At 39.8% G+C, this 72089-nt stretch overlaps 3 protein-coding genes and 2 long non-coding RNA genes across 9 annotated transcripts in view; 2 read left to right on the forward strand and 3 right to left on the reverse strand.

Annotated features, from left to right (window-relative positions):
* Nucleotides 1–15864: 15864 nt before the first annotated feature.
* Nucleotides 15865–16463, forward strand: LOC148915024 (uncharacterized). Its single transcript, XR_016122848.1, has 2 exons — nt 15865–16180; nt 16272–16463. It is a non-coding gene; the product is annotated as an uncharacterized LOC148915024 (long non-coding RNA).
* Nucleotides 16464–18029: 1566 nt separating this feature from the next.
* Nucleotides 18030–18503, reverse strand: LOC148915025 (uncharacterized). The gene has a single exon (XM_089043380.1). The coding sequence runs from the start codon at nt 18501–18503 to the stop codon at nt 18030–18032; it is 474 nt and encodes a 157-aa protein (XP_088899506.1).
* A 12230-nt stretch (nt 18504–30733) lies between these two features.
* LOC103342252 (protein RAE1-like) lies at nt 30734–36841 on the reverse strand. 3 transcript variants are annotated; one of them, XM_008245864.3, is made up of 12 exons: nt 36534–36841; nt 36340–36451; nt 36168–36254; nt 35754–35831; nt 35019–35206; nt 34529–34670; nt 34116–34196; nt 33233–33361; nt 32336–32413; nt 32009–32080; nt 31235–31315; nt 30734–31144 (listed from the first exon to the last, which is right to left on the reverse strand). In XM_008245864.3, the coding sequence occupies exons 2-12, from the start codon at nt 36406–36408 to the stop codon at nt 31094–31096; spliced, it is 1056 nt and encodes a 351-aa protein (XP_008244086.2). In that variant the 5' UTR covers nt 36409–36451; nt 36534–36841; the 3' UTR covers nt 30734–31093. The 3 variants fall into 3 exon arrangements, with proteins under 3 accessions (XP_008244086.2, XP_088898758.1, XP_088898759.1); XM_089042632.1 differs by having other exon boundaries at nt 36340–36454; nt 36534–36757; XM_089042633.1 differs by having other exon boundaries at nt 36570–36711.
* An 8932-nt stretch (nt 36842–45773) lies between these two features.
* LOC148915026 (uncharacterized) lies at nt 45774–50170 on the reverse strand. 2 transcript variants are annotated; one of them, XR_016122475.1, is made up of 4 exons: nt 49502–50170; nt 48124–48197; nt 47128–47329; nt 45774–46160 (listed from the first exon to the last, which is right to left on the reverse strand). It is a non-coding gene; the product is annotated as an uncharacterized LOC148915026 (long non-coding RNA). The 2 variants fall into 2 exon arrangements; XR_016122474.1 differs by having other exon boundaries at nt 47128–48197; nt 49502–50155.
* Nucleotides 50171–68206: 18036 nt separating this feature from the next.
* The window catches only part of DPE2 (disproportionating enzyme 2), an 11274-nt gene continuing 7391 nt past the window's right edge, over nt 68207–72089 (forward strand). The window contains exons 1-9 of one of the 2 annotated variants that reach the window (XM_008245862.2): nt 68207–68483; nt 68966–69361; nt 69922–70039; nt 70167–70222; nt 70321–70448; nt 70557–70683; nt 70824–71020; nt 71593–71671; nt 71834–71872. In XM_008245862.2, the coding sequence (XP_008244084.2) occupies nt 69008–69361; nt 69922–70039; nt 70167–70222; nt 70321–70448; nt 70557–70683; nt 70824–71020; nt 71593–71671; nt 71834–71872 (1098 nt within the window). In that variant the 5' untranslated portion in view covers nt 68207–68483; nt 68966–69007. The remainder of the gene's footprint in view (nt 68484–68965; nt 69362–69921; nt 70040–70166; nt 70223–70320; nt 70449–70556; nt 70684–70823; nt 71021–71592; nt 71672–71833; nt 71873–72089) is intronic. The other variant, XM_008245863.2, reaches the window with a different exon arrangement.

The raw sequence follows: 72089 nt of genomic DNA on the forward strand, positions 1-72089 counted from the left end.
ATGAAACAAGCAGTTAGCATTGCTTCCCCCAACAAGTTCTCAGGTAGTCCACTACTAAGAAACACAGAATTTACCATATCCATCAAAGTTCTATTTTTCCTTTCAGCCACTCCATTAGATTGGGGTGAATATGGTGGAGTAACTTCATGTATAATTCCATGTTCTTCACAAAACACTCCAAGCTCATTTGAGGTATACTCTCCACCTCTGTCAAATCTAAATCCCTTAATCTTTTTCTCTAATTTATTTTCTACCTCACTTTTATAAACCTTAAGTTTATCAAGCACCTCATATTTTGTCTTAATGAGATAAATATGACAATACATAGAGAAGTCATCAATAAATGTCACAAAGTACTTGTTTCCACCTCTAGTAGGAGACCTATTTGAATCACACACATCACTATGTATGAGCTCTAAGATTTGGGTATTTCTTTCTACAAGTTTGAAAGAATTCCTTGTTTGTTTGGCTTGAACACACACTTCACATTTGTGCTTAAGGTCTACGTTAGACATAGGGATTAGCTCAAGATCCATCAACCTTTTGATTTTGCTCAAACTTACATGTCCTAACCTTCCAAGCCATACATCACAAGATTCAACATTAAAAACTTGAGGAGAAATTTTATTACCTTCAAAAACTACATTTATTTTGAATAATCCATCACAAACATATCCTTTTCCAATAAAGACATTGTTTCTAGTAATAACAATCATATTCGACTCCATTACAATTTTGTATACTTGTTGTACTAAGGACGATCCACTGATAAGGTTTTTTCCTCACATCAAGAACATGTCGCACATCCTTGAGAGTTAAAGCCTTCCCATATGTCATCTTCAATTCCACATAATTGTGTGACGGTGTCATTTCCTAGGGGTACACTTCCTCCACCTGAGCTCTGATAATTTTTAAAAAATTGTTTGTCAAAACACACATATATGTTTGCCCCAGAATCTAACCACCAATCACTATTACTTAAATATGCGACATTAAATAGAGGCTTAAAACTATACCTTAGATTGGGTTCATCTTGATCATCTTGATCCACCAACACATTCACTTGGGCTTTAGGACCCCATTGTCCTTTGTTCCACTTAGGCTTTGGCTTGCAGGCTCGGTTTTCTTGTAATGATAGTCTTTGGCCCAGTGATTTGTTCTTCCACCAACGAAGCATAGTTGATCCATATTACCATTGGAATTGTTATGGGGTTTATTGTGATGACGGCTTTGGTTTTGGTTGAGTTGATTATGATTGGATTGGCTATTTTTGTTTGTCCTCTTGAAAAATTTCCTTCTAGATTGGAAACAATTCCTATTGTTTGAACTTTCCACTAGGTTCACCTTTGTCTTTTTGTGACACCCCGACCCTATTTTTATTGGCCATTTAAATTAATTAATTGATTTAATTATGAAATTTCATGTTTGCCCTTAGGGGTAGGGTTATTTTGGTCACTTTTTAATCTGAAAGGATTTTGGGGAAATTAGTGGAACCATGACGTAGATCGCGTCGATACGAGTTTTTAGATACGTAGTGGGCTCAAATCGGAGTTGTAACAACGAATTTATAGTATAGAGAAGTGCAGTGGCACAACCATAAATATTTCAATGTCTGTTTCTAAAAATCTGACAGACCACCCTCCTTTTGTAACAGCTGGCCACGTTTTGGCCACCCATTGCCACATCTGGTCATAAGACCGGTCCCCTAATGACCGAGCCACCATCCTCTCTCTGTCCCACCCAAGCCCCGCCGTGATCAACCGCTCCAGCCTCCGAAAACTACTCAAAAACGTCGAATTTTATGTAAATTTTCCATCGCTGATTCCGACTATTCCAACAACCAAATTTGTTGATCCAAGTATGCTTTCTCATCCTTTCAATGTGCTCTAGCTGATGGTTTGGTTGATTAGGATTGATTTTGAAGTTTTGAAGCTCGTTTTTCGAATCAAAGTTTGGTCGGTTTTCAGCTCGAGTTTCCGGAAACTTCCAATCACTTTTGGACCGTGGCCCAAGAATAAAAGTTGCTCCACTCATTTTCCTGATCATGTAGGTATAGGTATTATTGGGTGTTTTGAGAATTTTCCGATTGTCGGAATTTTCAAAGGACGCCCATGTGCTGCCAACGCGTGTCGCATCGTGTGGGCCATGTTTGGGTCCTTATTTGGTCCTAAAATGATCCCCATGTCGTCCCGAGCACAACAGTATGCTTGGATTTGAATTTGGTCATCATATGACTGTCGATCGAATTTACGCATATTAAGCGTTATCCGGGTTCAATATGTTCGGATCGTTGGTTCGACTCCATTTCCATATATGTTGATCTAGGTATCTCTAGGATCATGTAGGAATTTGCGGATCGAGTATCGGAGCCCCGGATGCTCCGATTCAATGATTCAAATATTAGGAAAAACAATAACTGTCTGATTATGCTATCACGAGCGATCCGACCGGTCAATCTGGACCAAACTTGCAGGGTGTGTTTAGGAAACTTTGTGGAGCCCATAGGAACTTTCAAATAAAAAATTGAAGGTCGTGGGCCCCGCAGACATGGTTGACCAAATTTAGGAAGTTTGACCACTCAGTTGACTGAGCATCTCCCGAGGCTATTCCACCATTCGAAACACGTAATTGGAGCTAAGGAACTTCTCGCTTGTCGCTCATACACTTTCAATGTTGGGAAAATTAGGAATTTATATTAAAGTTCTCGTCCAGAGTATTTTTAATTAATCTAGTCCTCATATTCTTAAATAGTTACTCTAGCTCCTCGTACGCAACAGGCAGGGTCCTCAAGCAACATGGGATTATATGTGAATGGACTTTGTTTTAAATAATATTCATTATTTTCAAGGATGGAAAAATATGGGTAATGATTCCTTGGATTATTGAGTTATTATTTATTTACAAATGTTGAGTATAATATTTTTATGAAGTATTTGAAGTATATTTGAATATTTGTGCCTAAGGGTTTTTGCAAAATTTGACCAACTTGGGGGTAATTTATCAATGAGATAAGAAACTTTAAAGTCTTCACTAAACTTAGTACCCTTAAGTTCTTTTCCAGATTTCAAAACTTCACGTAGCTTTCATTAATGTATGTCGGCACTTTAACGGTTTCAAGGACTATTTTTGTCAAACTGATCTTGCTTTTAAGGATTTCACGGAGTCACTTTTCAAAAGTGTCTCAAGAACCTCAAAAGTTTCTATAGTTAATTTGAAATTTATCATCTCACACTATTCCCTTTCTTGTGTATAAATATGTTACTAACAAACTTCACTGCAAATCACATCTTATCCAAATGATACAATATCAACTTGCCTTTCCTATTAGTGAGCGCTCGATGTGCTTAGAGGTGAGACTACCTCTAATCATTTCTTTAAGAAGCGAGACTATCCCTGATCATGCCTACTGTGATCTCAAGGAATTGTAGGGCAGTCAAGAACGAGCACATCACTCTAATCTCCTGAAGTTCTCCTAGGCTAGGAGAAACGAGAGTTTGTTGTCTGTTACCTCACCAATTTCTTTCCTTGATTGCTTACCTACCTTGCAATCAATATCACAATTCTTTGTATCTTTTCTTTCTTTTTATAATTCTTTGTTCCTATGCTATTTTGTTTCTTTAGAACTTTCATATGAAGAACAAACCCATGTTTGAACATAACACTTAGGGTTATTTTTTTGACAGAGACAAAAGAATTGTGATTTTCGCTCAGGCAGGATATAACTCGATCATCAACCGTTTCATTATATTTGTTGAGCTGATACGAGCTTGAATGATATTTGAGCAAAATTTCTCTCAACTAAGGATGTAAGCAATACCTGTGTTATTTCATGCTTGTACTCTTACTAGTATTTTGATATTTTGTATGACATCTTCAATGGTAACCAAATGAGGAGATAAGACTGTTCTAGAAGAACGACTTGTATCATGACCATTCCAGAAGAACGGCTTGTATCATCCTAATATGTATTCATGAATTATTAATGCAAATTTTAGAAATTGTAAGTTGAATACATTGATAATACACTGCATAGATTACAGCCTCAGAAGAGCAAAACATGAGCATAGCAATGATCAATGAGATGCACGCCTACTGCATAGCAAATTATATGGATTGAGGTCCAAGAAGGACAATTCATTGACATGTGTGTATTAATATGTGGCATGTCTACACATGACAGATTTATGGGTTCTAAATGTTACAACTCCCTGAATTGAGATTATCCACGCCTTATTATAAAATAACGCTCCATTAGAGGTTATGATCCATATTCTCACATAATTCATCTTACAAGATATGTCTATCTGGAAAGAGACAATGAAAGCCCCTGAAATGGCTTGGGTACCCAAAGGCAAAGAAATGCTTATAATTGATGCATGCGCATGAGAATTGTGGGATCACAAATTGATGAATGACAATTTTTGGTTTTAGAGTAGCTACTCAAATCATCAATAGGTTGTGTTGATTGGAATCACTTTCTATTATTAAATGTCGACAATATCATTGGCCAAAAATTGGAAAGAGGCAATTCCATTTAAGAATGAATGTGAAAAAACAAACCCATAGTACGGACCCCAAGAAGATGTTAACCCTGTAGGTTATACATAGGTGTTCGAGATAAAGATGAATACACTCACTTCATATGACACAAATGTTTCTAGTAGTAACAAGGAATGTTAAGGTTCTCCATGCTATCTTTAAGGGTTATTAAGTGCATGGAAGCATATCGCTAGAAGCAATTCCCTAAAGATGTATAAGTGGAATAAATAGCTGAGTATAAAGCTATATAGTGTGTCTTGAAGTGTAATCCCTTAAATAAAATCCCTAAAGGATTAAAATTGCACGAAGCAAGTCTCCGAAAGACATGTGCCTGAAGCACAAATTTTATTCTCAATATTAATATGTATAAATTGCCTCATAGAATACTTCGATTGAATTCAAATTCAAAGATGTTGCAACGTATTCAAATGTTTAAAGTTATGGGAAATATTTAGACTCCCAAAGAGCCTATAAAGACTAGCATATGCAATTGTTTTCAAAACATACAAAAATATGTATGAATGATTGACTATACCATATAAAGTTTCAATACTCTTATCAATATAAATTGAGCTCATTGTTTTTTTTATTTTGGAAAACATATGAAATTATTCAAGTCATTACATGTAGTAAAATATTTTTGAAAATAGCCTAGATATTGTTGTATTATTCTAACCTTAATAGGGATTAAATAAATGAAGACACACATAGATCCTCCAATGATGCTATAAGAGCAAGTTTTATATAGGCATTACTGAAGCTCAATCTGTGAAGGAAAAATGTGATAGCAATATTAGACCATCAAATAATCCATGAATAGAATTATCAAGGGGAGTAGTTCTTCAGGGGGAGCATCCAACAATGTTGTAATATTAATTCATGAAAGCAATACCAACTATGACATTCAAAGAGATAGTAAACAATATGGCTTAAAGATTTTTTGCCAAGCATCAGGGGGAGTGTGTTTTCAATAAAGATCTTCACACACTATACTCTTTTTGACAAGGTTTGGACAAGGTAGTGTCGCATGAGTGTCGGTGTTATATATACCGAATTTTACGTTACATATGGTTATGTACTCTTTTTTCCTTCGACCAATTTTTGTCCCATTGGGTTTTACTGGCAATGTTTTTAATGAGGCATATTCTATGCATGGTGGACATCCAAGGAGGAGTGTTGTAAATCCATGATAAGATGGATGCCCACCATATACCCACCATACTTAACTCTCCCACTTTGTCCGATGTGATTGAAACCTACCACTTACGTATAGTAAACCATGTATTTCCTATGCCTATAAATAGGCACTAAAGATGAATGAAAAACACACAAGACTAGATGAGTGGAAACTCATGGTTGAACTCTTGAGAATTATTCTTCCATAATTGTTTTCTCTTCTTCCAAATTTCTCTCCAAAATCCTCTTAATTCTATAACAAAATCCAATTATTCCCACACAAAAAAAAAAAAAAACCCTCAAACCAAGTTGCTAGCCCACTTTTGCCAAACATTTAACAAATACATCGCATCTTATTCTTATTGTCATCTACCCAAGATTCAATCCTAGCATACAAAAACCAAAACAAGGCAACAACAAAGATCAGTGCAAATTACAATGCAATATCAATACAATAGCAGTGCAACATCAATGTAATAGCAATGCACTCTTTCTTTCTTTTTTCCTCCTGCAAAGTTATTGCTAGTGGGCTTATGCTATATAAGACATTTTTGTGGGAGATCAGATTGTAACACTTTGAAATTGCTTTGTGATGATGGCTAGAATATACAAGTACCTTCTATTCTATTCAGTTTTAATTGCTTCCATTAATTTTTTTTTTAGCACCTTGAATTTGTTTTACTTTATAAAATAAAATAAAAAGCCATCAAAGGTACATTAAAGATTTCTAATACCCAGCTAGCTACACGAAATTATCACATAAAATATAGAAAATAAAAACACAAACTATCTCAAGAAAGAGAATGCACCCAATCTGCATAAAGAAAGAAAAGTGGTACCTCTAGACTATTTGAAAAATGATGCCTACATTGAAACCCAAAAACCCACTCTTGATCCCTCAAGAAATCCACCTCCTTCACATTTCCTTTCAATAATCTAGTTGTCGGTGTCTAGTATACTAAATTGTGATGTCTAGCCTAGAAGACATTGGAAGTTATTGGCGTGATGGAATGAAATATTAGCAAAAATATTCTCATGGAAAGCTTGTGACAACCCTATCTTGTCATGTGCTTCAAATTGAATCCCAAGATCAGTAAGGAAGGCGCATCAGATTTTGGCTTGACAAAGAAGGTTTTTCGTTTATCCTTCTAGTAGTAATGAATTTAATGGTAATCTAAGACACTTCATTAATTCTAATATGATAATCTAAGACACTTCATAAACAACCATATGAATATCAATATGAAAATCTAAGACACTTCATAAATTTCAAACTAGTTTCTTTTAATAAATTGCTCAAGTTTAATTACTAAAAATAAAAATTAATATATGTATTTGAAAAAAGAAAACAAAATTAGCTAAAATCAATAGAAATTTCAAATTCAAAGAAGAGAGGCAGTTTGCATGCTTGAGTGGACAATTGATGTGGAAGTGATGATCGAACTTACAAGTAGAACTTGATTTACAAGCTAAGTTGGTTGATCTGAGGTTGATGATGAATTTGACTAGATCGATTGGAATCGGAGCTGATGAGGTGATACTAGGAGGTGATGATCGTGGTTCGCATCTCAAGTAATGGAATCAATACAGGACTGTATATAAACATGTTTTATTAATTAGATTCATGAGTGGGTGCATGTATTCAAGATTCAAAAGTAGTGGGGCTTTAGTGGTTGTGATTATTATATATGCCAAATTCCTGTAATCGGTTTGATGCACCCAAGCAATATGAAATAAAAGTATCTTCTCTAAAATATTGTTTATTTTGAGTTTTAGGTGTGAGGGTCCATCACCTTCCAACAAATTGGCATCAAAGCCATAAGAAGAAGTTTAGAAGATGGCAAATGGTTCGATGACTCCATTTTAAGTTCCTCTACTGATCAAAGATAATTATCACAATTGGAGTGTTAGAATGAAGACTTTGATTGGCTGCTATGATGCTTGGGAGGTCGTAGAGAGAGGAATTGGTGAATATGGTGATGAAGAAAATTTGACTAATGCCCAAAAAGAAGCATTGAAGGAAATAAGGAAGAAAGACAAGAAGGTGCCCACCCTCATTCATCAAGCCTTGGATGACAACACACTTGAGAAGGTTGCAAATGTGACAACGGCAAAAAATGCGAAGGAGATTTTGTAGAATTTTTATAGAGGAGTTGATAAAAGTAAACAAGGTGCATCTGCAAACTCTTAGATGGAAGTTTGAAAGCCTACATCAAAAGGAGTCCGAATCAGTTTCAAACTATATGTGAACTGTTCAAGCCAATGTCTACCAATTGAGAAGACATGGAGAAGAAATCAGTGACACTGTGTAATTAGGAAAATTCTTCGCTCATTAGATTCAAAGTTTGAGCATATTGTTGTTGCTATTGAAGAATCCAAGAACCTGGACACTATGACGGTTGATCAACTTTCTAGATCATTGAAAGCTCATGATGAAAGATTGAAGAAGAAAAATGAAGAACCAGTTGTGGAGAAAGTCCTACAAACGAAGCTAGCATTAAATAATGAAGAAAGCTCAAGAAGTGGAACAAGTCGTGGCCATGGAAGAGGAAGATATGGTAGAGGAACAAGAGGTGGAAGAGGAGGAAGAGGTGGCATAGGTGATTTCAAGCCAAATCACAATGAAGGAAAGGAACAAAATTTGCATTTGTCAAGAAGACGTGGAAGATGGAGCCATACAAATCAACAAGGAAATTTTAGGTATGATAAATCACAAATCTAGTGTTATTCTTGTGGAGGATATGGGCATAAAGCATTTGAATGTAGAGGCAGTGGTGGAAATGTCTGAGGGAAGTCCAATTATGCAGAAGCATACAAAGAGGTCACTTTGCTATTGTCCTACAAATGTATAGAAAAAAATAGATAAGATGAAGAGTTGTGGTATTTAGACACTAGAGCAAGCAACCATATGTGCGAAAACAAAGATTTGTTCGTGGACCTTGATGAAAAGTTGGATGGCAAGATCACTTTTGGAGATGATTTGAAGATTTCTATTCAAGGCAAATGCATTAATTCATTTGAAGGATGGCAGCCATGAATTTATTTCAAATGTTTATTATGTGCCTACTATGAAGTCAGCTAGAAGGATTCTTCAGTGCATTAAAGGTACACTTAATTTTGGTTTGTTTTATTCAACATCTAATGAATTGAAGCTTGTGTGTTATATTGATTGTGATTGACAAAAAGAGCACTACAAGATTTGTTTTTTTACTTGGGAGATGCTTCTTTCACATGGTCCTCAAAGAAGCAACCCATGGTGACTCTTTAAACTTGTGAAATTGAATATGTTGCTGCAACATCTTGTGTTTTCCATGCCATATGGCTTAGAAACTTGTTGAGTGAATTGAATCTACCACAAAAAGAAGCTACTGAAATTTGTGTTGATAACAGAGTTAGCCAAAAATATTGTTTTCCATGACAGAACTGCTAAACTATGAATATGATGTGAATAATTCAAGTTAATTGTATTCTTCTCCGTAAGGAGGAATATATAAGAGTTTATAAATGTGCTTTACAAGGAAATAGATACATGAATTAATTAGGAGAATATCTCCTAATTATACAAGGATTGTCAACTATATGAAAAAAGGAAATAAATCTCCTTGATTTGTTAGGTTAACTCACGTCAACACTCCTCCTCAAGTTGGTGCATACACGTCACCAATGCCCAACTTGGTAAGTGAATCATGAACCACTCGCCCAGAAATAGTCTTTGTGATATCCGCTAACTGATATTTTGATTTTACAAAGGATAGGTAGATGATCTTGTTCTCAATTTTTTCTTTGATTAGATGTCTATCCACCTCAACTTGTTTTATTTCAATGGGCATGTTGAACTGGGTTGTAAGCAATATCAATCGCTGACTTGTTTTCACAATGTAACTGTATGGGCTTCTCCAATTTAAAACCCAATCAAGAGGCCTTTGATCCACAATAATTCACAAACTCCTTGAGCCATACCTCGATACTCTGCTTTTGCACTAGACCAAGCAACCACATTTTGTTTTTTACTCCCCCAAGTGACAAGGTTACCTCCAACGAATGTAAAGTAACCCAATGTAGAGCATCTATATGTAATGGATCTAACCCAATCTGTATCTATATATCCAATAACTTCGGGATTTCCATTCTTTGAGAACATTAATGCCTTCCCATTGGCTGACTTTAAGTACCTTAAGATTCGATCAATTGTATTCTTATGAGAAACACTAGGTGAATGCATAAACTGACTAACCATACTCACAACATATGCAATATCTGGTCTTGTGTATGTCAAGTATATCAACCTTTCAACAATGTGCTGGTATTATTCCTTATGGGTTATCATGTTGTCTATGACTTCACACAACTTGTGATTCATTTCAATGGGCATGTTGGCATGCTTAGATCCTAGTATTCCTATTTAAGTCAACAAATCCATCACATACCTCCTTTGAGACAGAAAAATGCCAGTCTTTGATCTTACTACTTCAACTCCGAGGAAGTATTTCAAAGAACCTAGATCCTTCATCTCAAATTCCTGAGACAAATACTTTTGTAAATTCTATTCCTCTCCTTCGTCTTTTCCAGTTACAACCATATCATCCACATAGACAATTAATGCATTGATTTTTCCTCCATCATGTTTTAAGAATAAGGTGTGGTCTAAATTACTTTTAGTGTATCCAAAATTCTTCATGGACTTAGCATATCTTTCAAACCCCCTAGGAGACTGTTTTAACCCATATAGTGACTTTCTGAGCTTGCAAACTTGATTTTTCCTGTCATGAACTAGATTACATCCTAGCGGTAAATCCATGTATACCTCTTCTTCCAAGTCTCCATGTAAGAAGGCATTTTTAACATCGAATTGATGTAGTGGCCAATCTAGAATTGCTACTAGAGACAGTAGGACTCTGATTGTGTTGATCTCGGCTACTGGGGCAAAGGTCTCCTCGTAGTCCACCCCATACTTTTGTGTATGACCCTTCGCCACCAATCTAACTTTATATCTTTCAATGGATTTATCTACTTTGAGTTTCATAGTATAGATCCACCAACATCCTACTTATTTTTCCTCTGAGGTAAAGGCATGAGCTCCCATGTGGAATTCTTCTGGGGAGCTAGCATTTCCTCATCCATGGCTTCTTTCCACTTTGAGTCTTCTAATGCTTCATTCACACTACTTGGGACAGATATATCGGCCAACTGCACAAAGTGTACATGTGACTCTGATAATCTGCATAGAGATATATAATTATTAATGGGGTATTTTCCTTTCACTTTAGGATCTGCTTTGTACTCTACTCGTTTACCACGGTTCTTCCTCCCTGGAAGTTGGTATATAAGGGTATCTACATCATTTATGCTTTTTAAAATCAAATCATCATGATATATTTCATTAGTGTTATCAGTTTCAGGGGAAGATGTTACTTAAATGACTTTGTTAGTAGGATATTGGTGTGGTACTGTAGAGGACTTTTTCTTCCTGCAACTATAATGGGCTGGGCTGCCGTAAAGGGCAGACTGAGGAGACTGTCCCCTTTGTTTGGGTTTGAAAATTAAGCCCCAAAAATACTTCGAAAGGGCAACAAAGTCTTAGGAAATATTTTGGCTATCTTCACCAACCAGAATAATGGTAACTTACAGATAGGTTTTGGCATGCTTACAGATAATCCTTTTAGCTCAGCGTGAGTGGCATGTGGCATGGGAGCAAAATCAACATGAGTTTAGCACTAAGAGAGAATTTAGGCTTGTTTTATGAGAAAAGAAAGTGTTAAGGTAAGAAAGGAGATGTTTTGTGGGGGATTTGGCTAGAAAGGGAAAATGAAGAGCAGAGTTCTTCTGGCAGCTGCTAGAAGAACAAAATGGAGAAGGAGATGAATAGTACACGAGGTTTCTGGTTTTTACAAGTTAGAGAGAAGGCATGCTCTCTGAATCTGAGTTGCTCTCGTTAGGTAGAAGAAGCCTCAATTTATAGCCGCTAGAAACCACCATTTTTCAAGAAACCCTAGTGGCTTCTACCCATTTTGGCTAAGCTTTTTCCTCCTTTCTCCTCTTCTTCTTTGACTTCCCTATCTTAGTAAAAATTACCTCTGTCTATTTGCACGAATTCAGGAAATTTGGGAGCTCAATGCCCCCTTTCCCTTGCTGTTAAGTGGGAATTTCCATTCTTGGCTACTGTTTTTTCTTCTTTCCTTCCCCCTTCTTTGGCCAAATCTGATGAAGGAAAGGAAGTGAAAATATATGTTGGTCCAAAGGGTGCTTCTGACAACTTCCAGGCTAGTATTCCTTGGTTCTTTGAGCGTCTTTGGCTTGGAACTTGTTCCCTGCATGTGATGGAATCTCCCAGCAGCTTTGCTCAATGAATCTGCCAACCTTCCTCACGTGGCTTCTATTTTTTAACAAAGGGATGAGGCTTTATGGCTTATTTTTGGAGTTTTATATGGGCCAGGGTGATTCTTTAAGCAATTGGGCTTTTTTTGTTAAACGTTGGGCTTTGGTTGTGTCCATAGGCTATTTTGCTTGGGCTATCGGGCTATTTTTCTCTCTTGTGCTCACCCACATGTTTGGGCCTAAGAAATGGGCTTGAGTTTCGAGACTCTCAAGCAACCCGAGACTTTCCATTTCTCGGCCCATCAATGGGCCTCATGTTGATTCATTACCATCCATACCACAACCCACTCAAGCAAGCCCCGGGTGTTTGAGTGGCTTGGGCCCACTTAGGCTTGTAGCGTGGTTGGGTGTGAGATAACGATTTCGTGCTTGGCATGGCATGTCGCTTGGCATGTTTTAATTTATCGTCCTGCGATGTTTAATTTTGGCATGGGCTTGTGGACCCGGTATATTTTATCTCAACCCTTAGCGAATTTATTTATTTAGCGTGGCACGTGAACTGTAATTCGCATGTGGTGGGTTTTTGTGTACTCTGCTTTACGCTTATTTTTAATGGACTGTCGTTTTGGGCTGATAATTTATTCGGGCCCAACTATGAATTTTTTGGGTCTCAACATTAGCCCCCTTAATTATAAGGGCCATGGGCAAGTGCTGGAATAGGCCGAATAATTAAACCCAACCCAAAAAATCATATTTGTATTTGTAGAGAACTCCTCTTCTTCCCGCGTGCTAAATGACGGCGCGTCATGATTGGTCCCAGCAGTTATTTGCAATTTCCCAATGCCAACCGCCTTTTTCTACTTTTTATTATTATTTTCTTCTTCTTTCTTCCCTTTCTCTTTTCTCGCGCCAGACACAAACTTCCTCCAATTTTCTTCTCTTTTCACGCACTAGACCAAAATTTCTCTCCAGTCCTCCTCGCTTGCGTTCTCCTTTGCTCCTCCACGAACTCAGACCAAGTGAGAGGACGAAATTAGACCAAAATCATCCACTTCCAGCCACCGAAGAAAGCCAGTCGACTCGACCCCGTCGTCTCGTCTTCGTCTAAAGGGAGCCCATTCGTCGCTACTGGAAGGGTCGTGAGTTTCTCCTTTAAATCTCCCATTTTTTCTTTTCTTCTTGGTATATTCAAGGCCACCACTTGGGATTTTCAATGAGGTTTGCCTTTTCTTGTTTCCCCTCAGATTTATTTGGTGAAATTTGGTTGGGTTCCTCATACCCATGGGTATTTCCCTTCTTTTGGCAGTCAAGCATCAAACCCTCGTTTGACCTTTTTGTCATTGCAGTAGCGTGGATACTTTTAGCGTGGGTGCTAGCAAGGAAATGCCTACTCCATTCCTCTGAGATTCCCTTTTTCTTTGATTTGTTAGGGCTGCTGCAAAGGTACCTATTTTTTCTGTGGGAAGAAACCATTGGTTTGGCTTTCTCCCCCTTTTCCCTTTTCTTCACTTTTATTTTGCATGAGCTTCCTCTTTGTATGTGAAAAAGGCTAATCTTGGCATGATGTGCTTTCTCTTTTATTTATTTATGTGCAGGTATATGACTCTGCCAACTTTGAGTATTTAGAATAGTTGTAGACTGGTGCTTGGCCTAGGCTTTCTTTCCTTGAGAACACATGCCTGATCAATCGTGGATTTTTGTGTGTGTTGCTTGTGGAGAATAAAAACTGACAGAGTGCATGTTTTGTACTGCCTGGTTGAAATTTTATTTTTTTTTATTTTTTTATTTTGAGAAGGGACTTGCTTGTCATGCTTGTTGATCACGGAGTGAGACTTTTACTTGTCATGAGCTTGAATTTTAAATTGCATATTTGCTTGGATGAGCTCAACTACCCATGCTTGACACGTATCTTACGTGGGCTAATTCTATTTTGCTTCTTTCCATATTTCTATGTGCAGATACTTATCGTTTCGCCAAGAGTTATCATGACCTTCATTAATCCATCATCCATCCTTAGGGATCATCTCTATTCCACAGATGACATATTGAAAAGAGGGAGGCGGCCTCCTTTGCTTTGGCCAACAAAAGGCATGCTGGCGGTCTCTCGAAAGCTTACCAAAGCTACTGGAATCGCTGCTTTGCTGTATTTAGCCGATTCCACGCTGCCCATTGCGATCGATTACTTCCCACCATAGTCCGTCATGTCGCTTAGTGTCAGAAGAGAAAGCCATCTCTTTAAGCGAGAAGCGGAATTTGCCTTTCACTTCTAAAAGAGGAGAGATTGTTGGTGATTTTTCGAAGCTAAAGCGGAAGTTGGAGAAATCGGGTTCTCACAAAGATCGAGAAAAGTGCCTGCACATGGGAAACGGAAGCGGGAGGAGAGCTGCAGAGCTGAGAAAAGACAAGCTATAAAGGGACCTAAAAAATTCATCCCCAAGGTAGCAGCAAGTGGTCCCCCTAGCTCGAAAAAGGGTGCCTTGCCGAGCCTTTACCACAAAGAGCCTGTAGCTTCCAGAAGAAGAAACAAGCAAGGCTGAAGCTTCATCTCCTCGCAGTAAGTCTCGCCATTCTTTCACTTCCTTTTGCTTCCTCCCCTTTATGTATATGTATTATTTTATTCTATTTTGTTTTACAGGTACTTCCCAAAATAAAGGCAAAGGTAAGGAAGTTCTCGTGATCCCGAAGCGTCGAAGCATGCGCATTCTCCGAACACGGTTTGCCAATACCCGCAAGGACAAAGGCGAAGACTCGGGACCCAAGGTAGTGGTAACGGTTGATGATGATAATGATGATGGCAGTGATGAAAGTGACGCTGCAGAGACTGAGATTAGCACCCACAAGCAAGAGAGCACTCATGGTACAAGTGGCATGGATGAGGACCTTGATGAAGACCAATACTATAGCCATGATGAAGACACATATCCGGATTTCGACACTAATTTGGAAGAGCCCGATGCCTCAGATACACCTCCCGAATTAGCTAGTGATCGTGGGCAGCGTGTTGACATTGAATTGGTACTCTTGCTTGTTCTACTTGGCATATTGATGTTGCATACTGCCTGTTGTGTCCCATAATTCATACTTCATTCTTCTCCTGCAGGTCGTGCCCACCGTTGAGGACACTACAGTTGCCTTATCGGAGGCCGGTTTTGACTTTCCCGCTACTATTGCTGATGTTGTCCTGAGTCTTCCAGCAGTGAAACCTCCTTCTCCTCCTAACCTGGGCACATCTGACATGGCTGCTGACACCTCTCGGCCATTTCCAGCAGTTCTTCCTTCTACTTTTCCTATTCTAGACACATCTGACATGGCTGCCGGCACCTCTTCACCACTTCCAGCAGTGCTACCCTATACTCCTCCTATCCTGGGCACATCCGACATGGCTGCCGGCACCTCTCCGCCACTTCCAGCAGTACCACCTCGAGCTGAAACTGTGACAACAATCATAAGGATAGTAATGCTTTTATCACATGTTCCTCCAGTGGGCATTTATTCGAGAAAAGCATGTCTTGGCAAGATTGGGAAAATTCCTACACTGCATTCAAAGCCCTTTTTGGCGGCGGTGTCACGATTCTTCGATCCATCGACGAGCTTCTTCCACTTTGCCACAAATTCAATGGTTACGTGGCATTCCAAGGTGCACTTGTGTATCCAAAAACAGTTGCAATCTTGAGAAAATTCATTGACAAATACGGGAGTTTTATGGAGGCTTCCGACATCACCTCCTCCTTCTCAAGGTGTGCTGCCTTCCGAGCCCTTGGCTTAGTGCTTCACGAGATAGACACCATGCAGCTTCTTGATATTACTGATCACAAATTATTTTGCTTGCGGGACGCGATATGTGAGGCCATAACTTTGGGCTTTCATGTGGATTTCCTTCTCAATCTCGTGAAGGACCTAGCACGTGCCGTCTTTGGGGCGTGGGCCATTCACAGTATGGCATTGTCACATGGTTCTGATGAGATAAGAGCTGCTGCCAACTCCTTGAATATTAAACAGCAAGAATTAGAGGACAAGCACCGAGAATTACATGCCCTTCTTATTGCTAAAGGTGTTTCTTCTGACAGTGCTGAATGTGTGGCGGAGGCAGCAACCAGAGTGTCTCCTATGGCTTCCTCCATCTTCTTCGGGCATTCCCCATAGCTTCAAGGTATTTAATTCATTCCTTATTTATCTTCTTTTCATCATGCTACCTTTTTCAGCATCAGCTATCCTTGATATATACCTTCCCTCTTTTGCAGGTTGTTCTTCCTTGGCTTGGCGGTCGATTATCTTGGTGCATCACTTCTCGGGACCACAGAACACCATCATGCGTAGTTTTATTTCTTCCTGCCGTGACTGTGTATTTTCTTTTGAACATTCCAGCAACTATGACTTTGTGATGTAATATTGAACCTTTAGAATTTGTATTATTTTCCAGATGCCTTGAGACATGTTGTAATCTGCGTTTCATATATATATATATATATATTGCTTGGTTGGATATAAGTTGTTTCCGTGATTTGCTTGAGATTCTCTGATAGGTTGGGTATCTTTGAAAACAAGATACATGCTGTCGAAATTTTGACAGGAGCAGAATTTTGAAAGTTTCTTTTGCATGGTTCATCTAACATCTAGGTTCGAAAAACAACTTCTTGTTTTGCTTGAAAAAGGGCAAGTTGGTACGTGCATGCTTCTTACCAAGATTTTTATAAAACTCCCAAGTGTTATGCGTATCATGTTGTTCCAGCACCTCAAGGTTGCATGTTTTTTTGTAACAGCTTGACTTTGCCTTCTTTATATTATTTTGCTTGGGCCTGGTATTTGTCGCCCATCTGGGACCCCATTGAAGTAGCTTTGCTTGACATGTCCTACTGCTAAGTGCATGCTCTCTTTTTTTTCGTCTTTGCTTTTTTTTTTTTTTTTTGTAAAGGATATTTAAAATGTATAAAGGGGTAATAAAACTTTATACACATATTCTTTTTCAAAATAACCCTTCATTTTCATTGCAAAGCTCCTGCTACCATAATGGTGCATCATACAAAAGTGTCTTTTTTTTTTTCAAAATATGAAAATAAGACGGAACGAGTTCATTTTTTTAAACAAAGGGTAATATGATAATAAAAGGTGCTGGGCATAAAATTAATTTAGCAGTAGTAAGACTTAAGCCACTTCCCGTTGACGGGATCCATCAGCGTACCTTCTTTGACAGAGACCAAGAGATAATAGCCGCTGCTATAAACTTCTTTGACTGCAAATGGGCCTTCCCATTGCGGAGCAAACTTGGAAGGTCCCGACACTTGTCTTCTCACATGCTCCATGACTTTTAGCACGAGGTCTCCTTGTTTGAAGGCTCGGGGCCTGACTGTCCTGTTATAGGCTTGGACTACAGCTTTGTGGTATAGTGTTGTCCTTCTTTCGACTTCCGCTCTTTTTTCATCGACGCTCGAGGTCCAGTAGGCGCCACTTCGAGCATGACTCTGTGTCCCATTCGAGGTCGTTAACAGCTACTACTCTGGCAGTGGGGATGGTAATCTCTACTGGTGAAATGACATCGGACCCATACACAAGAGAATAAGACGAGAAACCTGTGGCACTTCTTGAAGAGGTGCTGTAAGCCCATAAAGCATCCTGCAGGTGAACACTTCAACCTCCTTCATACTCATAGACCATTTTGCTTAGGATTCTCAATAAAGTTTTGTTTGTGGCCTCCGCTTGACCATTTCCTTGCGGGTAATAAGGCGTGGAGCGACGATGCTTGACACCATAACCACTAAGCGTCGAGCTTACTTGCTTATTGACAAACAGGGTGCCATTATCGGTGACAATCTTATACGGATTCCAAATGTGCATACGATATATTCACGGATGAAATTTGCGACGGCAGCCCCCGTGGCTTTCCGAAGAGGAACCGCCTCAACCCATTTTGTGAAATATTCAGTGGCTGTGAGGATCCATATGTAGCCGTCGGATGGTGGATGGATAGTCCCGATCAAGTCAAGCCCTCAAGTATGAAAGGGTCAAGGAGTGTGCATGTCCTGCAACAGCGTGGGAGGCTTGTGACTTAAGTTGGCATGAACTTGGCATGTGTGGCACCTCTTCATGAAGTTGTATGCATCGTTCTTCATTGTAGGCCAATAATACCGAACACTCAGCAACTGTCGGTAAAGCCTCTTCATTCCTTGGTGCTCACCACATTCTCCAGCATGAATTTCTTGCATGACTTGCTGTGCCTCTGACTTCCCTAAGCATTTTAAAGGCTCCCCATTAAACCCTTTGTGGTAAAGAGTTGACCCATATATGAAGTATCTTTTCATTGTCCTTTTGAGCTTACGTGCATGCTTGGGATTGGTTGGCAGGACTCCGTTGATGAAGGATGCCAAGTACGGAGCCCTCCAATCTTCCGTAAACAAGATGGTGAATGATTCTTCGTTGGAGGGTATCGTTGCACACTTGGGACAATTGGCTTGCATTTCAGCTGCTTGTTTCCTCATTTCTGGCTAGTAATAACCCTTGCGTTGTAAACGCCGATACAAGCTTATTATTGGCTCCAAATTGCAAGTGACCTCTTGTTCCTCTTTGAGCTTCACCCGTGCCTCTGTTGTTCCTATGCAGCTGGTCAAAATACCTCCTAGGAGACGTCTGTACAGTTCTCCAAAGATAATCGCATAATCTTTCAATTCTTTGATGTCACTTCCCTTGCCTGTTTTTTCTTTCACAGGCTTCCTCTAGTCATCCTCTTCAGCTGCTCCTCTTGAGCCATTGCTTCAATCACTGGCATGTCTTTCTTGATCACAGCAATGTTGGGTTGTTCTTTAACCAATGAGTGCTTTGATCCCAAAGTGGCCAATGCATCAGTATACCTATTAGTAACCCCGGGAATATGTTCTAACACTACTTGTTTGAAAGAACGAACAAGCCTTTCAGAATTGTACGATACGGCGCCAATGTTGGCTCTTTCACATGAAATTCCCTTGTAATTGACTCAGCACCAGGTTTGAGTCCCCAATAATTTTAATTCTTTCGACACCCATCTCCCCTGCTGTAGACATCCCCATGATGAAAGCTTCGTACTCCGCCATATTATTTGTGCATGGGAAATTTAGCTTAAATGAAAGGGCCGTGGCTTGCTCCTCGGGATTGACAAGTACTACACCTGCTCCTCCACCTTTCGATGTAGAAGACCCATCGAAGTAGAGGGTCCATGGTTCCACCTCTGTGACTACAGCAACCATTTCTGGCAGCTCCCCCAAAACCTCCTTAGAGATTGTTGATTCTTCAACTCCGGTAAATAGAGCCAACATGTCAATCACGGCTTGTCCTTTGATGGCTTTTGGGGTGGTGCATGTGATATCAAACTCGGACAGTTGTAGCAACCAAAGTGCAAGACGCCCGGATAACACCGGCCTTGTGAGCAAATATCTTACGGGATCAGACTTCACTATGAGATGTAGCTTGTAAGTAAGGAAGTAATGCTGCAAGCGCTATGCAGCATAGACAAGAACAAGGCACAAGAGTTCGATCTTCGGATATCTCATTTCAGCTCCCCTTAGTTGCCTACTTATGTAATAAATGGGATTTTCTTCCCCACCATGATCATCTTGGGCAAGTAAGGCCCTAACAGCTGTGTTTGTTGCAGCCGAATAAAGCTTGAGAGGAAGCCCCAGAATGGGTGTTCTCATAGTGGGCAGCTTGGTGATTATTTGTTGCACTTGCTGATAGGCTTCCTGGCATTCCTTACTCCATTTGTACGGCTTGCCCTTCTTGAGTAAGGGAGTAAAAACACTCATAATGGCAGCAAGACCTAGGATGAAGCGTCGAATATACGACAATCTTCCCATGAAGCTTTTCAATTCCTTTGGGTTCCTAGGCGGTGCAAGAGAATTTATGGCTTTAGTCTTTTCGAGATCCACGTCTATGCCACACTGGTGTACTTGAAACCCCAAGAATTTATCGGATGAAACCCCGAACACACACTTCTTTGGATTCATCTTTAAACCGTACAGCCGACACCTTTCCATCACCTTCCTCAAAACTTCCCAATGGCTTTCTCTGGTTTTGGACTTCACCACAAGGTCATCCACATTGTCCTCGACTTTTTTTCCCATCATGTCGTGAAACACCGCTGTCATGGCTCTTTGGTAGGTGGCGCCAGCATTCTTGAGGCCGAATGGCATGACCGTGTAATAAAAATTCCCATATGGTGTTCGAAAGGCTTCCTCTCAGTATCCCTGGGTGACATCTTGATCTGATTGTAGCTACTAAACCCATCCATGAATGATAACAATCCTTTGACCCGAGGTTGAATCGATTAAGATATCCATGTTGGGACAGCGGGAATTCATCCTTTGGGCAAGCCCGGTTGAGGTCTCGGTAATCCGTGCATACTCTAATTACTCCGATCTTCTTCTTCACAGGAACAATATTTGCTAATCACGTTGGATGCTTGATTGGCCTGATGAATCCAGCAGCCAGCAGCTTTTCGATCTCCACCTTGATTCGCTTTTCAATTTCGGGATGGAAATTCCTCCTTGGCTGCACAATAGGCTTTGTACCGAGCTCAATATTCAAAGTGTGACTTACTAAGTTTGGGTTTAAGCCAGGCATTTCCTCGTAGCTCCAAGTGAACACATCTCCGAATTCCTTTAGCAAAGATACCATGGCCTCCTTCTCTTTATTTGTTAAATGAACGCTGATAGAGATGGGCCTTGGGGCAGAGGGATCCTCACTCAAATCAATTATTTCCAGCTGCTCAGCTACCGCTATCGATCGGCTCTTGGAAAACACAAGGCATGAGTGCCTTGTCATCGAGACCCTTACGGTTGTTTGCTTGCATTACTTCTCCTCTATACTCGGGGCTTTCTCGTAAGACACGGTCAAGCCCCCAACCTCATCACAAGCGGTACACAGTACATCCATCGGGGCAGCGTCACCTTCGAGCATTGGGGATAATCATATGCATGATTGTTGACCTCTGAGTGCCTCTTCCTCTCTAGATCGACAACGGTGATGAGCTCTTCATTGCTTAGATCACGAATTTCACTCCACGAAGGAAGATAGGTCCCAAAATCCTTGGATGGGTTGCTTCCAGCACCTGTACATTCAGTGTTGAATTCTGCCTCGGAGTAGTAAGCTTCATCCTTATTGAACGGTGCTTGATTTCCAAGTATGCACAGTGGCCTCAGCCCAATCCTTCCCTTTACGCATTGATGATAAGTAGAGACCACAAGTTTATGCTTGTTAAGCCATGGCCTTCCTAGCAAAGCATGGTAAGCCACATCCACATCTATGACATAGAACTTGGTAAGTGACCGAATCGGCCCAACCTTCAAATTTACTTGCGCATGCCCGACTGTGACCTCACTCTTATTCCCGAAACCGCTGATGCTTGTTTGTGATTGGACAATTTTGGATAATGGGATACCAGCTGCCGTAAGCACAGACAGAGGTAATATGTTGATAGAGGAACCTGTATCTACCAAAGCTCTTCTTATAAACACATCGTTGATTCATCCGTGAAGACAATAGCATTGTCATTTCCCAAAAATGACCTTTGTGGTTGAGCGGTAAAGCAATAAGGGTTAGACTCCGCAGAGATATTGCTTGAGGCCCGAAGCCAAGTTGGTCAAAGAGTGATTTGAACTTCGGGTTTCTTTGAAGGACCTGCGGTGTGGGCCCTGCTTGAGACTTACATAACGCTCCATCACACTTGTTTCAGCTTCTGTAAGATTATGAAATATCATAGCAGCTGTTTCCTGTTGCCCCCTGAAGCCCCCAAGTAGCATTCTTCCGGCATGTCTAAAACAAAAACTTCGCTGCCTGAGTTATTACCCCATCCATCAGTGAGTGGCCATGGTGTGTTGTAACTTAAAGGCCTCGAATATTTACACTAATATGCCTTCTCCATGTTTCCGGAAGGTTCCCACATAGCTTCCGGCGGCTTTGGATCATTCCTCTAAGGGTGGCACAATTCATCATCATCGAGTAAATCATCGGAACATGTAATGACAGCAGCTACCTCCTTTCCCCTTCGTTTTGGCAAGGGGTCCTCATCAATTATTTGCTTCCTAGAGGGAAGTTCAAGGATTCCCTCATGTATCTTGGCATGTAAAATCCTCCTCAGACTCTGATAGGTAGTAGTTGGAGGCCCCACAAATTGATGATAACGGCAGTACTGGGATCATTCTTTTCCTCTCGGGTAGGAATTTTGTAGGATCTGACAGGCTTGATTGCGCCATCAGCAATCATTGTGTCAAGGATAACATGAAATTCTTCATCTTTGCATGGTAGTGGTGGATACGTCTCCTATCCTTCCGTTTGCGCGAATTGTAGTCGTTGGATGGCTTGTCATCTATTGCTAATGTCTAATGCATTTCCTTCTTCTCATTCCTTCAAGTCCTTTGTCATGTTGGCTTGACGGACATGCTTGTCTTCCTTACAGCTTCCAACAGCCGACAAAATTGACTAATGCCAATATTCTCCAAATAAACTCTATAATCTGCCATGATATTGCTGATGCAGATTTCAACAAGCGCCTCCTCATCCTTCTCATCGTAGCAATCCAATGCCAACTCCCGAAACCTACGCACAAAGTCCACGGGATCCTCACCATGCTTTTGACGAGTGTTGTTGAGTTGAGTGATGGTGACTCATTCTTCATGCTGGAAATACTTCTTACAAAACCTGCTTGCCAAGCTTTCCCAAGAGTGAATAGAGTCTGGTGCCAATGTCGTATACCATGTGTAAGCATGATCGGTGAGACTCTTTGAAAAATTCTCTAAGTCGGAGATTATGATCACGTCCTAAGGCATCAATGAAGGGATTGACATGCTCCTTCGGGCTCCCCTTCCTTCCGTCAAAGAGGACAAAAGTTGGTGCTTCATAGCCTTTATGATATGGCTGTTGGAGCAAGCTTGCTGAGTATGGTGGCTGAGGAAGATACTTCCAATCTTCCTGACTTCGACTCAGCTCCTTTTCCAGCATGACAACAACGTCTTCTTGAGTGACAAAAGATGGTCTTTTTTGTTCAGACTCCTTTCCAGCAGCAGCAGATTCCTCTTGTGGGTGTTTCTCATTTTCTTCACTTAGCTTTGGAGCCAAATTTTTGAGTTCTTTTATCATCTTCGCCATCTCCCTTTGGGTCTCACCCATAGCATGAATGGCTGCAACAAGGTCTGTGAGGGTAAAAGTTCCCTCACTTGCACGTTCTTCTTCTCCGGAAGAGGCATGTTGCCTTGATTCTGAGTTAGCATGGCTTGGCCCATCCTGGGAAGTCATGTTGTTGCTTCTGGTCTTCTTTCTTGGAGGCATTGATGAAGATAATGGCTTAATCCCCAGCAGAGTCGCCAATTTATGTAGGGGACTTTTTCTTCCTGCAGCTATAATGGGTTGGGCTACCGTAAAGGGTAGACTGAGGAGACTGTCCCCTTTGTTTCGGTTTGAAAATTAAGCCCCAAAAATACTTCAAAATGGCAGCAAAGCCTTAGGAAATATTTTGGCTATCTTCACCAACCAGAATAATGGTAACTTACAGATGGTTTTGGCATGCTTACAGATAATCCTTTTAGCTCAGCGTGAGTGGCAAGTGGCATGGGAGCAAAATCAACATGAGTTTAGCACTAAGAGAGAATTTAGGCTTGCTTTATAAGAAAAGAAAGTGTTAAGGTAAGGAAGGAGATGTTTTGTGGGGGGATTTGGCTAGGAAAAGGAAAATGAATAGCAAAGTTCTTCTGGCAGCTGCTAGAAGAACAAAATGGAGAAGGAGATGAACAGTGCACAATGTTGCTGGGTTTTTGCAAGTTAGAGAGAAGGCCTGCTCTCTGAATCTGAGTTGCTCTCGTTAGGTAGGAGAAGCCTCAATTTATAGCCGCTAGAAACCACCATTTTTCAAGAAACCCTAATGGCTTCTACCCATTTTGGCTAAGCTTTTTCCTCCTTTCTCCTCTTCTTCTTTGACTTCCTTATCTTGCCAAAAATTGCCTGTCTATTTGCTCGAATTCAGGAAATTTGGGAGCTCAATGCCCCCTTTCCCGCAGTTGTTCAATGGGAATTTCCATTCTTGGCAACTGTTTTTTCTTCTTTCCTTCGCCCTTCTTTGGCCAAATCTGATGAAGGAAGTGAAAATATATGCTGGTCCAAAGGGTGCTTCTGACAGCCTGCAGCTAGTATTCCTTGGTTCTTTTAGCGTCTCTGGCTTGGAACTTACTCCCTGCATGTGATGGAACCTCCTAGCAGCTTTGCTCAATGAATCTGCCAGCCTTCCTCACGTGGCTTCTATTTTTTAACAAAGGGCTGAGGCTTTGTGGCTTATTTTTTGGAGTTTTATATGGGCCAGGGTGATTCTTTAAGCAAGTAGGCTTTTTTTGTTAAACATTGGGCTTTTTGGTTGTGTCCATAGGCTATTTTGCTTGGGCTATTGGGCTATTTTTCTCTCTTGTGCTCACCCACATGTTTGGGCCTAAGAAATGGGCTTAAGTTTCGAGGCTCTCAAGCAACCCAAGACTTTCCATTTCTTGGCCCATCAATGGGCCTCATGTTGATTCATTACCATCCATACCACAACCCACTCAAGCAAGCCCCAGGTGTTTGAGTGGCTTAGGCCCACTTAGGCTTGTAGCGTAGTTGGGTGTGAGATAACGATTTCGTGCTTAGCATGGCATGTCGCTTGGCATGTTTTAATTTATCGTTCTGCGATGTTTCATTTTGGCATGGGCTGGTAGACCTGGTATATTTTATCTCAACCCCTAGAGAATTTATTTATTTATTGTGGCACGTGAACTGTAATTCGCATGTGGTGGGTTTTTGTGTACTCTGCTTTACGCTTTTTCTTAATGGACTGTCATTTTGGGCTGATAATTTAGTCCGGCCCAACCATGAATTTTTTGGGTCTCAACAATACTATAGCTGAAGAGAGGTCCAGAGCGGGCAAAATCTCAGAAAATAGATCAACTTCCTCCTCCTGATTTAGGTAGCATGGAGGCGACCAGTCGTTTTGTATTGGTGACCAGTCGTTTTGTATTGGCAACTAGTCGTTTTGTGGCAGAGGCTCAAGATTGGAAAAACCGAGTGGAGGCGACTGGTCGCTTTGAGGCTAAGACTCTTTCATTGTGAAAAAATCCAGAAACTTCGAGGTGCTTAGTTTTAGATTCTTCTCATGTGTTTTTGAGAAATATATGTCATGTTCCTGGAACTTTACATCCATGGAGGGATGTCCTTCTGGCTTAGAGGATGATAACATCGGTAGCCTTTCTTATGAGGAGTGTAGCCAATGAAAACACACTTTTCTACTCGAGGATCCAATTTGCTTCATTCGTGATCATGTAAGTGTACAAATACAACACAGTCAAAAACTCATGGTTTAAGGTTTGGGGTCGGAGGTATTTAGATATGGTAGTGAAGTGTTTAAAGAGGAGTTTGGAAATTCAAGATACTTAAAGGAGTCTGATTGAGTAAGGTAAGCTACAGAGATGATGACATCTCCCCAAAATGACTGAGGCATGTTGGCACCAAAGAGGGAGGCACGAAACACTTCCAGTAAATGTCGATTCTTTCACTCAGCCACCCCCATTTTGTTGGGGAGTATATGGACAAGAGCGATGATGTATGATGTCATGATCCTATAAGAACTTGTTGAGATCAGGGTTGAGAAATTCTCCGCCATTGTCAGAACAGAGAACCTAGATTTGAGCATGAAACTGAGTCTCCAGCATTTTATGGAACTATTGAAAATTTAAACTGACTTCCCTTTTGGTTTTGAGAAGGGAAACTCAGGTCATACGTTTGCAATCATCTATAAACATGGCAAACCATCGAGCTCCTGCCAAAGTGGAAATTTTAGTAGGCCCCCAAACATCAAAATGAATAAGAGAAAAAGGAACCAAACTTTTATTTGAACTAAAGGGAAAAGGAACATGATAGCTTTTGGACAATTCACAAATGCCACACAAAAAACTGGAAATATCAAACTTGGATAATAAGGACGGAAATAACTTATGTAAATAACCAAACGAAGCATGTCCAAGAAGCCTATGCCATAACCACACTTTGTCTTTTTGTTTCTCAACACTATCTCCCCCCATATTGAAAGCTTGACCGACTATGGCTTCACTGTTAGGTGCCAAGTCCAAGTAGTAGAGTTTGCCTCTCCTAGTACCACCACAAATCGTCTTGATGCTAAGGATGTCCTTAAAAACACAATGAGTTGGCCAAAAAGTTACACTACAATCCAAAGCCGTAGTAATTTGGGCAACAGACAATAGATTATGATGCAAGGATGGAACAATCAACATAGAATTCAAATTGAAGGTGTCAGAGAGAGATAAAGAACCCTCCCCAATCATAAGGGAGGGGATACCATTAGCATTAGGCACCACTGATGGAGGAGATGGTGTATGAGAGGTAATTGATCTAGGATCAAATGTCATATGTCAGTCACTCCATGTGTTTTTCCTGGATGAAGTATTTAAAACATAACCTTTGGTACATGTCATGGCTATAGAGGCAGATGTAGGAGCCGGTGTAGCCGAAACAGCAAAACTTATAGGATTTGGTTCTGAAGATGTGTTGAGTGATTTGGTCCAATTCCTGCATGGAGCTTTAGAGCGGTCCCACCAATCAAGGTACCCAATCAACTCGTAATAGCCAGCACGAGTATGTTTGTCTCCTCCACAGTGGGTGCACTTCTTCTTCGAATGAGATCCACATGCCTTATTCTGCGAAGAGCCACCTATAAAAGTCTGTGACCCCTTTTGATGTTGACCCACCATGACAGAAGTTTCCTGAGCACCAGTCATGGACATTATTTGTCGAGCATCCCTACGAACATAAGAAAAAGTTTGATCAAGGTCTAATTTAGGATCTTTGCATAGTATTTCCCCTCGGACTTGATCAAACTTAGGGTCAAATCCTGCGAGAAAAAGGTGAACGTGAAAACGATCAACTTCTGTTTGGCGCTCAGTAAGGTCAGTGGCGCAGTTCATGTGGATGGGACTCTAATGGTCAATTTCTTGAAAGCTACCTTGCAACTAGATGTAGTATTTATAAACGAGTGCACCATTATGTTTAATAGTGAATGCTTATTTGTTCAGATCAAAAAGATAAGATTCATCTCCATCATCATAGTAAGTCTTCTTGAAGGCATCCCAAATTTCTTTGGCGGTACTTAACCGGATTAAACCACCCATTAATTCATAGGACATTGAGTCGATTAGCCACCCCTTGACCCGAAAGTTCTCCGTACACCATTTGTTGTAGGTTGGAGAGAGCTCAGGAGGTTTCAGAGTGTCACCGATTAGGTATCCCAATTTTTCACGGGCAGCAATTCGAATCTCCATGACCTAAGACCATAAGGTATAGCTGGTCTTAGTAAAGGTGACACCGACAAGGAGTAGGGAGTTGTCACTCTAAATGGTGTTGATTTAAGGGGTGGAGGTAGAAGATCCTCATGTGAGCTAAAGCGGTTCGTTGGCCACCATAGTGGAACGATATGAGACTTTGATAAGGGTATGCGTTTGGGGATTTCGATAAGTGGATTTGATGTGACGCTTATGGAATTTGATTTAGGATTTGTGTTTGATTTTGAGGATATGATTTGAGGGCTTAGAGACGACCTAAGATTGACCGCTATGATACCATGCTAAAATAGGAATATGGTTTGAATATTTCAGGTTAATTGTATTCTTCTCTAGAAGGATGAGTATATGGGAGTTTACAAGTGTACTTTACAAGGAAATAGATACATGAATTAATTAGGAGAATATCTCCTAATTATACAAGGATTGTAAACTACATGAAAAAAGGAAATAAATCACCTAATTAACTTAGGAAATAAATCTCCTTATTGGTTTGTTAGGTTAACATGTAGTGGCGTAGGCATTGCGAGGCCCATATAGATACAAGATATCACTTCACAAGAGAGTGCGTAAGCAAGAAGGAGATAGAGCTAAAGTATGTGAAGTCTGAAGACCAAATTACATATATTTTCACCAAGCCTTTGAAGTTGGAGACATTTAGAAGATTGCGAGCATCACTTGGAGTTTGTCCCAAACTAGAGAACCATGTTTAAGTGGGAATGTTGAAAATAAACATGCTTTATTAATTAGATTCAAGAGTTATGTATTTAATTATTGTATGAGCATTTGGAAAGACTCTAGAAGTTGATTGAGTGCATGTATTCAAGACTGGGAAGTAGTGGGGCTTTATTACCTTTAGTGGTTGTGATTACTATATATGCGGAAGTCCTGTAATCGGTTTGATGCACCCAAGCAATATGAAATAAAACTATCTGCTCTCAAATATTGTTTATTGTGAGTTTTATGTGTGAGGGTCAATCACCTTCCAATACGTGCTGATCTACTTTGGAATCGGATAATCTCACCAGATGATCGAAATGATGACCGCAGACAATCGGAACGGCAAAGATTGATGGATTTAACAAGAAGCACAGCAAATACGTAGAAGATTATGGTACATGAAAGCTCTCCATCTCAAAAACTATTACAATTGAAATTTTCTCTCTCTACAGAAATCAAATCGACTGTTTGGCTGCCGTGATTTTGTTATCGTGGGAAAACTACTCTCTCTCTCTCTCTATTATTGTATATTGAATATTTTGGAAAAGGAAGTGAGGTGTTAAACGTGTGTGAAATTGTGAGAAAATATAATAGAAAACAAAGAACAAGGAAAATAAAGTAATAAGATTATAAGCAATTTAATGCTAAAAGGGCAATGAAAGTATTTCATCTCATTGATTAAACTAAATAAATGTACAACTGTCAATTTTGGGGTTTTTTTGGGTTTATTTATAGAAATAAATGGTATTGTGTTTATCTGCAACACTAATGCTAAGAATGGATATATAACTAAATTTCTATATGATTAGAAGACCACATGAAGTGGTTCAAGACAATATAACATCTTACTGTAACTGGGTACATTAGAAAGCTATGCTCATACTACCTATATATCAAGTAAAACGTTATCAATAGTTTTCTTGTTTTAATTGTTTTTCCCAACAGTTTTATTTGTTGTTATGCTTAAACACCACCAATCAACTTGATAAGTATTAACCATATTTTGTTTTAAATATGTGGATTTTACTTTATCCATAGGTACATAATTTCATGTGGGTGCTTGTCTAATCGATTGGTATAATATGTGGGTCTTTACTTTCAATGATTAAATTGTATATTATTATTATCCCTATATTAGGTAAATATTATCAAGGAAAGAATTCAAATTTAAATTCTAAAATTCAATTACAATGAAATAATGCATTGAATTTGGATTTTCAATGTGTTTTCCTTTTTTGCCTCAAGAGTAAAATCGACACAACAAAAATAGTAATAAAAGTCAAAGGATCTACATCTAAAACCAAAAACGCGTGGACTAAGGCACCGTTTGGGATTGCTTTTTCACCAAAAACCTGTTTCACTTTAAAGTTAAGGCATTTTAAGATGTTCGGTAAAAATAAAATATCTTGATTATTTTAAAAGTAATGGCATTTTGGCAGCAACTAGTTTGCGTTTTTAAAGCTACTTTCAAAAGAATCAAAGATGAGCCTTTAATGAATTTTTTCAATTCCCCACAATACCATCGTTAAATGACATCATCCACCACCACCTCCACCACTACCACTTTCACCTCCACCTCCACCTCCAATTCCAACCCCACCTCCACCTCCAATTCCACCCCCACCTCCACCTCTTTCACCACCTCCTCCTTCATCTCCCCCTCTGCCTTCATCACCACCACTGACACCTTTATCTCACCTCCAACCCCGCCAGCACCACCTCCACCACCTCTTTCACTACATCCTCCTCCATCTCAACCTCCACCTTCATCACCACCACCATCACCTTCACCTCAATCTCTTTCATCACCACCACTACCACTACATGATTAACACAATATTTTCAACATCATATCTATTTTAGTCATTATTCATAGTTACAACATTTTTATAATAAAATTTACCAAACGACATCACTTTAAGAATATTGTTTACCAAACATGGAACTATTTTACTTTACATCTAATTATTTTCAAAGCAAAAAGCAACTTTTTTAAAGAGTGACAGTAATCCCAAAATGACCATAAACGCAATGACAACTAATCGTTTTGAACCTATATCTAAGAACCCCAAACAAATACTAATGGACCAAATGCTCATTATCCCCGCAACCATACAGCTTCACATGTCATCATTCTCCTTAAATTTATTCTGGTTTTCGTTTTTCCGTAAGTCGATAAATAATTGGTAAGTGACCAATAAAGGCTGGTTGAATTCACCAAAGAATGGCTGCTTTTAATTTATTTCTTCCCCAAAAAAAGAAAGAATATTAGCCCTTCTTAGGAGATCGTCTTCAACCTCATGTTTTTCACGAACGAGTTGGTTGTAACTCGTTTTATCGTGCAGGGCCTAACAATGCACAATTATGTTAACGACTTGACAATACGAGCTTACACTAGAATCCTTTATAGTAATTAACTTTTATTGTATAGTAATTTAGTTTAATTATATAAATCTATTTTTGTCAAAGGTAAGAAGGGGAATTTAGTCACGCACTTGGGCATATAGAGGTTTCAAACCTGAGACCACTCATCTTAGGCCAAACATACTTTTCCTCTATGGTATGACCCCATTTGGCTAGTTTATATATAAAGTGATTTTACTAATTTTGGGCAATACAACTAAAGGAACCTAATGGTAGTACAGGTAAATGTCTATGTTAGAACCTGTAAGTTCGCATTAGAATAGGGGCACAAACATCTGAGGACAGTGAGCTTTGTAAGGTTGTGAATTTACAGAATAAAAGAACAAGATCCAGTCAGATCGTTTTAGCTCCAGAAAAGGAATATTTGCAGCACAACCTAGTCTAAGAACAAACCGATGGGTGCAGCTTCAAGAGGAATGGAAACTCAAAAAACGAGGACTAGAGGAACCTTCCCGTCTCTCACCAAAAATAAAAAATAAAAAATTCCTGCCTAAACGTCTGTCAGAAGGGCTAGCCTTGATCAAACATTGGTAACTAAAAACTTCCATATACAGAAATAGCTCATAACCAACATGGCTGGTCGACCAGCTTCACCTTTTTCCACCAGTGTTGACTCGTGGTTTGCTCTTAACCTCAGCTTCCTGCAACCAAAAGAAACATATAAACGTGCAGTCCCGAGTATTTTCAGGACATCATGAACAAAACTGTTGAAATGTATTGTCTGAATATACCTGTGGCACATGGAGGAAAATGTAGTTCTTTGCGGTAGCTGGATTATGATTTTCAGCACCCTTGCTCCAGTCATAGCAAACCTGCAAACACAAGTTTGGAAAAGATCTTCGATTTCAAATTATGAGAAGAAAATATGTGGAGACTTTGGTTTTCAAGTCATATTGGCTTGTACAGAAAGCATAACCATCAATTTAAAAATGCAATGTGAGGCATTTAATTACTCTAAGATATTGTAACCATAGACCACCATTAGTCACTTGTGTACAGAAAGAAACATCATTGTACAGTGGCACACAGCAATGGAAAAAAGAAACAATAGTTAAAGGTGAGCAAGCATGTAGAGCTAAGGTTAATTGGAGGTACAATTGAGATTGCAGAAAGGTTGATCATCATTGCAAGAACTAATTAGAAAAATACATCCACAAAAAGCATTGCCTGAAATTTTGGTACAACAACAATCCAAATATTCAAGGAGGTTTACTATAAAGTCATTAGTCATGGGGGATTGTAGCTCCAATGGATTTTTACCCCCCGAATCAAGCACAAAGTTTGAACTTCCCTCTGGTCTCCTTTGTACCTAGATAATAAAAGAATGCCATAATAGTGTACAGTTGAATGACCTCTCCTCATAAAGTTTGAGCTTGCCGTACTCTGTTTCCCAAAATGTAATCTAACATAACTACTTCTACTACTTTAAACCAGTTGAAGAACATGAATTGTATACATTTCTGACCCCAGATTTGGAAGAGGAAACCCAGAAAAGTTAGAATTACCGCATATGCAAATATGGAACCATCATTGTTGAATGTACTGCAAGGTATGGGTTGATTGCACCTTGACATTGCCTGAAAAATCAGAAAAAGCTGTATCAGACACCTATACGCATATAAATACATAGGATCAGCCATAGACAAAACATATAAACAAGGAGATAGTTGGAGAATTGGCAAGGTCATGCCAGTAAAAGAATATGGGTTCTGCAGAATTAAAGACAACAAAGTAAGCCTGCCAGCTTAGCTTTTACTTATCAGAACAGAACCAACAGTTAAGAAGCACATAATACAAAGACAAAAGAAATAGAAAAATGATGTGGGAGAAACCTTTAGTCTCTGTTTGCTATCCTTATCCCAAAAATTGAAAGAACCATCAGAACCAGCAGTAGCAAATGTGTGATGCACCTGAAACAAGGGACCCAAATAAGCTTTAAAATTACAAACAATAGTAATAGAACATGAAAACACAGATTTATCCAACATTTCTTTGAACAACCTAACAAGAACCATAATGAATGGCAATGAATGCTGCAAAAAAAGTTCAGACTGATCATAGAAAATATCGAAATTAGGCATTCCCAGTCATAATTCTTTAGTAAAACAAAGTACACTGATCTAAATGCACTTAAAGTTATCTCATATAATAGAACAAAATCAACTGAAATATATTTAAAGGAAACTTAAAAATTCGTGCATATGCCAATAAATCCACTGATATCAAAAATCTGAAACCTGAATGATAGATAGCATAAAATCTGAAATCCTCACGATAGATAGAATAATATACAGGTCGTGTAATCTTAAGGTGCGGACTGTAGCAATGAAACTAATACCATACTTATACAAAAACATCATACTCTATGAATCACAAGGTTGAAAACAATCTCAGCAATTTTTCTTAACTAGGATACTGAAACATGAGAACACTAAATTAACGAAGTGGTTTCATAAGCTTAAGGTAATCCACCAGAAGAAATACAAACATTATTAAGCCGCTCAGTGCATTATCCAGAATATATATATATAGTTATTCTCTTATCCGGATGTCCGCATGTTATTATCGTGCGGATGCTATTGTAAACAGGCAGGAAAGCACGGAGGGGTAGTACAAAATACATGGCGTCCACACGATAATAACGTCCAGATGTCTGCATAGGAGAATTTCTGTATATATATATAGATATGAAAAATAAAAAGGCAAAGGAATGGTAATACAAAACATACTGGATGGAAGTTCAGAGAGTTGACTGAGTATATCTCGTTGCCCTCTCTATGGCACTTAAAGGTAAAGTTTTTATTTTGTTGTTGTTCATCCAGATGATGTACGCCAACCCTCCCTTCAATGGAGCCAACCTGGTTACGCATAATGTCAGAATCATAATTAGTTAACTATTCAGAGAAGATAAAAATTATGAAGCAAAGACTGAGTATGCATGATCTTACATCATTTTCAACAATCACATAAGTCAAGAAAAAGAAAGTACAATGGCAAACGGAAGAACTGATGACAAAGAGGCACATCAACTTTGAACAAACATTTGTTTAAATTTCTCGCCCTTTTTTTTCTTAATCTCATTTTGAGAAATTACAATAATCTCTATGTCAAAGTCCAAGATTTTTTTTTTCCTTTTTAAAAAGGGGGACAGCTGGTGGCAAGCCACGGCCATCCACCCCTTCCGGGACCCGGAAAGGCTATAGGGAATTTCACCCCGTCCCTGGCCCTCATCGCTTGATTCACCAACGGCAGGAATCGAACCCAGGATCTCCCGTTTACATAGGGCCTGGGAAACGCCCTTACCACTGGGCCAACCCGTGAGGGTTAGTCCAAGATTTTTAAATAAACTGGTCACCGCTCATATTCTTCAGATTCTTTATATCCCCTAGATAACTAAGGTTATGCTTGTGTCTCCAGAAATTATCACATTAATCAATTGCTATTCATAAACAAGAAAGCACACCATGAATAATTCATGTTTGGTGGAAATAATTATGCAAGAATACCATATTTTAGTTTGTCATTCTACCTAAGCTATTTGAAAAAGAGGAGAACTATATTTTCAGAGAGAACCCAGAACAGAAAACTACGAGCAGAAGAGAAAACACTAACCAAGAATCCTTGCTGATCAGGAAACGCAGCAACACACCTTGTTTGATACTTGAGGGGCGAAAGAATTCTCTTGAATTCAGTCTGTTGGTGATTGGAAATAATTAAATTTCGAGGCAAAACAGAGAACGCTCATGGAGGTGATCAAATCATGCAGAGAATATATCCCAGCACCATTGCAATTTATTGTGGAAGAGTGATGTACTGGAATTGAAAACCAAAAAACTAAAGAAGCTTATCCTCATAGTACCGCCAAAAAATTATTTTAAAAAAACAGCCTATATTCTCTGTGTGATTTGATCACCTTCATGAACAAAGTTACTAAATAAGTAAGCCTGATTTACTTTTTAATGTGATTTTCTTGCATGAAATTGATAAATAAATCTAATCTGATAACTCCTAAAAATAAAATTTACCTGTGGGTTCTGCAAGTTAAAAACAATCAGATTTCTGTCTGCTGTGCCAACAACCATTAGAGGGTATCTCACTGATAGAGCATAACAGCGCTCAGGTAGTTGTTGGGTATGCACTGGATTTGGCTGCCTCACGTCCCAATACCTGAAGATAGGCAGAAAAGATCATACATAATAAACAGAAAACTTGATACCAAAGCAAGATGACAAAGCTTTAGTAATTTATGAAATAAGTCAAGGTAGAAAAACAATACAACACCTCAACAACTAGAAGAAACTTAGTTCTCAGAAGAATGAGAACATTCTTTAATAAAGAAGAAAATATATGAGCAAAAAGGGTGCAAAACTGGCAGGAGCAAAGCACAACATTCTCAGTGGCACTACCTCCCATAACCTTAAATGAATTATTTTAGAAAGAATACCACACAAATTTCTGGTGTATAAATTTCAGATAGCTCAAAATACATAAGAACAAATGCTATGTTTTACGTACTTCATAGTCTTGTCCCAGCTTCCTGTGACTAAGAGGCTCATCTCAGGGATCCAAGCAATCTCTTTAATGGGTGCATCATGCATGGCAACAGTTACTGGCTGGCCACCCAAAGGCCACATCTTAACTTGCTTGTCACAACCTCCAGAGAACACAGTCGTTCCATCCTCTTTCCAAGTTGAGCACAAAACCTATATAGATGGATTGTATTACGATGCATATACTAAATCACGAATCACCAGCTTACAATAAAGAAAGAAAGAAAACTTTGTAAGTTATATCACAGAATTTCCTTAAAGGACACACATTGATCCCATGCACTCTCAAATTAAATGCACATGCTCGTTCATTGCTCAAAAAGGACCCTCTATCTTTCTAAATAATATTGCATAAAGATACTACTAAATTTACTCATTTTGAAATCAGCGCCAGATTGCAATTGTCCTTGACGTCTTCATTGGAAACCTAAGATCTTGCAAAAAGGTCTCACACCTACCATAATTACTATTATTATTTTGTCCTTCTACAAGTAAAGGCAGGCGATCTAGAATTTAAATTCTGAACAGGTATTTCTAACTCCACCATTGCTGTGATAGAAAGTTATAATTGACTCATTGTAAGCCAGTATGTGCATATATCCATAATTATACAAGAGGTTCAAAATCAAGCTTGAGAATCGAAAAAATAAAAATAAAAAAAAGCAAGTTGGCCTAAACAATGTGCAATCAGATATGTTACCGGATGGTCATGGGATATCGCTGCCTTGGGCTGACTGGCAAGATTTGTTCCGCTCTGGAGTATCTCCCAGCATCGCACCTAAACCAGGGAACACCACCAGTCATTACCAAATCCTAACAATACACTGTTTGGTTGCGAAAGAAAGGAAATGGAAAAGAGCAGAAATTATAAATGCCCAATATTTCAGTTAACATGAATTACATAAGCAGATTGTACCCAAAAAAATTTATGTTAACCTCATAGCATATTGTCTTATATTCTGGGTTCTCAATAAACCACAAGTTCAATGAGATGGTACAGAAATTCAATCAAAATCTCTACAAATAAATTTCTTAGCAAACAAACAGAACCTAAGGTTTTATAACTGATAAAAACTACAAAAAGAAAAACGAAGAAAAGAAAAAGAACATGAACCTGGTTGTCCCAGGAGGTGGCGACCAGAATGTTGCTTTTGGGACTGAAACTTAGGCTTGATATGGAGTCGTTTGGAGGTTGAGCGACCTAAAAAACACACAAAATAAAACTAAATTAACTCAGAAAATAAATACATGAAAGCAAGGAATAACTGGAAGTCGATCGAATTTACCTCAAAGGACTTGTTTGGATTTGGATTTGAATTTGAATTTACATTTGCAGCAGCCATGAAACTCGACATTGAAGTTGCACTCGAGCGTGGTACAGTGACAATGGCTTGTTGTCTACTTTCAAATTTCAAAAGATAAAGAAACAGTGAGCATTCATCATACAACTAAAATCCGTAACACACACACACAGAGTTACCTGAGCAGAAGGAAGGAGAAGAAGAAGAAACTCAACGAAAATTAGGAGGAGCTGATTGCTTGTTTAGCAATTCTTATCGCAGCTAAAACTTTCAGGGCCTAAGTTCGTTCAAAGAGAGAGAGGGGGGCGAGAGAGAAAGAGAGTATGGGGAGGCGGTGAGGAGAGGTTGGGATGGAGGTGGGTGGCGGTGAGGAGATGGTGGGGAAGATTGGGCGTTCGGGTTTAGGGAAGAAGGTGCGTGGGGGCGATGAGGAGATGGTTTTTTTTTTTTAAAATAAAAATATTTATTCAATAACTTTTCATTATTTGTTTTTTCACTCCAGGTGGCACAATATGAGTAATGAGTGAGCCCATTAATTGCCACGTCAGTATTCAACAAAAATTTGCCAGTCAGACTATCGTACGAACGACTTCTACAACGTTCGTGAGGTAAAGAATGACGTTCGTTAGGTAAATGAGCACTTGGACTCCTGGGTTCTCCTGGGTACCCACTCGGTCAGAAAATGGAGTGCCTCTATTGTACCGTAAAGTACCGATGCATCAACGTTTGATGCCATCGCATGCAAAGCACGTGGGATGAAATCGATGTTCTTTATAGAAGTGAAACCCGCCATAAAAGGTATCCGAACAGTTTTTTTTTAAGTTTTCCTAATTAAACCTCGTACTTCTTTTTGTTCACCCCACATTCTAAGTTCACTCTAACTTCTAATTTAAATTTTCACAATTTTTAAGAAAACTCCACTATCTTCTTAAACAACCCCTAAATATACACCAAGCAGAAGAAAAAAAAATTAAAAAACTCATCAACCTCACACCCCACACACCGCTATCTCGCCCCTCACCACTTTAAGTTCACCTCAACCTCACATTACTTAAAGAAAAACACTATTGTCAAATGTGTAGCAGCATTGAGTATGAACTATGAAGTTTCGTGAAGAGAAAATAAGAGTAGTAGGCTTCTTGGATTGAAGAGTAATCTGGCAATAGGGTGTAGAGGAGTTTGTGTTTTCTAAAACTTAATATGAAGAGTGGTGGGGTGTGTGGGGGTGTGTGTATAGATGTACTAGGGTTAAGTATTAAGTTGGATGACTTTTTTTTATCTTTTTATACATAATAAAACTTAAGAGCTTAATGAATTAAGTATTGAAGTGAACAAAGAAAAATGTGGGGTTTAAATAGAAAATGTAACATCCCACATCGACCAACGGAGAGGGGGTGATGTGCCTTTTATGTGGATGTCTGCCTCCATCTAGCACGAAGCCTTTTGGGAGCTCACTGGCTTCGGAGTCATGGGAACCCGGTTAAGCGAGTTGAGGGCTAGAGAAATCTCAGAATGGGTGACCCACTGGGAAGTTACTCGTGAGTTCCCATAAACAAAACCGTGAGGGCAGAGAGGGGGACCCAAAGAGGACAATATCGTGCTACGGTGGAGCCGATCCGGGATGTGACAGAAAAACTCTTTTTTTTTCTTCTTAAAAGAACTGAGAAGCCAATTTCCCTCCTCTCTTAAGGGCAGAGTGGGATACAGAGGGGAGAGAGAGACACAGAGATCAGATAAGGATATTTTTCTAGGAAGCACGCTTAGTCTTCTTCCTCTAACTCAAAGAGTTATAGGTATATTGTGCTATTAGCATTTAACAAATTTGGAGAAATCTTTGGTTGAAATCAAAATTGTGAGGTACAAGGTCACGAATTAGATGCTATATTGAAGCCTGAATCGATTGAGTGATTACCATATTATGACTTCGGATGACAAGGAGATGTAATCAAGATGATAAAGCACCAAAATATATTGGTAAGTTGTTGATTTCATTTTAATTTGGTTTGGCTTTTTTATTTTCCTTATACCTTATGTTGGGGTCTTTTTCGTCGGAAGGCTCATCCGGGCTTATTGATTCTTGGACTGCCATAGAGTGATGAATCAAGTCTTCAATGCCCCTTTTTCTGAGTTAGCAAGAACAAGGCCCAAAGTACCCCGAGGGAGAAGCAAGTCCCAGAGGAGTACTTTGTTCTTCTTCCAACAACTATGTGTTTTGTGTTGATGTTTCCGGCAGCTCGACGAAGAGTTGAAGATGACTTGCTGATGTTGATATGAGATTATATGAGCTTGGCATGAGAGCTTGGAGTGTGGGAGCTAAAGACCCACAAGTTTAGCAAATGAGAATGCATGTGCTCGGCTTGGTGTTTGATATATTTGAGTTTGGTGTTGATAATTTGTTGTGTGTGGCTATAGCTATGGGGATTTAAGAGTTTCAAGAGAAGGAGGATGTAAGGAAAAGCTTGAGGTTTGAAGGCTATGGTGTTTAAAGCTTGGAAGGAAAGAAAAGCTTGGAGTTATGCTTGGTGAGGCTTTATGGAGAAGATGATGGATTTCAAGGGTGAGAAAGTAGAAGACATGGTTGTGATGGCTGAGGAATGACTGTGCAGGCTACTGGAATACTAGCAACAACTAAGGAAATGTGAGTTCTCATGGTTGCTGAGAAGCTTGCAACAACCAAGAGAGATTGATGGCTGTTGGGATGCTTGCAGTAGCCGAGTAAGAAGTGTTGGCTGAAGAAAAATTGGTTCCCTTTGCTTGAACCATGAATGCCAATTTATAGAGGGTGAGGGTTTTCCTTTATTTCCGATAGGTAAAGGGAGGTGTTGGAACCAGCATATTTCTAGTGGTTAAAATGGAGTACTGGGGCATACTATTTTCCAGCATGTAAAGCTATGTACCATAAACTGATTATTTCCTATGGGTAAAAGGAAGCACTGGAAACTGCTTGTTTCCAGTGGGTAATAGGAAGTGCTGGAAAAGGCTTGTTTCCAATGGGTAAAGCTAGGTATTTAGAAAATGACTATTTCCTATAGGTAAAAGGAAGTGCTTGAAAAATATCTCATTTGCTCACCCACATTGGAGAACTCTAAGTAATGGGCTTGGACTTTGGTGCTCCCAAGTAGTTAGCCCAAAGTCTCCATTATCCAAGAGCTTTCATGGGCCTTGTGGACCTCCGTAACCTTCCACACCACAATCCCTCATGTAAGCCCCGTAAACCACATGACTTGGGTTCATGTGAGCTTGATAGGTGATTGGCATGAGAAAAATGTATTATTAGTTTGGCATGACATGTACGCTATTTCTATATTTATTTAATGAATTAAATCCCAAAATACAGCTTGGATTAACGCATGACCGACAATATATGTTATATTGGGCTTTAAATGTCTTTAGGCTTCCCGTGACTTTTTTAGGCCTCAACATTAGCTACCTTGATTATTGGGGCTATGAAGTGGCAGCGAGATGGGCCAAATAATCAATTTTCAGCCCAAAAGAATTGGCAGTGGCATGGCATGGCTGGTTCTTCAATATGCATGAAATATCCATGCTTGCTTGCTTGACCGTAGTTGTTTTGTTTTTCTTGGCATGAAGATTAGCATGGTTTTGGCAACTATTAGCTTGGTCATATATATATATATATATATATTCATATGTAACGATGAGCAACTCAAGGATAACCGGTCAAGAGTCTTCGAAATCACAGCCAGATCTTTTCCTGAAAGGTTGAAGGGGTCGCAATGGTCCCACTTAAAACCCAATCTTCTTAGACATTGAATGTGTCGCCTTGAAGAACTTTCCTAGACACTATAATATCGGAGTTTACTTACTGGGGTTACCAAAAGTTGGCTTATTTTGCGGCATGACATCGGAGATAAGGCTTGATTGAATTTTAACCCAAAATAAGTTAGCTTGCATGATTGATGTGCTTGAGTGACTAGTGATGCTTGATTTGGCATGGTTGCAGCTTGCAAGAGTTGCATTAGTTCTGTATGCTTGATATTGGCTTGCATGCTTGGTTTTGACGTGTATATTTTGTATTGGCATGTATGCTTGATTTTGGGTTTATATGCTTGGCATTAGCTTGTACGCTTGGCTTTAGCATGTATGGTTGGTATTGGCGTATACGCTTGGCATTGGCATGTATGCTTGGCATTGGCGTGCACGCTTGGTATTAGCTTGTATGCTTGGTATTGGCTAAAACAGATAGCCTGGGCTGCTGTAAAGAGCAAGTGGGTGTAGTTGAGTCAAGATATAGCTTGGTCTGGCATGAGGCCTTTGGTAGATTAGAAGATGAAAAATATAGAGGAAGATGCTTAAGTCTTTGAGCATGATAGTGTTTGTGGTAGCTTGAAAGTGGTATAAGTGTTGGCAAATAAGCATTGCAATATGGAGGTCTTAAGTCACTTGGACTAGATCTTAGTTTTGGAGTCCATTGCACTGCCTTCCAGTACTCAGATTTGGGGCTCCTCTTTCAAATTTGGTGGCATGATGGTTGTCTCTTCCGGCAGCATGACTATAGGGCTTGTGTTATCTTCCAGAAGCATTTCATACAACGCATCATTATCTTCCATGTTTTGCTTGGCTTGAATCTTGGTTACTGGAAGCATATTTTGGTTGTTGTGTTGCATAGTGACTTTACTCTTTTTCTTGATAGCTTGACCTCTCTTCAGAAAATTTGATTGCTTGGTAAAAGAAACTTCATCTTAACAGCGTTTACGTTATTCCGGTAGTAACATAGTACTACCTTTGTAGTATTTTCCTTCTATTTGCATTGAACTGAGATGTTTTCCTTCTTGAGTAAAGCATAGTACTTGGATTTCTTAAATAAGGCTTGAGGCTTGAGGACGCTTGATTATGGAATTGTGGCAATTGAGACATCCCAATGGTCTTTTGGTTTGACTCTTAAACACGGTTGTTGAGGCCCAAAATATTCACGGTTCGGCCCAAATAAATTCTCGGCCCAATGTGATGCTTTACCAAGAAGAAACCCGATTTGGGCATGCGAAAGTTCATCATATGCGCTTGCACACATGCCACGCCAAACGACACGCCACGCTAAGCAAGGAATTATCATTCCGCACCTAATCACGCCACAAGCTTAAGTGGGCCCCAAGCCACTCAAATACCCGGGGCTTGCTTGAGTGGGTTGTGGCATGGATGGTGATAAATCAACATGAGGCCCATTGATGGACCAAGAAATGGAAAGTCTCGGGTTGCTTGGGAGCCTCGAGACTCAAGCCCATTTCTTAGGCCCAAACATGTGGGTAAGCACAAGAGAGAAAAAATAGCCCAAAAGCCCAAGCAAAATAACCTAGCCAAGAGATAACCCAACCAAAAAATAATAAGCCCAAATCAAGAAGCCCAACAAGCCCATTCGCTTAGAAAGCCATCTTGGCCCTTAGAAAAAAACCAAAATAGCCCACAAGAGCTTTAGCCTTTTGAAAAACAGAGAACACGTGAAGGAGTAGATGGCAGGCTCCTTAAGCAAAGCTGCTGGAAACCAGTCCCAAGCCAAAGACATCCAAAGAACCGATGAATACCATCCCGCATGCTGTCAGAAGCATCCCTTGGACCAGCATACATTTGCACCTCTTTTCCTTCATCAGATTCAGCCAAGGAAGAGGAAAGAAAAGAAGAAAAACAGCAAACCAAGATTGGAAGCTCTTATTGCACAGCCGCGGGAAAGGGGATGTTGAGCCCCAAATCCCCAATTCATGAAAATAGATGAAGCAATCTTTGCCAAGAAAGGGAAGTCAGAGAAGGGGAGGAGAAAGGAAGAAAAGCTTAGCCAAAGCCATTAGGGTTTCTTGAAAATTGGTGATTTCCGGCAGCTATAAATTGAGCCTTCCCCTACCCAACAAAAACAACTCACAACCTGCAGAGAGCAAGCTTTTCTCTCTATCTTGCAAAACTCAGACTCGTGCACTGCTCATCTTCTTCTCCAATTTGTTTTTCTGGCAGCTGCCAGAAGAACTCTGCCTTTCTTTTTCCTCTTTCCCTAGTCGAATTCCTCACAAAACACCTCATTCCTTACTTAAACACTTTCTTTTCTCATAAACCAAGCCTAATTTCTCTCTTAGTGCTAAACCCATGTTGATTTTGCTCCCATGCCACATGCCACTCATGCTGAGCTGAAAAGACTATCTGTAAGTATGCCAAAACTATCTGCAAGTTACCATTATTCTCGTTGGTGAAGATAACCAAAATACTTCCTAAGGCTCTACTGCCTTTTCGAGGTATTTTGGGCTTAATTTTCGAACTCAGGCTCAAGGGGCAATTTCTTCCATTTTGCCCTTTACGGCAGGCCCGTAGTAGCTGGAAGAAAAAGCCCTACATAAATTGGCGACTCTGCTGGGGATTAAGCCACTGTCTGCACCAATGCCTCCAAAGAAGAAGACCAAAAGCAATAAACCGGAGGAAATAAAGAGATAAGAACATTCCCTCTTTCTTTTTCTTTTTCCTTTCGTTGGCTATCTACTTTGTAGAACAAACATAATATAGATTACTCACATGCTCCCTTTGCTTGTGTCTTAGATATCCATTCTCAAGCAAAACAATATCTTGTAAGACGACTGGGGGCTTCAGCCAACGTGCAAGCCGCGACCACCGTCGTCAATTGTTGAGGCTAGCTCTGCTGCGTTCACCTCTCCGCCATGATACATCATCAGCAAGTCGCCATCGCCGTAAATCACCTTCATAGCAGCCCTCACCTCTCTAGAGTTGTGAAAACACGCGTTATATCGGTCCTGTGCAAGGGACCCAAGCCTCCAAACAACAAACAAGAAAACAAATGCTCTCATGTTTCCTACCCAACATCTCAACACACTGCCATTATCATCTATTCCTTAGACAAATCTCTCTCTATACTTCCAGTCATAGAAGTTCAAGCACCGCTGGAAGGGTAGAAGAAGAACAGAGCCAGTCAAAATCCAAACACCACTGCTGGAAGAATCGCTGCCAGAAGCACATGCTACCACCGAATCATGTCAAGCTGTCACCATTGCAACAAAGCGATATCCCAAGTTCATCATGCAATAACCCAAACAAATACTAAGAAGGCCATGTTGCAAGAGTTTTTGTAGTCTATGCCCATCAAATCCTTTTCTGATGATTATGTTGCACTTGGGGGCTGAGGAAGGAATTCATTGCAATCACCACAGCAGCGATTCGAAAACCCCAAATGAGCTTAAAAATCCATTATTACCAAAACCACTATTCCCAGACCAAAAATCTCTTTGAAATCCCAATTATGTTACTATGACCTCCAAGTTCGCCATCACTTGTTATTGTAACCCAACACATTTGCTGCAGTGACCACATACAAAGCTCAAGCTTCAATAGCCAAGTCCAAGCTTTTGGTTCCTAAAACATGTTCACAACAGTTGCAACAAACAATACCTAAGTTGCCATAACTGATATGTTCCAACGCCTCAAGCACTTTCTAAGCCTTGACCATTCCAATGACTAAGTTTAAGAGTCAAAACCAAAAGGCTATCAGGATGTCTCAATTGCCACAATTCCATAATCAAGCATCATCAAGCCCCGAGCTTTAGTCAAGGAATCCAAGCACTATGCTTCACTCAAGAAGGAAAACATCTCAATTCATGGTGAATGAAAGGAAAATATTGCAAAGGTAGTGCTATGATACTGCTGGAAGAACCTAAATGCTGTCAAGATGAAGTTTATTTTACCAAGCAATCAGAATTTTTGAAGCGATGTCAAGCTTTCAAGAAAAGGGGTGCTAAAAGCGTATTTTCCTATATTCATCCATTCTTCACCTGCAACATCCACCACTGCTTGCCATACTCTAAGGAAGATCTTACACGCCGAGATACATGACAAAACTCTAAGAGGCAAGCTATTGACAAGGACCCCTTGCCAAAACGAAGGGGAAAGTAGATGGCTACTGTCATTACGTGCTTTGATGACTTGCTCGACAACGACGTATTGTGCCACCCGTGGAAGAATGACCCAAAGCCACCGGAGGCTATGTGGGAACCTTGTGGAAATATAAAGAAGTCCAACTGGAGCAAATATTCAAAATATGCAAGCTATAACACCCCGTGGCTACTTGCTAATGGATGGAGAATGGTTCCAGCAGCGAAGTATTCACATTGGACATGCTGGAAGAAAGACACTCGGAGGCTTCATTTGGTCATCAAGATTATCAAGAGGCAGCTGTTGTAACCTCTCATAACTTCACAGAGGTTGAAGAAAGTACAATGGGTTAGGAGCTGCAAATCACTCTTTGATTAGTTTGGTTATGAGTGAGGCAAGCAAAGAATCGTGGCTCTGTTAAATATCTCTACAGAGCATGACATTCTAGTACAACACATGCCGAATATATGCCAACCTAAGCCGCAAGCTTTCGTGCTATTGCAAGTCATGCACAACCTTGGGCCCTTTCATACTTGGGGGCTTAATTTGATGGGGATTGGATGATGCTGGAACGGATTGGCAGTCCAAGGTAAACAAAGTAGTCATTTGACAAGGCTGGCCTTTAGGTCTCTGTGATCTCTGAGTCAGAATCTGGAGCGATTCGCCGATCTGGAGCCGCTTCGCCGATCTCGCATTTCTTCCAGATTCGCTGATTTGGAGCCGCTCGCTGATCTCGATTCGCTGATCTGCCGCTTCGCTGATTCGGCTGATCTGGGGCTGATTCGAGCGCTTCGCCGATTCGAGCCGCTCGCGATCTTCTTCCAAGGCATCAAAAGATTGGATGATGCTGGAACAACACGATACAACACCTGGAAGCTTTATAAAGCCCGAGTAGAAATCATGCACATATTGGTTCGACCCTTTGGGGAAGGTGGGAAGCTATTTTGTCAAGCCTAGAATCTAGATAAGCCATGCAAAAGAAGCTTTCAAGATTTTGCTTCTAAAAAAAAAAAAATTTCAAGCAGTTCATAAAGACAATTCTGGCCAACAAAGCAGTACATATACATATCTACACAAGAAATATGCAACATGCCTCAAGCATTCAGAAATTAATGCAAGTTCCAGTGGTTCAGTAGTACATTAAAAGTCATAATGACATAGTCATTAGATTATCTGAAAAGTACACAGCCATCGCAAAAACAAGGTTACACATGCTGGAGATTAGTACATCCTATGGTATCAAGAAAGATGGAAGCTGTGCACCAAGCCAATGACCCCAAGCCAAAGAAAACAACCTGCGAAATAAAAGGAGGCAAAGACTGGAAGATGCAAGGCAGCGCCGCAGCTATGTCGCATGTTCCGAGAAGAGAATGAGTAGGAGGCAGATCGCTGGAAGGTGCAGGCGGCAGCTATGTTGGATGTTCCGAGAAGAGGAGAAGTAGAATGCAGACTGGAAGATGCAAGGCAGCGCCGGCAGCTATGTCGCATGTTCGAGAAGAGAATGAGTAGGAGGTAGCATCGCTGGAAGGTGCAGGCGGCAGCCATGTTGGATGTTCCAAGAAAAGGATGAGTATGAGGCAGCACTGCTAGAAGGAGCAGGGCATTGTCTACCCCTGCATCGGATGTCCCAAGAACATAGGGGCTATGGGAATCATGCCGTCATGCGCTATTGCTAAAGCCAAGGGGAACACCTGCGCATGCAGACAATCTTGGGAAAAGTCACAGAGGAGGAATTTCCCGAACCATAATGATACAAACGCAGCAAGACAACACTGGCTCTTCGCCTACTGCAACATCTTCACAAGCATTCTTGAGAAATGGAGGGGGCCTTCCCCTCTTCAATTGATCATCCGTTGAATAAAGGTAGCCACTAATAATTGACAACGGGTTAGTGAATGCCATGGCAGGTCTTGACAAGCGATGAATCCCTGCAAGAATTGCCAACAAAGAATACGCTGAAAAAACGGCAAAGCATAAAGCTAGTTCTCTGTGTTAAAGCCAAGCAATCTCCACACTAGCATGCAAGCCCTATGAACTTTACAAGCCAAGCCAAGCAAAGCAAACTATCTCATGCCAAGCGAAATGCATAAACAAAAAAATATATTTTTGAAGCATCATGCAATCTATTACTCGAGCTCATGATGAGCAAATTTCCCATTCCATGCTCAATCAATCATTCCAGCAGACCCATTTTCACAAAGCAAGTGCTACAAACTGAGCACTATTTACCTCATAGTAACCTTTTTCACAAAAACGAAATACCTACGAGTTACACATCCTTGCAGACCCATCATACACATGTTTATGTCTATCCTTATAAAGCCAAAAAAATAAACAGTTACCCATGACCAAATTCTAAGCTCATAAAGAAAAGAAAAAAAGAAACCAATGGTGCTTTTCTCAAAGCTTTCAATAGCCTCTAATCCTATGCATTAATCATACGATTACAAGCGTGCGCTCGTGATGCATATAGTTCAACAACAAAAAAGCGGGTCAAGAACGCAGCACACGCAAAATATACGCCAAGCAGGGCAAGTCAAGCTCAGGCCAAAGGAAACACTTAAGCAAATATCCAAGCAGCATACAATTTATCCATGGCAAGCGAAATTTTCGAGCAATTCCCATGACAAGCAAATTCTTCCTCAAAATGCAAAAGGATTCAAGCATTGCAGAGCATGCACTCTATCAATTTCTATTTCCACAACATGGGAGAAAAGTCCAAATTTATTCAAGCATGCGAAAAACAAGCCTAGGCCAAGATATCACTCTATATCTATTCCTACAGAGTTAAAAAGAAGGACCTGAGATTCCAGTGAACGAGCAAAGCCCATGGGCATGAAGAGCCCAACAAGCCCCTCGATAGATTCAATAAATTGCAAAGAGGAAAGGGCATACCTTGTCAATCACCTCAAAGGACGACCTCAAATGTACCAAGAAAGAAGGGAGGTTGGTGCTGGAAGAAGGGTAGTAGGTGCCGGGAGAAGGACTTTGGCACCATCATTATTTTCAGGCATACTTAAGAATTGGTCTTTCTGAAGATGGATACTTCGGCAACTAATACTTGCAAGAACTTCTTCTCATGGCTATACGACAACTCCTGCAAAATCACAAGCTTTATTCATGCAATTGCACTACAGCAAAATTTAAAGCTTTTCAGACAAAACATCTTGCGAAAGGCTTATGGGGGCTTAAGAGAATCCATCATAGCAAACAGCACATGCAAACTCCAAATGACTTGGGGGCTTCATGCCAAGCAAAAGAGAGAGACAAGAATCCTGATGCTATTGTAAGTTTCAATTTTCCTCTTGGAGGAAAGCAAACTGTTTGTTACTTATTTGGAGGAAAACAAGCTGTATGAATCTCTTCCAGCAACTCGCTTAGCCTCTTCCTTCTCATCTTCAGTCTACTTCTTCCAAAGATCTTCTTTGAAGCAAGTTGCGAAAAAAAAATATATATATATTTACAAGCAGGCCTCTACTTTGTTTCTCGACCCTGAGTAAGCCAAAGAGAATATAACCCAACTCTGCAACCAATTGCTGACCTCAACAAGCTGACTTGAGGGCTTCATGCCAAGCAAATTCAAGGAAGTATACCATGCCATCCAAACAAGCAAACCGATCTACCTTTTTTGCCACACAGTATAAATCATCTCTTTGATTACAACAAGCCTAGATAATCTTGCATTATGGTGAGAAACAGTTTTCTATTTCCCCTTTTTGAAACAAGCCAAGTTACATTCTTCTAGCACCTACTCCATAAGCAAAGAATTTTTATCACCTACCCTATTTCAAACATCCTTCCAGTACATGCCTAATTTCAAACATTCTGCCAGTTTCAAATCTTCCAAAAGCCTTCATATCGCAAGTCAAGGTACAAGCAACCAAAACTCACCTTCATGCTACCAAATTCCTTGCAAATTAGTAAGAAGATGGCATTTCTCATGCTGTGGAATCTCTCAATCAAGCCTGAAAAAGAAATAAGGGAATACGTTGGTCAGATCAAGTGCCGGAAGGGAACTAGTAAACAAAAAGGGGGTGCCGGAAGTAGAATTGCTATTAAAGCATAATGTTTTCCAAAGACAAGTTGCAAGAGACCAAGACTCACTTTCATGCTATCAAATTAGACTTCTCATGCTTTATCATGCTTTCGAGCTTTTAAGACAAGAGAATATGTTAGCCAAAATCAGAAGCCGGAAAGGTACTCATACACAAACGGATGTGCCGGAAGCATAATTTTCTCAAAGTGCAAGCAAACTCATCTATTAAGCATTTGACAAAATTCACAAGGTGTGATACCAATTCACATGCCAAGAAATTTCATTTCATTCAAGCATTTCAAGCAATTCGGGCGTCTGAAAGCAAATTGAAGAATTCATGCTCTTACAACAATACCAATCCACTTCATGCTCTCACGACAATATTGCTCAAGAACATGCCTTAGCAATACTCAGATCGGCACTCAATGCCAACAGAAAAGACATGCTAAATTCCCAAGCAAAAGCAACATGCCAAGCAAAACTTATACACAAGCTTTCCAACCATCCTAGCTAGAATATCCCACCTTTAGAAAATCACTATAAATCAAGCTTACAACCAACAAATCCCAGACTTTCCAGATTAGAACTAGACATATCAAGCTTCATTTTCCCAAAATTTCGTTGCATTTCGAGCTAGGGAAGCATGTCAAACAGATTTCTAAAACAGCCCATGCAGCAGAAACTGTACAGCTTCAGCACCTTAACCCTTACTTTGAAATTCCACCAAAATTCATTTTTTCTTCAAGTGATGCAAGACCAATTCCAACATAACCATTGAGAAGTCCATTTTTATGTCTCAAAAGCTCCAACTCAGATTCGAAAAGAAACATTTCAAAAGTTCAAAAAACAGCCAGCAAGCTACTTTGAGATATTTTGACAAGCACTTGGCATGCATACCCAAGTGAGCTTGTATAACTCTTGTTTATCACCAAGCTAGAATCCTAAATCAAAAACTCAACCTTAGAATTCGATTTCTAATTCACAAATTCTGGGAAATACAGAGGAACTCAAGCATGCAAGCATAGAAGACGAGCATGCAACAAAGGCATCAACATCAACTCATGAACATGCTTTAGAAAAATGGAGGTAGAGAGCACTAGAATGGGTGGGTGATCCTCAATTTTGGATATGTTATAGACAACATAATTTCAAGCAAATTTTGTGAAGCAAGCGCAATCATACGAGTATCATAAGTTAAAGACACATGCAGAAGAAAAATCTGCAAAAACTCACCAGCCATGGATGAATTCAGAAGTTGCAAACCAGCTTTGAGGTATCAGAAAAATTCAAAAAATTATGCAAATTTTACTGGCTATAGTACTCGAGCAGATGAACAACTTTGATCAAGGAAGTTTTCTGATCCGAGCTTCCGAAATATGACTTATGTACTGATGTACAATACCCACGGGTTTGGGTCCTGAAGAAGAAGAAAGAAGAGAATGAGAGAAAATCATAAAATAAAGCATGCCATGCCAAATGAAAGGAAAAGAGGGTAGACACTTGCAAATAATAAAAAATTCAAAGGGAAGGGGCAACAAAATTTTGCCCATCTGAAGGCCAAGCCAGCAAGGAGACAACGTGCCCAGCTCTCTTATGCTCTCTCAAACTCGTATCTCTTCTTCCACCCATCAATACAAGCATTTGTGAATCAATCCACGCAAACCATGCAACTCAAGCATTTCACTTAGATGCAATCATTTCAAGCAAACCAAACCAAATATCACAATATCAAGCTTTTCAAGCAATACAGTCATCATAAAAATGGCAATGTTAGAACTTGGCAGTTCTAGTTGCTGGAAGCACATAGAAGAAGTCATGCTATCATTGTCCTCATTGCAACAAAGGGGTATCGTTTTTCCAAAACACCAATATTCATGCTACCGGAAGAGTGAACCCTCATGCCAGATCAAGCTATATCTTGATTCAACTCAACCATTAGATTATCTAAGTCCAAGCTAATCATGCCAAGCCAAGTCACATTTTTTCCAGCACCTATTCCATGCCAAACAAAACCGTTTCCAGCACCTATCCTATTCCAAATATCCTTCCAGCACTTGTTATATTCCAAATATCCTTCCAGCACATGCCCTATTTCAAGCATTCTTCCAATATTTAGCCATCATGTCACACGATATCACCTTCATTGAAGTTTTGTCCTCTAAATTCAAAGTGTTCGGAGGCTGGTGCTGTAAAGTCAAACACAATGGTGAATCCAAGCTTATTGCATCCGCAACTCTAAGATTGGATCCCCACTATCCACTAGCACGTCCGGCTACTGTCAAATGACATCCACCATGCTAAATGTCCCAAAAGCCATATTAAACCATGCTACCTTAGCCAAAATCAAGCATACATACCAATGCTAAGCATCAAGCCAAATACCAAATATACAAGTCAAAGCAAATCATGCAAGCCAAAATCAAGCATACATAACTAATATTAGATACACAAGTCAATGCAACTCTTGCAAACCACAATCATGCAAAATCAAGCCTCTCTAGTCACTCAAGCAAATAAATCATGCGAGCTAAGTAGTTATCTTGAGCTAATCCGCCAAGCATTTTCTTCTATATCATGCCACAAAATAAGGTCAACTCTTGGTAACTCTAGTAAGTGACCTTCAAAATTACAGTGTCTAGGAAAGTTCTTCAAGGCAACACCCTCGGTGTTTAAGAATGATTGGGTTTTAAGTGGGACCATTGTGACCCCTCCAACCTTCCCGGAAAAGACCTGGCTGTAATTTCAGAGACTCTTAAACTGTTATCCTTGAGTTGCTCCTAAACCCATGCCATGCCATGCCACGGTAATTTATTTTGGGCTGAAAATTGATTATTCGGACCATTTCAATACACATTCATGGCCCCAATAATCAAGGGGGCTAATGTTGAGGCCCAAAATATTCACGGTTCGGCCCAAATAAATTCTCGGCCCAATGTGATGCTTTACCAAGAAGAAACCCGATTTGGGCATGCGAAAGTTCATCATATGCGCTTGCACACATGCCACGCCAAACGACACGCCACGCTAAGCAAGGAATTATCATTCCGCACCTAATCACGCCACAAGCTTAAGTGGGCCCCAAGCCACTCAAATACCCGGGGCTTGCTTGAGTGGGTTGTGGCATGGATGGTGATAAATCAACATGAGGCCCATTGATGGACCAAGAAATGGAAAGTCTCGGGTTGCTTGGGAGCCTCGAGACTCAAGCCCATTTCTTAGGCCCAAACATGTGGGTAAGCACAAGAGAGAAAAAATAGCCCAAAAGCCCAAGCAAAATAACCTAGCCAAGAGATAACCCAACCAAAAAATAATAAGCCCAAATCAAGAAGCCCAACAAGCCCATTCGCTTAGAAAGCCATCTTGGCCCTTAGAAAAAAACCAAAATAGCCCACAAGAGCTTTAGCCTTTTGAAAAACAGAGAACACGTGAAGGAGTAGATGGCAGGCTCCTTAAGCAAAGCTGCTGGAAACCAGTCCCAAGCCAAAGACATCCAAAGAACCGATGAATACCATCCCGCATGCTGTCAGAAGCATCCCTTGGACCAGCATACATTTGCACCTCTTTTCCTTCATCAGATTCAGCCAAGGAAGAGGAAAGAAAAGAAGAAAAACAGCAAACCAAGATTGGAAGCTCTCATTGCACAGCCGCGGGAAAGGGGGATGTTGAGCCCCAAATCCCCTGAATTCATGAAAATAGACAGAAGCAATCTTTGCCAAGAAAGGGAAGTCAGAGAAGGGGAGGAGAAAGGAAGAAAAGCTTAGCCAAAGCCATTAGGGTTTCTTGAAAATTGGTGATTTCCGGCAGCTATAAATTGAGCCTTCCCCTACCCAACAAAAACAACTCACAACCTGCAGAGAGCAAGCTTTTCTCTCTATCTTGCAAAACTCAGACTCGTGCACTGTTCATCTTCTTCTCCAATTTGTTTTTCTGGCAGCTGCTAGAAGAACTCTGCCTTTCTTTTTCCTCTTTCCCTAGTCGAATTCCTCACAAAACACCTCATTCCTTACTTAAACACTTTCTTTTCTCATAAACCAAGCCTAATTTCTCTCTTAGTGCTAAACCCATGTTGATTTTGCTCCCATGCCACATGACTCATGCTGAGCTGAAAAGACTATCTGTAAGCATGCCAAAACTATCTGCAAGTTACCATTATTCTCGTTGGTGAAGATAACCAAAATACTTCCTAAGGCTCTACTGCCTTTTCGAGGTATTTTGGGGCTTAATTTTCGAACTCAGGCTCAAGGGGCAATTTCTTCCATTTTGCCCTTTACGGCAGTCAGGCCCGTAGTAGCTGCCGGAAGAAAAAGCCCCTACAATGGTCATTGGAATTGCCAGGGCTTTAGAAAGTGCTTGAGGCGCTTGAGCATATCACTTATGGTGACTTAGGTATTGTTTATTACAGCTGTTGTAAGCATATTTTAGGAACCAAAAGCTTGGGCTTGGCTATTGAAGCTTGAGCTTTGCATGTGGTTACTGCAACAAATGTGTTGGGTTACAACAGCTTGAGTTTTTGCAAGTGGTGGCAAACTTGGAGGTCATAGTGACATAATTGGAATTTCTAGGAGATTTTGGTCTTGGAATAGTGGCTTTGGTAATAATGGATTTTTAAGCTCATTTGGGGTTTTGGAATTTTTGCTGGTGGTGATTGCAATGAATTCCTTCTTAGCCACCAAGTGTACCATAATCATTATAACAAGATTTGATTGGCATGAGTTGCAAAAACTCTTGCAGCGTGGCCTTCTGAGTATTTGTTTTGGCCATTGCATGGCATGATGAACTTAGGATATCCATTTGTCGCAACAGAGACAATTTGGCAAGATAACATGGCTTCTTCTCTGTGCTTCTGGCAACTAGAAATGCCAAATTATCACTTTTATGATGACTATGTTGCTTGAAAAGCTTGATCTTGTGATATCTGGTTTGGTTTGCTTGAAATGATTGCATCAAGTGAAATGCTTGAGTTGCATGGTTTTGGAGATGGATTGTTTCTCCTTGGCATGATTTCTCTTGAGACCACCTCCTACGGCACAATTTTATCATTGGCCTGGCTTGGCGTCATTGAGCATGTTGAGATGTTGATGAGTACAGGAACATAAAGTCCCATGCTCCTTAAGGCTTAAGGCGTAGAGGAATGTACTCATTGTCTTGGGAAGAATAGAGTGCTTGATAGATATATAATTTCTGCATGACCAAAGCAAATGGTGGTTAAAATAATACATGTGTTGCAGCTCACAAATGAATATAATTAATATTTGTAGATTTTAAATAGCTGTCATCCAACATCATTAAAGAACGAATGAATCCCTTATCAATATTAAAACCAACATAGGTAGCTTTCAGTAATATGCAAGCATGTGATGCCTTGGCAATAATTAAAACATGTGATGATACTCTTGCTTTTGGTAGTGTGTAAATGCCTAGTACTTGTATTCCTTTCAAAGTGAAAGACAAGAAATAAAGGAAGCTGAATAGTCCAACTTCACTCTGTTGGTATTGGCCTCAAACATGATTTATATATATAAGAAAGAAAATTTATCAGTACATGTTTATATTTGAATAGATGACATGCTCGTGCTACTTTTACAAGTATGACATATGGCATGATAATATATATTTTATTGTGAAATCTAAAAAGGTAAGAAAGAAAAAAAAGATTTTCTTATCTTTGGCCTCCAACAGAGAGCATGTGGATTGTGGAACCAACAGTGGCATAGAAAGTCAGGGCATCCTGTGGGCAGTGCCAAAGATGGAGGCGATGCGAGCAACGTTCCGGAGAGGTTGTTCAATTTTGAGTTGAAGCATATGCGTAGTTTTGTGCAAGATGTGGCTATATTGTTCTAGAGTTAGCCAAGTCTCCTCTATTGGTCAGAGAAGATGGCCTCTCCGTATTAGATGCTTGGCTTGTGTTTGGCTTCTTCTTTATTTTGAAAAAACTTGTTTGGCATGAAACCCCCAAGTATTTTGGGGTTTGCATGCGTAGTTTGCTCAAAGGCATGAATGATGGATTTTCCAAAGCCTCCAGAGCCCTCTAGCTCTTGTGCTTTAGTCTCTTCCAGCACATGATTCTCATCAAAGCTTAACTAGCATGAATCCCTACACAATCTTTTAGCATCATGGCAGCACGAATTTGATTTCATATACTCAGAAAAGAAAAAGAATCGCCAATTTATGTAGGGGCTTCTTTTTATTTATTCGTATGGGTGTGTCTCCAAATGGGCAAATGATGATGGCAGAAGACTTTCTTGATTCCCAACTGTAGACATGTGAATAAGCTGAGCAGAGTGCAATATCATAGAGAAGAGGTTTATCCCTGGAGATCTGTACACTAGAGCAAGTGTTCCTTCTCCCTTTCTCATTGTGTTTGCACAACTCTAGAGAGGTGAAGGCTGCTAAGAAGGTCATTTATAGCGATGGCCAGATTTGCTGATGATGTTTCATGGTGGAGAGGTGAACGGCAGGGCTCGCCTCAATCTGTGAATGGATGTTGATCTCAACCTTCTTCTACTCAAGCTTTCATTTCTCTTCTTTGCTTCGTATGCTCTGTATCTCTCAAGTTTGAAAACTTTTTCTTTGATTTTGCATCAAATTTGCTTGGCATGAAGCCCCCAAGTTATTTGGATTTGGGGACAGTTGTGGAGTTTGCTTTGGTGTCTCCGGTACCTCAGTGGCACGAATGCTCGACTTGCCTTAACCTGAGGGGTCCTTTCATAAGATTTCGTTTAGCTTGAGAACATAGATCTAAGAAACAGAGAAAGAGATAATGTTACCAACATTTTTTTTTGGGTTGTTCTACAGAGCATATGGCTAAGAAAGAGAAACAAAGGAGGAAACACTCTTATATTTGGTATCTTGCATCGACTGACTTAAATCTTGTGTGGAGAAGCCGCAGTAAGAATAATGGCCTAGTCCCCAGCAGAGTCGCCATTTATGTTGGGGTTTTTTTCGTCGGAAGGCTCATCCGAGCTTATTGATTCTTGGACTGCCATAGAGTGATGAATCAAGCCTTTAATGCCCCTTTTTCTGAGTTAGCAAGAACTAGGCCCAAAGTACCCCGAGGGAGAAGCAAGTCCCAGGGGAGTACTTTGTTCTTATTCTAGCAACTGTGTGTTTTGTGTTGATATTTCCGGCAGCTCGACGAAGAGTTGAAGATGACTTGCTGATGTTGATATGAGATTATATGTGCTTGGCATGAGAGCTTAGAGTGTGGGAGCTAAAGACCCACAAGTTTAGCAAATGAGAATGCATGTGCTCGGCTTGGTATTTGATATATTTTAGTTTGGTGTTGATAATTTGTTATGTGTGGCTATAGCTATGGGGATTTAAGAGTTTCAAGAGAAGGAGGATGTAAGGAAAAGCTTGAGGTTTGAAGGCTATGGTGTTTAAAGCTTGGAAGGAAAGAAAAGCTTGGAGTTATGTTTGGTGAGGCTTTATGGAGAAGATGATGGATTTCAAGGGTGAGAAAGTAGAAGACATGGTTGTGATGGCTGAGGAATGACTGTGCATGCTACTAGAATACTAGCAACAACTAAGGAAAGGTGAGTTCTCATGGTTGCTGAGAAGCTTGCAACAATCAAGAGGGGTTGATGGCTGATGGGATGCTTGCAGCAGCCGAGTAAGAAGTGTTGGCTGAAGAAAAATTGGTTCCTTTTGCTTGAACCATGAATGCCAACTTATAGAGGGTGAGAGTTTTCCTTTATTTCCGATAGGTAAAGGGAGGTGTTGGAACCAGCATATTTCCAATGGTTAAAAAGGAGTACTGGGGCATACTAATTTTCCAGCATGTAAAGCTAGGTACCATAAACTGATTATTTCCTATGGGTAAAAGAAAGCACTGGAAACTGCTTGTTTCCAGTGGGTAATAGAAAGTGCTGGAAAAGGCTTGTTTCCAATGGGTAAAGATAGGTATTTGGAAAATGACTATTTCTTATAGGTAAAAAGAAGTGCTTGAAAAATATCTCATTTGCTCACCCACATTGGAGAACTCTAAGTAATGAGCTTGGACTTTGGTGCTCCCAAGTAGCTAGCCCAAAGTCTCCATTATCCAAGAGCTTCCATAGGCCTTGTGGACCTCCGTAACCTTGCACACCACAATCCCTCATGCAAGCCCCGTAAATCACATGACTTGGGTTCATGTGAGCTTGATAGGTGATTGGCACGAGAAAAATGTATTGTTAGTTTGGCATGGCATGTACGCTATTTCTATATTTATTTAATGAATTAAATCCCAAAATACAGCTTGAATTAACGCATGACCGACAATATATGTTATATTGAGCTTTAAATGTCTTTAGGCTTCCCGTTACTTTTTTGGGCCTCAACACCTTACAATTTCCATTTCACCCTAATATTTTCCCCAATTGTTAAACCATAATGGCACAATACACCCTAGCTCGTTCAGTTAGAGGGAGAAGACTGAAGTGCTTTCTAAAAAATAAAAATAGAAACTGCACTTAACAGAATATTTTTAAATTGTAAATTTTGGGAAACACAGTGACCAATTTGACTAAATTTTTTTCTCAGTAACCAAATTTTCGTGTAAAATCCAGTGACCGGAAAAGTATTTAACCCTCAATTTGATTTGTCATTTTTCATCACATATGTTGCACAAGCAAACACTTCATGTGAATATCTTCGTTGCATCTAATCTTCTCAAACTTCATGAATGACACTTACCAAATACTCATGTTGAGCAGCATGTTCTTAGTTTGAACGTGAAAACAAACTTGTGTATTGTTGAGAATCATGTTCTTGGTTTGATGAAGCAGCATGTGTACTTGAAGCAAAAATGAAAAGAAACTAGACTTTTTATTCTAAATGAGATAAGAATAAAATTGTTTTTCATTTTAAATAAAAACTAGAAAACAATTGTCAAATTTTTTTTTCTTCATATATTAACCGAATTAGTTTTATATTTTATTGATACTGTTCACCCTAAAAGGAAAGTGGGAGTAGCACACAAGTAAGTTGTGTACTACCCTCTCCTCTGTTGGATCAAATTGAAATAGGAGTTTTGCTTAAGGCCTAAGTAATATGCCTCAAAATTTCCCAAATGTTTTGCTAAATAGGCGTGCTAATATTGGTGATGGGCTAAACCCAATAGAATGATGATTAGTTGGTATGTTGTCTGGTTTTTAATGATTTGCGCTCAAAATTTTAACCTTTAATTAGCCATTGTGCTCTAAGTGGGGAACTGGCTCGGATTAGTTCTTTTCAATGCTTTGTATGATTAAAAACTTCAATATTCTCTTTATGAGCTGGTGCAAAAAGATTCTTTGCAAATTTACCCCAGACTGGGCTGAAAATCTCAAGACCGAGCAAGAAATCTCAAGATCGGGCCACCTTGCCTAGTAAGAAATAGTTGTATTTTATTGTCCGATATTGGTTGCAATAGTTATAAAATGATAAAGGAACACTTTATAAACTTAAACTTAATTGATAAACAATGTTCGGAATTGAAGATCTCTTAATTCAATTCAATACAACAAGAGTTTGAAATAAAAGACAGATAAACTGATAACAAAAACTAGCCTAGCAACTAGGAATCATACCAAATATTGATAGAGCAATAAACTTAAAAGACAACTCATGAGTTGTCAACTAGGAATCTTAATACAAAGGAAAGTAGTTGAGTTTAACGAGATCAAGTGTTGATCGAGTCTGAAGTCTTTTTATGGGGAGAAAAGTTGTGTGTCATGAGAGTTGTGCTATACTAGTATATATAAGCTCCTTGGTTCTTCAATCTAAATGCTTGGTGAAGGGATGGTTGAGTATACTGTCAGTCCCTTCCTCGAGAGCTTGAGTTGGTAAACTTAAGTGCCTTGATCCCTATGTTGATGGTGAGAACTTTTCAAGCATGGGTTTTCTTTAACAATTTGGTTCAGTGTTCATGGCTCAAATTGTATTTTATGCAGTTGCTCAGTCTTTCTTTTGCCACCTAACGCCCTCCAATTGTCAAAGTCAACACAAGCTTAATTGGGGTAAAAGCAAGGTCTAAAATATCAGTGATATAGGAAATATTTGGCAGTCCAAAAATACGAAAATTTCTATGGAAATATCAAGATATTATCGATATCAATAAAAATTGAATAAAAACCACGGAAATTGTAAGAAATACTTGAAATTTTTTATTGAAACTTTGGAGGATGCCTATTTAGTCAATTATCTATTAATTTATCACAAAAAATTGGAAGGAAATGCATTACATAATGGATTTAACTAATTTAAGTTGATTATATAGCGAGCTGACAAACGCTGTGAGTGTAGAAAATATGTAGTAATTGTTTGGGCCAAAAATAGACACACCCACCAAATAAAATTAGGCCCGAATAAAGCTGCAAAAATCAAAGAAAGATGGAAGCCCAAAAACCAGAAAAGACCAGCCCAAGGCTCATCAGAGCAAACAAGGCAATAGGAAGAGGGAGTCCAGAAATAGGAACAATCCCACGTGACATCTCTGGGATAAAGAAAAGTCAGCAATGGCAACTGTCATAGAAGAAGTGATTGAAGGGTTCATGACATCAAGTTGATTCTGAAAAAACGAAGATCAAATCCCTCTTACATATATATATGTATATTCAGAGATTTTTCTTCTGTCTTTACAGAGAAGGTAATTCTCCCAAGGAGATAAGCAAGTTACAATCTCAGAGAAGGATAAGCAGGAAAGCAGGGAGCTGTCCAGAAAAGGAATCAAACTAACCATCACGGGTAAAATATCACAAGGGGCAGTTGAAATTGGGAAAGAGATTAGGTTCCTTTTCAAGAAAATCAGGGAAGTGATTGCCTATTTGAGAGCCTATCTGCCAAAACTGAAGAAATCTTATTTTCTTTCCTTCCATTAAAGAAGAGAAAAAGGGGGGAGATATCTTTGCCGCCCAATAAATAAACACAATCACCCTACTCCAGAGAAGAAACAGTTTACTATAAATACAAGAAGGAGTGAACAGGGTAAGGGACAACCAAAAAATCAATCAAAAACAAAAACTCAAAATGATCACTTGATCTCAAAAAACCTTCAAAACACTGAAGCAACCAAAGCTCATTGAGCCACAACACAAAAACAACAACAATCAACCCAACACTCAAGTCATCAATCAAACAAACAACTCAAAATCAACCAGAAGCTCACTTGAATTCCAAGTGAAAACCAGCTTTAGATTAGAATTCCCAAGGTTCAGACTTAGAAAATAAGTCATTCAAAACGAGATTTCTCTCGTTACAAATTTGGTTTAGCAAAAAACCAAGACAGATAGAGCTTGAGCTTTTCCCAAACATGAAAACCTCAACAAATTTTACAGTGCAGTCTCTAGCCCACAAGTCCTCGAGAACGACCATACGCCTTACATGAAGAAGCCGCAGTTCTACCCACTCAGAAGCTTCACAAAAGCTTAAGGTACATTGAAGCTCTGCCAGAATCAACCTTTGGTATCGATTTATAGTTGAAGCTTAGCATCAAGGTTGTCAACGTTCCACCGGACATTTCCAGTAAGTAACCTTCCATCTCGGCGAAATGGAGTTCCAATCAGTATCTTCATCTCTCTAGCATGAGTATTTATTGTTATAGTTTTGTGAAAGCGTTACGCCTAAAAACAGTTTAAATTCCATCAACCATTACGGCGAGAATAACCTCTTTATACTTGAGATAAATTGTTAAAGTCCTCACCAGTCTGAGGCAAGAAAAGAACTTACTTGGGAGATATTCCTCACCCAAATTCACAATCGTTTGTTTGCAGAAATCAGTAACTTGGGGCGCAAGTTATCCATTCCAAACTAAGTCTGCTAGAATTTTTATTACTAGCGTGGCACGCTCGCACACCAAAGAAAGCGACTTGTTGACCAGTCTATGGTTCTCAAGGCGGTGGGGAACTTTGCCCTTCCATCATAGGAGTAAACGCAAAACGGGCAAACAATTTGGCACGCCCAGTGGGACTTCTCGGTATACATTTTCTCATTGAGTTCTTTACCAGTCCATGAATACTGGAAGCTCTAGTCAGAACCCACACCACGACATGGAAATAAACCAAGTGGCCCTCGGGAAGGACTGGAATCGGAAGAAAGTGATGCCCGGCATTCACATGGCGGATAGGGAGCGGGAGGTCGGGGACCGGCTCGAAGGATGAACTCGACATAGGAATCGTGTTACGACAAGAGGTCACAACACAAAGGAGCCAAGATACCTAAATAATATGACGACCATGATGCAATGGCAGTCAGCGAGCAATTCGGGAAGGATCGGAGGTCGCCATGGCGAATTCCCAATCCCGATGAGGTGGTCCAAAGAACTAGACCTTCCTATGGTCCCCACCAGATTGGCATGGCCATATCAAGAGAATCCTCTCGGTGCAGTGGCCGGGATACCAAAGCGGGAGAAATCCAGCCGACACTGGAAATGGTTTTTCCTGTCCAGAAGCGTCTGGCCCAATGACGGCCGAAGCTCTGCGCCAGACAAGTCCGCAGAATCGGCCGAACCTCGGCTTGTTCAGCAAGCGGCCCCACAAGATCTCCCTATGGAAATTCTGCACACCAAGCAATATTACCCTACAGCCCGGTAGGATGGACCCTAATCCATTCCCTCCACCGCAAGAGGAAGGAGAGGCAGAGGGGGAAACTATCCTTATGCTAATAACGCAGAAGCAGTGGGGCAAACTGGAGGAACCACCCAGGACTGGAAGAGCTGAGGAGCACAGGAAGAAGTTCTCGCCTAGACCATATAGGCGGAACCACGATTTGCTCGGCAAAGCAGGACAAAACCCCTCCCGTTAATGCTCTAAATGGACGTGGGGGCATTGCAGAGGATGATCGAAATGATGGAGCTGAAGCCAGGAGGGGGAAAGGCCCACCTATAGAAGCCATATCCACCTTACATCGATCAGATAGCCTTGTCCCAGGTTTTAAAGTACCAAACTTCACTTTATTCAACGGAGAGTATCCTCATGCTTCATCATTGAGCACGTAGGTAGATTTTTCACCCAATGCATAGCCATAGAGAATAACCCACTGTTAAAGCTAAGACTTTTTGGGAACTCTCTCTCTGGACAAGCTTTCACTTGGTACACTAACTGCCGACAAATTCTATTGGACTTGGGAGCAAATGGAGAGCGTCCTCCATGACTACTATTACAGATTCAGCCGAAGTCACCATCGGTGACCTTGCCGCTCTCAACAGTGAATAAGCAACCATTTCAGTGGAGCAGTGCTCTGCAGCAGTGCAAGTGTGAGGTCGTGGAGGTAATCCCTGGAAAACAGGATCTGCCCACTCCAAGTGTTTTTGACCGGATTGGAACCACGCCCGAGATAAGGCAGACGGAGAAACTACCCTAGGCCTATCCAATCCAGCAGAAGAATGACTAAGCAGCCCAAGGAAGAAAAATCAATAAGAGTGCCTGTAAGTGATAAACCTTTGGCGGCCATCATTGAAGGCGGTGGTATTCATCGGGAAAAGTGGCACCAACAATGGAGCCGACAAGAACCCAAAGGAGGAGGGTTGAGACAGACTGCACATTCCTCAATAACGAGAAAACGCATGTGTGCTTCCAGAGGCCAATCCGCCAAAAAGGGAAAGAGCCGTAAATATTTCCCCAGACATGAACAAGCAATCTCTCAACCACGAAGTTGAAAAAGCAGAATCCTCAAAGAAACCTTCTATCCATTCTACCTCCGCCTCAGAAAATCTACTTAAAACTCCCACTGAGGAAAAACCGATCCTATTCCGGGAGAAGGGCAAGGAGACTGGGTTGAGGAATATGAAGAGGAGCAAATGGATTATGAACCATCTACAGATGACAGAATGCGCTCCTCGGACAGAAGAACTAGGAGAATGGACGGAGGAGTATGATGGAGAACAGATGGATTATGACGGAGAATTGGATGCGAACCTGAAGCCTTGATGCGAGGTGGAGGACTTGTTACGTGACCTAGGCATCAATATGGTGTTCATTACGCGAGAAAAGTTACGGGCGGTAGAAGGACAAGAGCACTGACGGAGACGTATTTTCCCAAGAAAGTTTTGAATGCGAGTTGGCGAGCGGAAGAAATGCCGAACAACAAACAGTCCCAGGATGAAGGAACAACCCACAAATTGGCTACAGATCAGCTTTGCTTCTCCAAACCAACCAAAGAAATGGCAAACCACCTCGACCCTTGTTTATAACAGCAAACTTTGGGGGTGTTCTATTCCCAAAACTATGGTAGATGGAGGTGCAGCCATCAACCTTCTGCCTCACAGAATCTTTGAGCAAAATGGGCAAACAGAAAAGGATTTAATTCCAACCCGCCTGACCGTCACCAATTTCGCAGGAGGCATCACCAAAACCCTTGGGATCCTAGATGTGGATGTTTTAGTAGGAAGCAAGAAGCTGAAGGTTGCATTCTTTGTGGTAGATACTACCTCTACCACTTACAATGCATTGCTTGGCAGAGACTGGATTCACCAGAGTCTATGTGTTCCTTCCACTCTTCATCAACAGTTAGCTTTATGGAATGAAGAAGGCTACATGGAGATAATAGAGGCCAATCCACGGCCATTTCTACCTTCTGCCATGTGTTGTGAGGCAAGGTATTATCATGATGACCTTGGTCCTTTCACCTTCTTTGGAGTCAACCAGAACGGCCGCCCCCATGGTGTCACGGCCCAGAGGCTCATTGAAGAAGGTCTAACCAATTCCTTGGAGGATTGGAACATGCCTTTAGTTCTAAATTTCCATAGCACTAATGTCTAGTCCCAATCAATAAGAAAAGTATCGAGCTGCAACAATCCGGTCCATTACAAAAAGATTGTTGATATACTGGAAGGAAAGAAAGTTTTTTGCGCAGAATCCAGCCATCAATATGGCGAATTCACTCATGAAAGCACGGAAAGCCAGGAGGAAGAGGAACAGGACATAACCACCTAAGACAGGAAAAGACAGAGTAAGGGCAGAACTCACCATGAAGCCAGGAACGGTTTTAGCATCATCACTAAAAACAGAATGGGCAACAACAGACAGAACTGAGAGATTACCTTCTATAACTTGCATGTTGATGTCTTTGATGGTCTGCACCATGAATTTGTGAGTCTCTTCGTCTGAATGGACATTCCAATTGTCCCAGCCCTTAAAAAGGACTGAAGTGCGGTCTTTGAAGCGGCGGATCACTAATCGCTTTCCACCAAGCATCAAACTCCGCAGAACTGCAGGAGTTCAATTCCCATGAAGGATAAAGGGCATCTGCACTATTGTTGATTTTATTCACCGCACACCTGGCATCTTTGTGGACCTCCAAGTCATCCGCGTCCCTCCAAGAAGACCCCGATTACTTCAGATGACTTGAGGGGTATGAGCCGAGGGCACCAAGTTGCCTTGCACGTGGTTGGGATGGTAGACTTCGCCCCCAAATGATAAGTTGGAGGCTTCCCTCCTCCATGAGGCAAATCTCTCGGCAAGGTAACGCCAGAACTTCTTCCAAGTCGCCTGGCTGCCTCTCTCGCTCCTTCTCAAAGCGGTATCCGGCCGGAACCAAGGATAGGCCTTTCGATCACCAACCGCCACTAAGCACGACCTTTAGTACAAAGGTCTTTGGAAGAACATCAAATACTCTTCAAGGGAGCGTTTGGGCACTTCCGACATCGAGGTTGAGCGAACTTGGTCTTCAGCGAACTATGTCCGAGAACCTCGCTTTGGGAAATAAACTTGCAGCCGAGTGGATCATCCGAGAATGCACAAAGAGCGCAGGTTCAATGGATTCTCCAGGTGGCGGTGTGCGTGTTCTTGAATAGATGGGCCGAATCAGAGGCCCGAGTCCAACATCGTATGATTATGCGAGCTTCGCGGATGCCTATACTCAAGCGAAGCTCGCAGAAGAGCGATTAGGCGAACAAACTGTTCAGCCAATACGTATGAACAAAGATGTGTTCGGGTCCTTGTCCTTCTCAAAGACCGAATTTCCTAGCGGTTGATGAGGGTGGAGAGATGGTTAATGGCTTGGCTAGTTTCTGCTGGTTCTTCCTCCCGTGATAATCACCAACAAGATCAACAGTCTTCCATGAGGCCCTGGCAGACGTGAGGTAACGGAGAATTTACCACGCGCCAATTTAATGGCCATAATCATTTAAGTCCAAACCGTTCCAAAACGATTCGGACTTATAGCATTGTTTGGGCCTAAAATTGACACACCAAAGTGAAAATTAGGCCCGAATAAAGCTACAAAAAATCAAAGAAAGATGGAAGTCCAAAAAACTAGAAAAGACCAGCCCAAGGCTCATCAGAGCAAACAAGGCAATAGGAAGAGGGAGTCCAGAAATAGGAACAATCCCACGTGACATCTCTGGGATAAAGAAAAGTCAGCAATGACAACTGTCATAGAAGAAGTGATTGAAAGGTTCATGACATCAAGTTGATTCTGAAAAAACTGAAGATCAAATCCCTCTTACATATATATATATATGTATATTCATAGATTTTTCTTCTGTCTTTACAGAGAAGGTAATTCTCCCAAGGAGATAAGTAAGTTACAATCTCAGAGAAGGATAAGCAGGAAAGCAGGGAGCTGTCCAGAAAAGGAATCAACCTAACCATCACGGGTAAAATATCACAAGGGGCAGTTGAAATTGGGAAAGAGATTAGGTTCCTTTTCAAGAAAATCAGGGAAGTGATTGCCTATTTGAGAGCATATCTGCCAAAACTGAAGAAATCCTATTTTCTTTCCTTCCATTAAAGAAGAGAAAAAGGGGGGAGATATCTTTGCCGCCCAATAAATAAACACAATCACCCTACTCCAGAGAAGAAACAGTTTACTATAAATACAAGAAGGAGTGAACAGGGTAAGGGACAACCAAAAAATCAATCAAAAACAAAAACTCAAAATGATCACTTGATCTCAAAAAACCTTCAAAACACTGAAGCAACCAAAGCTCATTGAGCCACAACACAAAAACAACAACAATCAACCCAACACTCAAGTCATCAATCAAACAAACAACTCAAAATCAACCAGAAGCTCACTTGAATTCCAAGTGAAAACCAGCTTTAGATTAGAATTCCCAAGGTTCAGACTTAGAAAATAAGTCATTCAAAACGAGATTTCTCTCGTTACAAATTTGGTTTAGCAAAAAACCAAGACAGGTAGAGCTTGAGCTTTTCCCAAACATGAAAACCTCAACAAATTTTACAGTGCAGTCTCTAGCCCACTGAAGTCCTCGAGAACGACCATACGCCCTTACAGATCAAGAAGCGCAGATTCGCCCACTCAGAAGCTTCACAAAAGCTTAAGGTACATTGAAGCTCTGCCAGAATCAACCTTTGGTATCGATTTATAGTTGAAGCTTAGCAATCAAGGTTGTCAACGTTCTAGTCCAGCTTAAGCGTCTCTCCAGCCGGACATTTCAAATCCACCGAGCAGAACCTTCCATCTCGATGTAAATGGAGTTCCAATCTGTATCTTCATCTCTCTAGCATGAGTATTTATTGTTATAGTTTTGTAAAAGGCAGTTCTGCCTAAAAAGCAGTTTAAATTCCATCAACCATTCTGGCCAGAACAACCTCTTTATACTGAGATAAATTGTTAAAGTCCTCACCAGTCTGAGGCAAGAAAAGAACTTACTTGGGAGATATTCCTCACCCAAATTCACAATCGTTTGTTTGCAGAAATCAGTAACTTGGGGCACAAGTTATCCATTTCAAACTAAGTCTGCTAGAATTTTTATTACTAGCAGTGGCACGCTCGCACACCAAAGAAAGCTGACTTGTTGACCAGTCTATGGTTCTCAAGGCAGTGGGGAACTTTGCCCTTCCATCATAGGAGTAAACGCAAAACGGGCAAACAGTAATTAATGAAAGAAGATTAAAGACACCACAATCATTTATATATAATGATTTACAACAATATTTTACATGGTAAGATACATAAGTGACTTAGTACCACATAGAGTTCCTATAAGGTTCAAATTGTTCATTATCTTCATCATCTCTATGTGTAGAGTAAGTGTATTGTGAAGAGTAGTCATCAAATGATAAATCCCCAAAATAGTTTTGCATGTAATTGTTAACATGCCACTCATATAGATCCGAGATTGGTTGACGTTGTCCATGAGCAAAATCATTTGAATATTGAGTCTTAGATTCTTTCCATGAGTTGCTCGATTCCTTCCCAAAAGGAATGAGATATGAAGGGTAGGGAAATAGTTGGTTATGAGTATAATCATAGTTATTACTTCCCACTTCAACAGAGTCTGAAGTTATAGATAACGAATCATCTTCTTGACTTGACAAAATTGCCTTGCCTCTTTCTCTAGGAGTATAGTCTTTCTCTATGAGTATAATCATCTTATAGATAACGAATCATCTTCTCACATGCACCAGTTCACACAAATTTGTTGTTGTTGTATAAATTACAATAACATATATGTAAGTTTGTAAACTTACCTTAAATATGGAACCCTTTGTGTAAAGGCCAAATAGAATCTACATGGACTAACAAGAAAACAATAATGAAACACGTGTAACAAAATGTGATGGAAGCATATAAAGTCTTTAATAATGAATTTAGAGACAATAAATACACATGTAAGTGACCAAATAAAGAATAGAAAAATTAAAAACCACATGCCATTGACTAAGTAATTAATTGACACAATTTAAAATATAATAGCACCAAAAATTTGGAATATATAATAATAAACATGCAAATTAAACAACAATAATGAATGAGAATAACTTACTATAAACTTGCGGGGAAATTGAGGTTGATAGATGTTGAGAAATATATAAGCATTATGTTTTGTTTTGGAGAGATGTTGAGAAATAAAGGAAAGCATGAGACCATTTGATTTCATTTGTATAATATAGAAATAGGATTACCTAACTATATGTATAGAAATATGACTACAAATAATTAGTTAAGTGAGTGGTTGAATGGTGGGGTAAATGAGTAAGTTGAAACGTGGTGAATAGTTGAAAAGTTGAAACTTGAAAAGCAACGCGCAAGTATTATATATACTAGATTCCATAGTTTATATTCACAAAGTTATGAGCAGCGTGGTGGTTAAGTGCCTGCAAATTTCGGAGTGGAGAGGGGTTCGAACCCCACTGTGTGCAAGTGAGTGAGTTTAAATTGTTTAATTTTTTGAAAGTCACACAAGTAATATATATACTAGATTTCATAGTTTATAATCATAGAGTTATGAGCAGCGTGGTGGTTAAGTGGTTGCAAAATTTTGGATTGGAGAGGGGTTTGAACCCCACTGTGTGTGAGAGCGTGAGCGAGTTTAAATTGTTTAATTTTTGAAAGTTCATATTGAGAGGGGCGCCTAAACTCACATACACTATACGGATACTAAGACTCAAATCCAGAACCTTTCCTAATGGAGCAATTGCTCCAAATCACTATACTAGTAGGTCATTTGCAGATAACAACCACTTAAATTGTGGATAATGGCTTTTACTTTGAAGAGTCAAAACTTTTGGGCTAGCCATGATCTGGGCTTTCCCTTAACATGTTTTTTTTTTGTTTTTCCACATTTTCGGCTCAAACAGATACTAATCGAATTAGTTGTAAAATTAGTATGAGAATTATTTATTTATTTAATGTCAAAAAGTATGATTAGAACTTTCTAATCACATGGAAAACACATAGGAAAATGAAAATCAGTTGTAACATGTATGTTAAGGCTAATTTTATTGCTGATCTTTTGGTTGAGAAGTGTTAGTTTTTTTTCACATGAAAAGAGAAAAGAAAAAAATAGAAATTGCAGTGCGTATATTCTTATTTTTTTTGTTTGCTAGTTAATAAAGAAAATGAAGATCACACAAAAAACTTGAAGACACTTTCCATCTGGCGAATGTGATAATCTAAAATTTTCCTTCTCGTGAAATCTAACTGCCACGTGTCACTCTCTGGTGATAGCAGCCTTCTTCTTTGTCAAAAAGACTGGATCTCATAATATCATTCATAACCAATTTCACAACACACAGAAAACGACAGCATAATAAATAAATAATATAAAAAAAATCTGTGTTTCTTCCCTCACGTTCATTGATAGAAGAAAAAAAATCTGTTTAAATAGACGGTGAGAGGCATCCGTTTGTATCCTCTGCTCTTTTGGTTATTCGAATCAAACAAACAACACTCTCAGATTTTATATTGTTTTTGCTTGGCAAGTGCCAGTTTTCTCTTTCATATGTTCTCTCCATTGCTTTGAGTTTGAGCAAACGTGGAAGGAAACAAACAGCTTTCGATTTCTGTGAAGGTGGACATCGATACTAGCTACTTTCATGCCTCAAATTAATTTTGTTTTTAATTTTTTTCGTTAAGGTTGAATTGAATGTCGACTTTTTCATCTGGGTTCTCTTAAATTTCTCGGGAAACTCTGGAATTATGAATCAATCCGCCGAGTCCTAGGCAATTTGCTTTCTGGGTTTCGTAAATTTCACTGCTTTTTTAAGGTTTATTTATTAATGGCATTTGGTTCATGCGTCTTTATCACTCACCTCAAGTCCCTTTCTCCCGCTCTTTGGCTGCTGAAGAAATGGAGGAAAAGATAAGAAAGTCAATGTTTTGAGCTCTTAATGTTGTTTGCTTTTCTTTTTCTAGTTAAGTTCCCAGCAACCAAAGAGATTCTCAATCCTCAGAATTAGAAGTTTGCTTCTTTTTTTTTCTTGGTTTATTTATATTCCTTGGGAATGTTTTCTCTATGTACGTCTCTAACAAATTACAATTGCGTATGACCAGAATTGAGATATTTCCTCAGGGTTTGATCAAAGTTTCAAGAAAATGGTGGAATTGGGATTGTTATCCGGAACCAAATCTACGAAGCCAGTGCATGTGAGTTTCAGAATACCATATTATACTCACTGGGGCCAGAGCCTGCTCGTGTGCGGCTCTGAACCGGTGCTTGGTTCATGGAATCTGAAGAAGGGTCTGTTATTGAGCCCTGTTCATCATGGGGATGAGCTCATATGGTTTGGGACTGTCCCTGTTCCGAAGGGATTCAAATGTGAGTACAGCTACTATGTGGTGGATGATAATAGAAATGTTTTGAGATGGGAGATGGGAGAGAAGCGTAAAGTGTTATTGCCTGAGGGGATCCAAGATGGAGAGGTGGTGGAGCTCCATGACCTTTGGCAGGTGCTACTTTTGTTCTCTCTTTCTCTCCTTTTTGGGTTATTATCATTTTAAGGGTTCTTTTTCTTATCATTGACACACTAATTGCTTTTACTGGCATAACTTTTATTGGATTCTGCTGATGCCTGATTCCCATCTTTATGACGGGAATGGTGTAGACTGCAGTTCCAAGTTTATAGTTGTTGGGATTTCGAGAATGTTATAGTATAATTCTCTTTTTTTGTGACAGCAGCCTTTATCACTGTGACTGAAGAAAGAAAAAGATAAAATTTGGAATCTTATAATGTTCCACCAGAAGTTATGGATTCAAAATATTTGTGCCTTTGGTTTCTTGTTATTTTCTTTTTCTTTTTCTTCTTTTGTTTCAGAATTTTATTTTTCTAGCCTTTCAAGCTCCAATTAAAAACTTAAAAGATTTCATATTAGGCCTGATCAGTATGTTTTTAATACTACTCTCTTTTTCAGTTAGTTGATTTCCTACGGTTGCTAGAACATACTCAGACTGAATTATACTTAATTTTATAAACAACTTTATCTAAAAATTCTATTCTCATGGTATCCAGGTTGGTTCCGATGCACTTCCTCTTAAAAGTGCCTTTAAAGACGTCATTTTTCATCGGAAGCTGAGTTTGGACATTGAGACACCTCTAGGAGTCATTCGGAGTACATTGGAGCAGGAAGGTAATTGTACTCAAATTGAACTTTTTGGTTACTGCTAATGTAGTATTACATTTGCAAATCTCTCTCTCTCTCTCTCTCTCTCTTTGAAGCTAAAGTCACGTGCTATGTGCCTTCCCATTGTCAACAGATTCTGTTCTTGTCCATTTCAAAATTAGCTGTCCAAATATAGAGGAAGAAACATCGGTAACTGTCCCTTTTTCTCTAGTGAATTATTCAGATTTAACTGCAATTATGCTTATTAATATTATACTTGATAGCATTTACAAAGTTTGGTTTTGCAGATTTACATTATTGGTAATACCTTAAAGTTGGGACAATGGAATGTTCAGAATGGGCTTAAACTAAGCTATTCTGGTGAATCAATTTGGCATGCTGACTGTGTGTTGCCAAAGGGCGACTTCCCGATAAAATATCCTTGTTGAAGCTTTAATCTCGAACAATTTAGGTGTCCTAGTTATTAATGTCTTCTAGCTATTGTTAGACCCTATCTCGCTCCATTCCTTAACGAATGTTCTACATATAAGTACTGTAAATATGGCAAAAGAGGAATCTTTTCTCCGGAAACTGGTCCAAACCGTGACATCGCGCTTGACTCCTCAAATACTCAACCAAGATACATTTTCCTTTCAGATGGCATGTTGCGAGTAAGCTAGTGAACTTTAATTAATTTACCATAAAATATGTTTAAGTAAACATTCTGTTGCATAATGGTAAATATATAAAACAGTGTTGTGTTGCAAGGTTTTCACTGTTATGATCGTAATCTTTTTATTGGTTTTGTTAGGAAATGCCTTGGAGGGGTGCTGGTGTTGCTATCCCAATGTTTTCTGTTAGATCAGAAGCTGATCTTGGAGTTGGAGAGTTTCTTGACCTGAAATTATTTGTTGACTGGGCTGCAGAGTCTGGCTTTCATTTGGTTCAGCTTTTACCCATTAATGATACATCTGTGCATGGAATGTGGTGGGATTCATATCCCTACAGGTATTTGACACCTAATTATCATATTACTATAAATCTATTGTGTCTTCCTTGATGCTCTCAGCTATTCCTTTGAAGGTCAATGTAAATTTGATGTGTAAAACTGGCTAAAAACTATATAGAGGACTGATTTTTTACCCCAAAAAAAAAAAAAGAGGACAGATTTTCGGCTGTTTGCCACTTTTAGCTGGATGATATGTACATTCTTAAGCTCATATTTTGGCGATTTTCAACTAAAATTTAACTCAACACCATAAAAGGGAAAAGCTGTCCTGTTGTATTGAATATGATTCGCATGGAAAAGCAATTTCCATCTGCTAGTTCCGTCTTGTCTGGCTTCCTTAATGGGACACCAAAACTACATCTTGAAGGGAGGATGGATAATTACATGGGAGTAGAAAACTGCCTTTTTTGACTTTCCTTTTCGAAAAGAGTATAAAACTGTCTTGCTGTCTTCCACTCATGTTTGAACACTAAAATCCGCACCAAAATGCAACCTTTTTTTATTTATGGTTCTTATATATTTGAAAGTGTGATCTCATTTAAACTTTGGCCTCCATTGCTTCATCATGCAGCTCACTTTCTGTATTTGCATTGCATCCTTTATACCTGAGAGTTCAGGCACTTTCAGAAAATATACCCGAGGATATCAAGGTGGTCTTTATAAATCTTTTCCTCTTGTTTACTAACAAAACCTAAAATAACTTTTATCTTTTCTGAATGATGCTAAATCGGCTTCCCTAAAAAAATATCATTTATCTTAATATTCGTCATCACTTGATTCTCAATCTTTATTTATTTATTTATTTTTTACAGCTCGAGATTCAGAAGGCAAAAGAACAATTGGATGGCAAGGTAGTTCCTTAAAGAATATATGTATTTCTTAAATATCCCGGACAAAAGACATTAAGGAGTTCTGCAATTCTACATTTGAATGAGTAGTATTTTATTAGGCAATCTGTACAGACTTCTGCTTATTTACAATTGTTTGAAGCACATAGACTCTTTCATCTGCTTTGTGTTGCGTTTCAATTTCAAACCAAAGGTCTGATTGATATAATATCCTTCTAGT

This window comes from Prunus mume, linkage group LG8 (genome assembly GCF_029339155.1).
Source record: "Prunus mume cultivar Tortuosa linkage group LG8, ASM2933915v1, whole genome shotgun sequence".
NCBI classification, from domain to species: Eukaryota; Viridiplantae; Streptophyta; class Magnoliopsida; order Rosales; family Rosaceae; genus Prunus; species Prunus mume.

Excerpts from the sequence above, each read along its gene's own strand:
- LOC148915025 (XM_089043380.1), bottom strand. The coding sequence starts at position 18,503 with ATGAGGAAACAAGCAGCTGAAATGCAAGCCAATTGTCCCAAGTGTGCA.
- LOC103342252 (XM_008245864.3), bottom strand. The coding sequence starts at position 36,408 with ATGTCGAGTTTCATGGCTGCTGCAAATGTAAATTCAAATTCAAATCCA. Across the intron at positions 34,197-34,528 it reads TTAACTTGCAGAACCCACAG|ACTGAATTCAAGAGAATTCT; the intron begins GTAAATTTTATT and ends AATCACCAACAG. Across the intron at positions 31,145-31,234 it reads TTTTCCTCCATGTGCCACAG|GAAGCTGAGGTTAAGAGCAA; the intron begins GTATATTCAGAC and ends TTTTGGTTGCAG.